The sequence below is a fragment of the Eucalyptus grandis genome, chromosome 11 (assembly GCF_016545825.1).
Source record: "Eucalyptus grandis isolate ANBG69807.140 chromosome 11, ASM1654582v1, whole genome shotgun sequence".
In the NCBI taxonomy this organism is placed as follows: domain Eukaryota; kingdom Viridiplantae; phylum Streptophyta; class Magnoliopsida; order Myrtales; family Myrtaceae; genus Eucalyptus; species Eucalyptus grandis.
Genome location: NC_052622.1, coordinates 6,759,614 through 6,831,702, shown reverse-complemented (window position 1 = coordinate 6,831,702; position 72,089 = coordinate 6,759,614). Strand labels below are relative to the sequence as shown.

The 72,089-nt window shown below is 37.0% G+C and overlaps 2 protein-coding genes across 3 annotated transcripts; both read right to left on the bottom strand.

The window, feature by feature from the left end:
- Window positions 1-42,566: 42,566 nt before the first annotated feature.
- Window positions 42,567-45,998, bottom strand: LOC104424650 (glucose-6-phosphate 1-dehydrogenase, chloroplastic). Its single transcript, XM_039305465.1, has 10 exons — window positions 45,651-45,998; window positions 45,371-45,555; window positions 45,173-45,265; window positions 44,966-45,082; window positions 44,519-44,724; window positions 44,283-44,432; window positions 44,067-44,187; window positions 43,624-43,853; window positions 43,332-43,532; window positions 42,567-42,952 (listed from the first exon to the last, which is right to left on the bottom strand). Exons 1-10 carry the CDS (start codon window positions 45,898-45,900, stop codon window positions 42,700-42,702), a joined length of 1,806 nt encoding a protein of 601 aa, XP_039161399.1. The 5' UTR covers window positions 45,901-45,998; the 3' UTR covers window positions 42,567-42,699.
- Window positions 45,999-62,269: 16,271 nt separating this feature from the next.
- Window positions 62,270-71,254, bottom strand: LOC104424649 (MATH domain and coiled-coil domain-containing protein At3g58200). Of its 2 annotated transcripts, none has more exons than XM_039304517.1 (3): window positions 70,877-71,254; window positions 70,611-70,774; window positions 62,270-62,516 (listed from the first exon to the last, which is right to left on the bottom strand). In XM_039304517.1, exons 1-3 carry the CDS (start codon window positions 71,092-71,094, stop codon window positions 62,368-62,370), a joined length of 531 nt encoding a protein of 176 aa, XP_039160451.1. In that variant the 5' UTR covers window positions 71,095-71,254; the 3' UTR covers window positions 62,270-62,367. The 2 variants fall into 2 exon arrangements, with proteins under 2 accessions (XP_039160451.1, XP_010035424.2); XM_010037122.3 differs by lacking the exon at window positions 62,270-62,516 and adding an exon at window positions 70,090-70,339.
- Between the last annotated feature and the right edge of the window lie 835 nt (window positions 71,255-72,089).

Sequence of the window (72,089 nt, the reverse complement as noted above, 5' to 3'; positions counted from 1 at the left end):
GGTGATGAATGTAATTTCCATGATGTAATGCTTGAGAGAGATTAAGACTATTCAACCAAAATTGACAAATAGATTTGTATTTGCATGGAAGAATTTGGGTCAATCAACAGTTAGTCTAAAATTTGCAAATCAGAAAGCGTCATAAAGTAATATGTGATAGTCCCCTTCACAAAAAATCTCATTGTGAGAACATAAGATAACCACTTTTGTGGTTAATAAGAATATTTGAGACTATTTCCTCCATTCTAAGCAAATGTATCACATTCATAAGTTGTGACAGCAGCAAACAAACCAATGAAATGGTATGAATTGGTGGTCGAAATTAAAGACTTTGAATACTCATTTGGCCTCTCTCGTATGTCCAATAACTGCTTTAACGGGTCGGACATACTTGTTTGTAATATTAGCGTTATTTTCACTTTGAATGCATGATCGAGAATATTTCCTTTTTGGTCATTGTTGATGAATGTAATTTCTATGACGTAATGCTTTAGAGAGATTAAGAATATTGAACAAAAACTAACAAATAAATTTGTATTTGCACTAAAGAATTTAGGTTAACCAAAGTTAGTCCAAAAATCTGCAAACCAGAATGTGTCATAAAGTAACATGTGATGATCATTTTCACAAAAAGTCTCTTCGTGAGAAGATAAAATGAAGGGCTTTTTGTGGTTAATAAGAAGGTTTGATACTACTCCCTCTATTTTAAGCAAATGTATCACATTCATAAGTTGTGACAGTAGCAAACAAGTTAATGAAACGGTATGAATTAGTGGTCGAAATTGAAAACTTTGAATGCTCATTTGGCCCTTTCGTATGCCCAATAACTGCTTTAGTGGGTTTGGACCTATTTGTTTGTGATATTAGCATTGTTTTCACTTTCAATGCATTATCTAATAACATTTCCCTTTGGTCATTGGTGAGGAATGTAATTTTCATGATGTAATGCTTCCGAGAGATTAAGACTATTCAACAAAAATTGACAAATAGATTTGTATTTGCATGGAAGAATTTGGGTCAATCAACAAGTTAGTCTAAAAATTTGCAAACCAGAAAGCGCCATAAAGTAACATGTGATAGTCCCCTTCACAAAAAGTCTCTCCGTGAGAACATAAAATAAATGACTTTTGTGATTAATAAGAATGTTTTAGATTACTTCCTTCATTCTAAGCAAATGTATCACATTCATAAGTTGTGACAGCAGCAAATAAGTCAATGAAACGGTATGAATTTGTGGTCGAAATTAAAGACTTTGAATGCTCATTTGACCCCTCTCGTATGCCCAATAACTGCTCTAGTGGGTTGGACCTATTTGTTTGTGATATGAACGTTATTTTCACTTTGAATGTATGATCTAATAACATTTCCCTTTGGTCGTTGGTGATGAATGTAATTTCCATGATGTAATGCTTCAGAGATTAAGACTATTCAGCAAAATTGACAAATAGATTTGTATTTGCATGGAAGAATTTGGGTCAATCAACAGTTAGTCTAAAATTTGCAAATCGAAAGCGTCATAAAGTAATATGTGATAGTCCCCTTCACAAAAAAATCTCATTGTGAGAACATAAGATAAACGACTTTTGTGGTTAATAAGAAGATTTGAGACTATTTCCTCCATTCTAAGCAAATGTATCACATTCATAAGTTGTGACAGCAGCAAACAAACCAATGAAATGGTATGAATTGGTGGTCGAAATTAAAGACTTTGAATACTCATTTGGCCTCTCTCGTATGTCCAATAACTGCTTTAACGGGTCGGACATATTTATTTGTAATATTAGCGTTATTTTCACTTTGAATGCATGATCTGAGAATATTTCCTTTTGGTCATTGTTGATGAATGTAATTTCCATGATGTAATGCTTCAGAAAGATTAAGACTATTCAACCAAAATTGACAAATAGATTTGTATTTGCATGGAAGAATTTGGGTCAATCAAAGTTAGTCTAAAATTTGCAAATCGAAAGCGTCATAAAGTAATATGTGATAGTCCCCTTCACAAAAATCTCATTGTGAGAACATAAGATAAACGACTTTTGTGGTTAATAAAAAAATTTGAGACTATTTCCTCCATTCTAAGCAAATGTATCACATTCATAAGTTGTGACAGCAGCAAACAAACCAATGAAATGGTATGAATTGGAGGTCGAAATTAAAAACTTTGAATGCTCATTTGGGCCTTCTCGTATGCCCAATAACTGCTCTAGTGGATTGGACCTATTTGTTTTTGATATTAGCGTTGTTTTCACTTTGAATGCATGATCTAAGAACATTTCCCTTTGGTCATTGGTGAGGAATGTAATTTTCATGATGTAATGCTTCCGAGAGATTAAGACTATTCAACAAAAATTGACAAATAGATTTGTATTTGCATGGAAGAATTTGGGTCAATCAATGTTAGTCTAAAAATTTGCAAACTATAAGGTATCTTAAAGTAACATGTCATGGTCCATTTCATAAAAAGTCTCTTCGTGAGAAGATAAGATAGATGGCTTTTGTGGTTAATGAGAAGGTTTAAGACTACTCCCTCTATTCTAAGTAAATGTATCACATTCATAAGTTGTGACAGCAGCAAATAAGTCAATGAAACGGTATGAATTTGTGGTTGAAATTAAAGACTTTGAATGCTCATTTGACCCCTCTCGTATGCCCAATAACTGCTCTAGTGGGTTGGACCTATTTGTTTGTGATACGAACGTTATTTTCACTTTGAATGTATGATCTAATAACATTTCCCTTTGGTCGTTGGTGATGAATGTAATTTCCATGATGTAATGCTTCAGAGATTAAGACTATTCAACCAAAATTGACAAATAGATTTGTATTTGCATGGAAGAATTTGGGTCAATCAACAGTTAGTCTAAAATTTGCAAATCGAAAGCGTCATAAAGTAATATGTGATAGTCCCCTTCACAAAAAATCTCATTGTGAGAACATAAGATAACCACTTTTGTGGTTAATAAGAATATTTGAGACTATTTCCTCCATTCTAAGCAAATGTATCACATTCATAAGTTGTGACAGCAGCAAACAAACCAATGAAATGGTATGAATTGGTGGTCGAAATTAAAGACTTTGAATACTCATTTGGCCTCTCTCGTATGTCCAATAACTGCTTTAACGGGTCGGACATACTTGTTTGTAATATTAGCGTTATTTTCACTTTGAATGCATGATCTCGAGAATATTTCCTTTTGGTCATTGTTGATGAATGTAATTTCTATGATGTAATGCTTTAGAGAGATTAAGAATATTGAACAAAAACTAACAAATAAATTTGTATTTGCACTAAAGAATTTAGGTTAACCAACAGTTAGTCCAAAAATCTGCAAACCAGAATGTGTCATAAAGTAACATGTGATGATCATTTTCACAAAAAGTCTCTTCGTGAGAAGATAAAATGAAGGGCTTTTGTGGTTAATAAGAAGGTTTGATACTACTCCCTCTATTTTAAGCAAATGTATCACATTCATAAGTTGTGAGTAGCAAACAAGTTAATGAAACGGTATGAATTAGTGGTCGAAATTGAAAACTTTGAATGCTCATTTGGCCCTTCTCGTATGCCCAATAACTGCTTTAGTGGGTTTGGACCTATTTGTTTGTGATATTAGCATTGTTTTCACTTTCAATGCATTATCTAATAACATTTCTCTTTGGTCATTGGTGAGGAATGTAATTTTCATGATGTAATGCTTCCGAGAGATTAAGACTATTCAACAAAAATTGACAAATAGATTTGTATTTGCATGGAAGAATTTGGGTCAATCAACAGTTAGTCTAAAAATTTGCAAACCAGAAAGCGCCATAAAGTAACATGTGATAGTCCCCTTCACAAAAAGTCTCTCCGTGAGAACATAAAATAAATAACTTTTGTGATTAATAAGAATGTTTTAGATTACTTCCTTCATTCTAAGCAAATGTATCACATTCATAAGTTGTGACAGCAGCAAATAAGTCAATGAAACGGTATGAATTTGTGGTGAAATTAAAGACTTTGAATGCTCATTTGACCCCTCTCGTATGCCCAATAACTGCTCTAGTGGGTTGGACCTATTTGTTTGTGATATGAACGTTATTTTCACTTTGAATGTATGATCTAATAACATTTCCCTTTGGTCGTTGGTGATGAATGTAATTTCCATGATGTAATGCTTCAGAGAGATTAAGACTATTCAACCAAAATTGATAAATAGATTTGTATTTGCATGGAAGAATTTGGGTCAATCAACAGTTAGTCTAAAATTTGCAAATCAGAAAGCGTCATAAAGTAATATGTGATAGTCCCCTTCACAAAAATCTCATTGTGAGAACATAAGATAAACGACTTTTGTGGTTAATAAGAAGATTTGAGACTATTTCCTCCATTCTAAGCAAATGTATCACATTCATAAGTTGTGACAGCAGCAAACAAACCAATGAAATGGTATGAATTGGTGGTCGAAATTAAAGACTTTGAATACTCATTTGGCCTCTCTCGTATGTCCAATAACTGCTTTAACGGGTCGGACATATTTATTTGTAATATTAGCGTTATTTTCACTTTGAATGCATGATCTGAGAATATTTCCTTTTGGTCATTGTTGATGAATGTAATTTCCATGATGTAATGCTTCAGAAAGATTAAGACTATTCAACCAAAATTGACAAATAGATTTGTATTTGCATGGAAGAATTTGGGTCAATCAACAGTTAGTCTAAAATTTGCAAATCGAAAGCGTCATAAAGTAATATGTGATAGTCCCTTCACAAAAAATCTCATTGTGAGAACATAAGATAAACGACTTTTGTGGTTAATAAAAAAATTTGAGACTATTTCCTCCATTCTAAGCAAATGTATCACATTCATAAGTTGTGACAGCAGCAAACAAACCAATGAAATGGTATGAATTGGAGGTCGAAATTAAAAACTTTGAATGCTCATTTGGGCCTTCTCGTATGCCCAATAACTGCTCTAGTGGATTGGACCTATTTGTTTTTGATATTAGCGTTGTTTTCACTTTGAATGCATGATCTAAGAACATTTCCCTTTGGTCATTGGTGAGGAATGTAATTTTCATGATGTAATGCTTCCGAGAGATTAAGACTATTCAACAAAAATTGACAAATAGATTTGTATTTGCATGGAAGAATTTGGGTCAATCAACAGTTAGTCTAAAAATTTGCAAACTATAAGGTATCTTAAAGTAACATGTCATGGTCCATTTCATAAAAAGTCTCTTCGTGAGAAGATAAGATAGATGGCTTTTGTGGTTAATGAGAAGGTTTAAGACTACTCCCTCTATTCTAAGTAAATGTATCACATTCATAAGTTGTGACAGCAGCAAATAAGTCAATGAAACGGTATGAATTTGTGGTTGAAATTAAAGACTTTGAATGCTCATTTGACCCCTCTCGTATGCCCAATAACTGCTCTAGTGGGTTGGACCTATTTGTTTGTGATACGAACGTTATTTTCACTTTGAATGTATGATCTAATAACATTTCCCTTTGGTCGTTGGTGATGAATGTAATTTCCATGATGTAATGCTTCAGAGAGATTAAGACTATTCAACCAAAATTGACAAATAGATTTGTATTTGCATGGAAGAATTTGGGTCAATCAACAGTTAGTCTAAAATTTGCAAATCAGAAAGCGTCATAAAGTAATATGTGATAGTCCCCTTCACAAAAATCTCATTGTGAGAACATAAGATAACCACTTTTGTGGTTAATAAGAATATTTGAGACTATTTCCTCCATTCTAAGCAAATGTATCACATTCATAAGTTGTGACAGCAGCAAACAAACCAATGAAATGGTATGAATTGGTGGTCGAAATTAAAGACTTTGAATACTCATTTGGCCTCTCTCGTATGTCCAATAACTGCTTTAACGGGTCGGACATACTTGTTTGTAATATTAGCGTTATTTTCACTTTGAATGCATGATCTGAGAATATTTCCTTTTGGTCATTGTTGATGAATGTAATTTCTATGATGTAATGCTTTAGAGAGATTAAGAATATTGAACAAAAACTAACAAATAAATTTGTATTTGCACTAAAGAATTTAGGTTAACCAACAGTTAGTCCAAAAATCTGCAAACCAGAATGTGTCATAAAGTAACATGTGATGATCATTTTCACAAAAAGTCTCTTCGTGAGAAGATAAAATGAAGGGCTTTTGTGGTTAATAAGAAGGTTTGATACTACTCCCTCTATTTTAAGCAAATGTATCACATTCATAAGTTGTGAGAGTAGCAAACAAGTTAATGAAACGGTATGAATTAGTGGTCGAAATTGAAAACTTTGAATGCTCATTTGGCCCTTCTCGTATGCCCAATAACTGCTTTAGTGGGTTTGGACCTATTTGTTTGTGATATTAGCATTGTTTTCACTTTCAATGCATTATCTAATAACATTTCCCTTTGGTCATTGGTGAGGAATGTAATTTTCATGATGTAATGCTTCCGAGAGATTAAGACTATTCAACAAAAATTGACAAATAGATTTGTATTTGCATGGAAGAATTTGGGTCAATCAACAGTTAGTCTAAAAATTTGCAAACCAGAAAGCGCCATAAAGTAACATGTGATAGTCCCCTTCACAAAAAGTCTCTCCGTGAGAACATAAAATAAATGACTTTTGTGATTAATAAGAATGTTTTAGATTACTTCCTTCATTCTAAGCAAATGTATCACATTCATAAGTTGTGACAGCAGCAAATAAGTCAATGAAACGGTATGAATTTGTGGTCGAAATTAAAGACTTTGAATGCTCATTTGACCCCTCTCGTATGCCCAATAACTGCTCTAGTGGGTTGGACCTATTTGTTTGTGATATGAGCGTTATTTTCACTTTGAATGTATGATCTAATAACATTTCCCTTTGGTCGTTGGTGATGAATGTAATTTCCATGATGTAATGCTTCAGAGAGATTAAGACTATTCAACCAAAATTGATAAATAGATTTGTATTTGCATGGAAGAATTTGGGTCAATCAACAGTTAGTCTAAAATTTGCAAATCGAAAGCGTCATAAAGTAATATGTGATAGTCCCCTTCACAAAAATCTCATTGTGAGAACATAAGATAAACGACTTTTGTGGTTAATAAGAAGATTTGAGACTATTTCCTCCATTCTAAGCAAATGTATCACATTCATAAGTTGTGACAGCAGCAAACAAACCAATGAAATGGTATGAATTGGTGGTCGAAATTAAAGACTTTGAATACTCATTTGGCCTCTCTCGTATGTCCAATAACTGCTTTAACGGGTCGGACATATTTATTTGTAATATTAGCGTTATTTTCACTTTGAATGCATGATCTCGAGAATATTTCCTTTTGGTCATTGTTGATGAATGTAATTTCCATGATGTAATGCTTCAGAAAGATTAAGACTATTCAACCAAAATTGACAAATAGATTTGTATTTGCATGGAAGAATTTGGGTCAATCAAAGTTAGTCTAAAATTTGCAAATCGAAAAGCGTCATAAAGTAATATGTGATAGTCCCCTTCACAAAAATCTCATTGTGAGAACATAAGATAAACGACTTTTGTGGTTAATAAAAAAATTTGAGACTATTTCCTCCATTCTAAGCAAATGTATCACATTCATATGTTGTGACAGCAGCAAACAAACCAATGAAATGGTATGAATTGGAGGTCGAAATTAAAAACTTTGAATGCTCATTTGGGCCTTCTCGTATGCCCAATAACTGCTCTAGTGGATTGGACCTATTTGTTTTTGATATTAGCGTTGTTTTCACTTTGAATGCATGATCTAAGAACATTTCCCTTTGGTCATTGGTGAGGAATGTAATTTTCATGATGTAATGCTTCCGAGAGATTAAGACTATTCAACAAAAATTGACAAATAGATTTGTATTTGCATGGAAGAATTTGGGTCAATCAACAGTTAGTCTAAAAATTTGCAAACTATAAGGTATCTTAAAGTAACATGTCATGGTCCATTTCATAAAAAGTCTCTTCGTGAGAAGATAAGATAGATGGCTTTTGTGGTTAATGAGAAGGTTTAAGACTACTCCCTCTATTCTAAGTAAATGTATCACATTCATAAGTTGTGACAGCAGCAAATAAGTCAATGAAACGGTATGAATTTGTGGTTGAAATTAAAGACTTTGAATGCTCATTTGACCCCTCGTATGCCCAATAACTGCTCTAGTGGGTTGGACCTATTTGTTTGTGATACGAACGTTATTTTCACTTTGAATGTATGATCTAATAACATTTCCCTTTGGTCGTTGGTGATGAATGTAATTTCCATGATGTAATGCTTCAGAGAGATTAAGACTATTCAACCAAAATTGACAAATAGATTTGTATTTGCATGGAAGAATTTGGGTCAATCAACAGTTAGTCTAAAATTTGCAAATCAGAAAGCGTCATAAAGTAATATGTGATAGTCCCTTCACAAAAAATCTCATTGTGAGAACATAAGATAACCACTTTTGTGGTTAATAAGAATATTTGAGACTATTTCCTCCATTCTAAGCAAATGTATCACATTCATAAGTTGTGACAGCAGCAAACAAACCAATGAAATGGTATGAATTGGTGGTCGAAATTAAAGACTTTGAATACTCATTTGGCCTCTCTCGTATGTCCAATAACTGCTTTAACGGGTCGGACATACTTGTTTGTAATATTAGCGTTATTTTCACTTTGAATGCATGATCTGAGAATATTTCCTTTTGGTCATTGTTGATGAATGTAATTTCTATGATGTAATGCTTTAGAGATTAAGAATATTGAACAAAAACTAACAAATAAATTTGTATTTGCACTAAAGAATTTAGGTTAACCAACAGTTAGTCCAAAAATCTGCAAACCAGAATGTGTCATAAAGTAACATGTGATGATCATTTTCACAAAAAGTCTCTTCGTGAGAAGATAAAATGAAGGGCTTTTGTGGTTAATAAGAAGGTTTGATACTACTCCCTCTATTTTAAGCAAATGTATCACATTCATAAGTTGTGACAGTAGCAAACAAGTTAATGAAACGGTATGAATTAGTGGTCGAAATTGAAAACTTTGAATGCTCATTTGGCCCTTCTCGTATGCCCAATAACTGCTTTAGTGGGTTTGGACCTATTTGTTTGTGATATTAGCATTGTTTTCACTTTCAATGCATTATCTAATAACATTTCCCTTTGGTCATTGGTGAGGAATGTAATTTTCATGATGTAATGCTTCCGAGAGATTAAGACTATTCAACAAAAATTGACAAATAGATTTGTATTTGCATGGAAGAATTTGGGTCAATCAACAGTTAGTCTAAAAATTTGCAAACCAGAAAGCGCCATAAAGTAACATGTGATAGTCCCCTTCACAAAAAGTCTCTCCGTGAGAACATAAAATAAATGACTTTTGTGATTAATAAGAATGTTTTAGATTACTTCCTTCATTCTAAGCAAATGTATCACATTCATAAGTTGTGACAGCAGCAAATAAGTCAATGAAACGGTATGAATTTGTGGTCGAAATTAAAGACTTTGAATGCTCATTTGACCCCTCTCGTATGCCCAATAACTGCTCTAAGTGGGTTGGACCTATTTGTTTGTGATATGAACGTTATTTTCACTTTGAATGTATGATCTAATAACATTTCCCTTTGGTCGTTGGTGATGAATGTAATTTCCATGATGTAATGCTTCAGAGAGATTAAGACTATTCAACCAAAATTGACAAATAGATTTGTATTTGCATGGAAGAATTTGGGTCAATCAACAGTTAGTCTAAAATTTGCAAATCGAAAGCGTCATAAAGTAATATGTGATAGTCCCTTCACAAAAATCTCATTGTGAGAACATAAGATAAACGACTTTTGTGGTTAATAAGAAGATTTGAGACTATTTCCTCCATTCTAAGCAAATGTATCACATTCATAAGTTGTGACAGCAGCAAACAAACCAATGAAATGGTATGAATTGGTGGTCGAAATTAAAGACTTTGAATACTCATTTGGCCTCTCTCGTATGTCCAATAACTGCTTAACGGGTCGGACATATTTATTTGTAATATTAGCGTTATTTTCACTTTGAATGCATGATCCGAGAATATTTCCTTTTGGTCATTGTTGATGAATGTAATTTCCATGATGTAATGCTTCAGAAAGATTAAGACTATTCAACCAAAATTGACAAATAGATTTGTATTTGCATGGAAGAATTTGGGTCAATCAACAGTTAGTCTAAAAATGTGCAAACTATAAGGTATCTTAAAGTAACATGTCATGGTCCATTTCATAAAAAGTCTCTTCGTGAGAAGATAAGATAGATGGCTTTTGTGGTTAATGAGAAGGTTTAAGACTACTCCCTCTATTCTAAGTAAATGTATCACATTCATAAGTTGTGACAGCAGCAAATAAGTCAATGAAACGGTATGAATTTGTGGTTGAAATTAAAGACTTTGAATGCTCATTTGACCCCTCTCGTATGCCCAATAACTGCTCTAGTGGGTTGGACCTATTTGTTTGTGATACGAACGTTATTTTCACTTTGAATGTATGATCTAATAACATTTCCCTTTGGTCGTTGGTGATGAATGTAATTTCCATGATGTAATGTTTGAGAGAGATTAAGACTATTCAACCAAAATTGACAAATAGATTTGTATTTGCATGGAAGAATTTGGGTCAATCAACAGTTAGTCTAAAATTTGCAAATCGAAAGCGTCATAAAGTAATATGTGATAGTCCCCTTCACAAAAATCTCATTGTGAGAACATAAGATAACCACTTTTGTGGTTAATAAGAATATTTGAGACTATTTCCTCCATTCTAAGCAAATGTATCACATTCATAAGTTGTGACAGCAGCAAACAAACCAATGAAATGGTATGAATTGGTGGTCGAAATTAAAGACTTTGAATACTCATTTGGCCTCTCTCGTATGTCCAATAACTGCTTTAACGGGTCGGACATACTTGTTTGTAATATTAGCGTTATTTTCACTTTGAATGCATGATCTGAGAATATTTCCTTTTGGTCATTGTTGATGAATGTAATTTCTATGATGTAATGCTTTAGAGATTAAGAATATTGAACAAAAACTAACAAATAAATTTGTATTTACACTAAAGAATTTAGGTTAACCAACAAGTTAGTCCAAAAATCTGCAAACCAGAATGTGTCATAAAATAACATGTGATGATCATTTTCACAAAAAGTCTCTTTATGAGAAGATAAAATGAAGGGCTTTTGTGGTTAATAAGAAGGTTTGATACTACTCCCTCTATTTTAAGCAAATGTATCACATTCATAAGTTGTGACAGCAGCAAACAAGTTAATGAAACGGTATGAATTGGTGGTCGAAATTAAAAACTTCGAATGCTCATTTGGCCCTTCTCGTATGCCCAATAACTGCTTTAGTGGGTTTGGACCTATTTGTTTGTGATATTAGCATTGTTTTCACTTTCAATGCATGATCTAATAACATTTCCCTTTGGTCATTGGTGAGGAATGTAATTTTCATGATGTAATGCTTCCGAGAGATTAAGACTATTCAACAAAAATTGACAAATAGATTTGTATTTGCATGGAAGAATTTGGGTCAATCAACAGTTAGTCTAAAAATTTGCAAACTATAAGGTATCTTAAAGTAACATGTCATGGTCCATTTCATAAAAAAGTCTCTTCGTGAGAAGATAAGATAGATGGCTTTTGTGGTTAATGAGAAGGTTTAAGACTACTCCTCTATTCTAAGTAAATGTATCACATTCATAAGTTGTGACAGCAGCAAATAAGTCAATGAAACGGTATGAATTTGTGGTCGAAATTAAAGACTTTGAATGCTCATTTGACCCCTCTCGTATGCCCAATAACTGCTCTAGTGGGTTGGACCTATTTGTTTGTGATAGGAACTTATTTTCACTTTGAATGTATGATCTAATAACATTTCCCTTTGGTCGTTGGTGATGAATGTAATTTCCATGATGTAATGCTTCAGAGAGATTAAGACTATTCAACCAAAATTGACAAATAGATTTGTATTTGCATGGAAGAATTTGGGTCAATCAACAGTTAGTCTAAAATTTGCAAATCAGAAAGCGTCATAAAGTAATATGTGATAGTCCCCTTCACAAAAATCTCATTGTGAGAACATAAGATAAACGACTTTTGTGGTTAATAAGAAGATTTGAGACTATTTCCTCCATTCTAAGCAAATGTATCACATTCATAAGTTGTGACAGCAGCAAACAAACCAATGAAATGGTATGAATTGGTGGTCGAAATTAAAGACTTTGAATACTCATTTGGCCTCTCTCGTATGTCCAATAACTGCTTTAACGGGTCGGACATATTTGTTTGTAATATTAGCGTTATTTTCACTTTGAATGCATGATCTGAGAATATTTCCTTTTGGTCATTGTTGATGAATGTAATTTCTATGATGTAATGCTTTAGAGAGATTAAGAATATTGAACAAAAACTAACAAATAAATTTGTATTTGCACTAAAGAATTTAGGTTAACCAACAGTTAGTCCAAAATCTGCAAACCAGAATGTGTCATAAAGTAACATGTGATGATCATTTTCAAAAAAAAGTCTCTTCGTGAGAAGATAAAATGAAGGGCTTTTGTGGTTAATAAGAAGGTTTGATACTACTCCCTCTATTTTAAGCAAATGTATCACATTCATAAGTTGTGACAGCAGCAAACAAGTTAATGAAACGGTATGAATTGGTGGTCGAAATTAAAAACTTGAATGCTCATTTGGCCCTTCTCGTATGCCCAATAACTGCTTTAGTGGGTTTGGACCTATTTGTTTGTGATATTAGCATTGTTTTCACTTTCAATGCATGATCTAATAACATTTCCCTTTGGTCATTGGTGAGGAATGTAATTTTCATGATGTAATGCTTCCGAGAGATTAAGACTATTCAACAAAAATTGACAAATAGATTTGTATTTGCATGGAAGAATTTGGGTCAATCAAGTTAGTCTAAAAATTTGCAAACTATAAGGTATCTTAAAGTAACATGTCATGGTCCATTTCATAAAAAGTCTCTTCGTGAGAAGATAAGATAGATGGCTTTTGTGGTTAATGAGAAGGTTTAAGACTACTCCCTCTATTCTAAGTAAATGTATCACATTCATAAGTTGTGACAGCAGCAAATAAGTCAATGAAACGGTATGAATTTGTGGTCGAAATTAAAGACTTTGAATGCTCATTTGACCCCTCTCGTATGCCCAATAACTGCTCTAGTGGGTTGGACCTATTTGTTTGTGATAGGAACTTATTTTCACTTTGAATGTATGATCTAATAACATTTCCCTTTGGTCGTTGGTGATGAATGTAATTTCCATGATGTAATGCTTCGAGAGATTAAGACTATTCAACCAAAATTGACAAATAGATTTGTATTTGCATGGAAGAATTTGGGTCAATCAACAGTTAGTCTAAAATTTGCAAATCAGAAAGCGTCATAAAGTAATATGTGATAGTCCCCTTCACAAAAAATCTCATTGTGAGAACATAAGATAAACGACTTTTGTGGTTAATAAGAAGATTTGAGACTATTTCCTCCATTCTAAGCAAATGTATCACATTCATAAGTTGTGACAGCAGCAAACAAACCAATGAAATGGTATGAATTGGTGGTCGAAATTAAAGACTTTGAATACTCATTTGGCCTCTCTCGTATGTCCAATAACTGCTTTAACGGGTCGGACATACTTGTTTGTAATATTAGCGTTATTTTCACTTTGAATGCATGATCTCGAGAATATTTCCTTTTGGTCATTGTTGATGAATGTAATTTCTATGATGTAATGCTTTAGAGAGATTAAGAATATTGAACAAAAACTAACAAATAAATTTGTATTTACACTAAAGAATTTAGGTTAACCAACAGTTAGTCCAAAAATCTGCAAACCAGAATGTGTCATAAAGTAACATGTGATGATCATTTTCACAAAAAATCTCTTCGTGAGAAGATAAAATGAAGGGCTTTTGTGGTTAATAAGAAGGTTTGATACTACTCCCTCTATTTTAAGCAAATGTATCACATTCATAAGTTGTGACAGCAGCAAACAAGTTAATGAAACGGTATGAATTTGTGGTCGAAATTAAAAACTTTGAATGCTCATTTGGCCCTTCTCGTATGCCCAATAACTGCTTTAGTGGGTTTGGACCTATTTGTTTGTGATATTAGCATTGTTTTCACTTTCAATGCATGATCTAATAACATTTCCTTTGGTCATTGGTGAGGAATGTAATTTTCATGATGTAATGCTTCCGAGAGATTAAGACTATTCAACAAAAATTGACAAATAGATTTGTATTTGCGTGGAAGAATTTGGGTCAATCAACAGGTTAGTCTAAAAATTTGCAAACAGAAAGCGCCATAAAGTAACATGTGATAGTCCCCTTCACAAAAAGTCTCTCCGTGAGAACATAAAATAAATGACTTTTGTGATTAATAAGAATGTTTTAGATTACTTCCTTCATTCTAAGCAAATGTATCACATTCATAAGTTGTGACAGCAGCAAATAAGTCAATGAAACGGTATGAATTTGTGGTCGAAACTAAAGACTTTGAATGCTCATTTGACCCCTCTCGTATGCCCAATAACTGCTCTAGTGGGTTGGACCTATTTGTTTGTGATATGAACTTATTTTCACTTTGAATGTATGATCTAATAACATTTCCCTTTGGTCGTTGGTGATGAATGTAATTTCCATGATGTAATGCTTCAGAAAGATTAAGACTATTCAACCAAAATTGACAAATAGATTTGTATTTGCATGGAAGAATTTGGGTCAATCAACAGTTAGTCTAAAATTTGCAAATCGAAAGCGTCATAAAGTAATATGTGATAGTCCCCTTCACAAAAAATCTCATTGTGAGAACATAAGATAAACGACTTTTGTGGTTAATAAGAAGATTTGAGACTATTTCCTCCATTCTAAGCAAATGTATCACATTCATAAGTTGTGACAGCAGCAAACAAACCAATGAAATGGTATGAATTGGTGGTCGAAATTAAAGACTTTGAATACTCATTTGGCCTCTCTCGTATGTCCAATAATTGCTTTAACGGGTCGGACATACTTGTGTGTAATATTAGCGTTATTTTCACTTTGAATGCATGATCTGAGAATATTTCCTTTTGGTCATTGTTGATGAATGTAATTTCTATGATGTAATGCTTTAGAGAGATTAAGAATATTGAACAAAAACTAACAAATAAATTTGTATTTGCACTAAAGAATTTAGGTTAACCAACATTTAGTCCAAAAATCTGCAAACCAGAATGTGTCATAAAGTAACATGTGATGATCATTTTCACAAAAAGTCTCTTCGTGAGAAGATAAAATGAAGGGCTTTTGTGGTTAATAAGAAGGTTTGATACTACTCCCTCTATTTTAAGCAAATGTATCACATTCATAAGTTGTGACAGCAGCAAACAAGTTAATGAAACGGTATGAATTTGTGGTCGAAATTAAAAACTTTGAATGCTCATTTGGCCCTTCTCGTATGCCCAATAACTGCTTTAGTGGTTTGGACCTATTTGTTTGTGATATTAGCATTGTTTTCACTTTCAATGCATGATCTAATAACATTTCCCTTTGGTCATTGGTGAGGAATGTAATTTTCATGATGTAATGCTTCCGAGAGATTAAGACTATTCAACAAAAATTGACAAATAGATTTGTATTTGCATGGAAGAATTTGGGTCAATCAACAGTTAGTCTAAAAATTTGCAAACTATAAGGTATCTTAAAGTAACATGTCATGGTCCATTTCATAAAAGTCTCTTCGTGAGAAGATAAGATAGATGGCTTTTGTGGTTAATGAGAAGGTTTAAGACTACTCCTCTATTCTAAGTAAATGTATCACATTCATAAGTTGTGACAGCAGCAAATAAGTCAATGAAACGGTATGAATTTGTGGTCGAAATTAAAGACTTTGAATGCTCATTTGACCCCTCTCGTATGCCCAATAACTGCTCTAGTGGGTTGAACCTATTTGTTTGTGATATGAACGTTATTTTCACTTTGAATGTATGATCTAATAACATTTCCCTTTGGTCGTTGGTGATGAATGTAATTTCCATGATGTAATGCTTCCGAGAGATTAAGACTATTCAACAAAAATTGACAAATAGATTTGTATTTGCATGGAAGAATTTGGGTCAATCAACAGTTAGTCTAAAAATTTGCAAACTATAAGGTATCTTAAAGTAACATGTCATGGTCCATTTCATAAAAAGTCTCTTCGTGAGAAGATAAGATAGATGGCTTTTGTGGTTAATGAGAAGGTTTAAGACTACTCCCTCTATTCTAAGTAAATGTATCACATTCATAAGTTGTGACAGCAGCAAATAAGTCAATGAAACGGTATGAATTTGTGGTCGAAATTAAAGACTTTGAATGCTCATTTGACCCCTCTCGTATGCCTAATAACTGCTCTAGTGGGTTGAACCTATTTGTTTGTGATATGAACGTTATTTTCACTTTGAATGTATGATCTAATAACATTTCCCTTTGGTCGTTGGTGATGAATGTAATTTCCATGATGTAATGCTTCAGAGAGATTAAGACTATTCAACCAAAATTGACAAATAGATTTGTATTTGCATGGAAGAATTTGGGTCAATCAACAGTTAGTCTAAAATTTGCAAATCAGAAAGCGTCATAAAGTAATATGTGATAGTCCCCTTCACAAAAATCTCATTGTGAGAACATAAGATAAACGACTTTTGTGGTTAATAAGAAGATTTGAGACTATTTCCTCCATTCTAAGCAAATGTATCACATTCATAAGTTGTGACAGCAGCAAACAAACCAATGAAATGGTATGAATTGGTGGTCGAAATTAAAGACTTTGAATACTCATTTGGCCTCTCTCGTATGTCCAATAACTGCTTTAACGGGTCGGACATATTTGTTTGTAATATTAGCGTTATTTTCACTTTGAATGCATGATCTGAGAATATTTCCTTTTGGTCATTGTTGATGAATGTAATTTCTATGATGTAATGCTTTAGAGAGATTAAGAATATTGAACAAAAACTAACAAATAAATTTGTATTTGCACTAAAGAATTTAGGTTAACCAACATTTAGTCCAAAAATCTGCAAACCAGAATGTGTCATAAAGTAACATGTGATGATCATTTTCACAAAAGTCTCTTCGTGAGAAGATAAAATGAAGGGCTTTTGTGGTTAATAAGAAGGTTTGATACTACTCCCTCTATTTTAAGCAAATGTATCACATTCATAAGTTGTGACAGCAGCAAACAAGTTAATGAAACGGTATGAATTTGTGGTCGAAATTAAAAACTTTGAATGCTCATTTGGCCCTTCTCGTATGCCCAATAACTGCTTTAGTGGGTTTGGACCTATTTGTTTGTGATATTAGCATTGTTTTCACTTTCAATGCATGATCTAATAACATTTCCCTTTGGTCATTGGTGAGGAATGTAATTTTCATGATGTAATGCTTCCGAGAGATTAAGACTATTCAACAAAAATTGACAAATAGATTTGTATTTGCATGGAAGAATTTGGGTCAATCAACAGTTAGTCTAAAAATTTGCAAACTATAAGGTATCTTAAAGTAACATGTCATGGTCCATTTCATAAAAAGTCTCTTCGTGAGAAGATAAGATAGATGGCTTTTGTGGTTAATGAGAAGGTTTAAGACTACTCCCTCTATTCTAAGTAAATGTATCACATTCATAAGTTGTGACAGCAGCAAATAAGTCAATGAAACGGTATGAATTTGTGGTCGAAATTAAAGACTTTGAATGCTCATTTGACCCCTCTCGTATGCCCAATAACTGCTCTAGTGGGTTGAACCTATTTGTTTGTGATATGAACGTTATTTTCACTTTGAATGTATGATCTAATAACATTTCCCTTTGGTCGTTGGTGATGAATGTAATTTCCATGATGTAATGCTTCCGAGAGATTAAGACTATTCAACAAAAATTGACAAATAGATTTGTATTTGCATGGAAGAATTTGGGTCAATCAACAGTTAGTCTAAAAATTTGCAAACTATAAGGTATCTTAAAGTAACATGTCATGGTCCATTTCATAAAAAGTCTCTTCGTGAGAAGATAAGATAGATGGCTTTTGTGGTTAATGAGAAGGTTTAAGACTACTCCTCTATTCTAAGTAAATGTATCACATTCATAAGTTGTGACAGCAGCAAATAAGTCAATGAAACGGTATGAATTTGTGGTCGAAATTAAAGACTTTGAATGCTCATTTGACCCCTCTCGTATGCCTAATAACTGCTCTAGTGGGTTGAACCTATTTGTTTGTGATATGAACGTTATTTTCACTTTGAATGTATGATCTAATAACATTTCCTTTGGTCGTTGGTGATGAATGTAATTTCCATGATGTAATGCTTCGAGAGAGATTAAGACTATTCAACCAAAATTGACAAATAGATTTGTATTTGCATGGAAGAATTTGGGTCAATCAACAGTTAGTCTAAAATTTGCAAATCAGAAAGCGTCATAAAGTAATATGTGATAGTCCCCTTCACAAAAAATCTCATTGTGAGAACATAAGATAAACGACTTTTGTGGTTAATAAGAAGATTTGAGACTATTTCCTCCATTCTAAGCAAATGTATCACATTCATAAGTTGTGACAGCAGCAAACAAACCAATGAAATGGTATGAATTGGTGGTCGAAATTAAAGACTTTGAATACTCATTTGGCCTCTCTCGTATGTCCAATAACTGCTTTAACGGGTCGGACATATTTGTTTGTAATATTAGCGTTATTTTCACTTTGAATGCATGATCCGAGAATATTTCCTTTTGGTCATTGTTGATGAATGTAATTTCTATGATGTAATGCTTTAGAGAGATTAAGAATATTGAACAAAAACTAACAAATAAATTTGTATTTGCACTAAAGAATTTAGGTTAACCAACAGTTAGTCCAAAAATCTGCAAACCAGAATGTGTCATAAAGTAACATGTGATGATCATTTTCACAAAAAGTCTCTTCGTGAGAAGATAAAATGAAGGGCTTTTGTGGTTAATAAGAAGGTTTGATACTACTCCCTCTATTTTAAGCAAATGTATCACATTCATAATTTGTGACAGCAGCAAACAAGTTAATGAAACGGTATGAATTGGTGGTCGAAATTAAAAACTTTGAATGCTCATTTGGCCCTTCTCGTATCCCCAATAACTGCTTTAGTGGGTTTGGACCTATTTGTTTGTGATATTAGCATTGTTTTCACTTTCAATGCATGATCTAATAACATTTCCCTTTGGTCATTGGTGAGGAATGTAATTTTCATGATGTAATGCTTCCGAGAGATTAAGACTATTCAACAAAAATTGACAAATAGATTTGTATTTGCATGGAAGAATTTGGGTCAATCAACAGTTAGTCTAAAAATTTGCAAACTATAAGGTATCTTAAAGTAACATGTCATGGTCCATTTCATAAAAAGTCTCTTCGTGAGAAGATAAGATAGATGGCTTTTGTGGTTAATGAGAAGGTTTAAGACTACTCCCTCTATTCTAAGTAAATGTATCACATTCATAAGTTGTGACAGCAGCAAATAAGTCAATGAAACGGTATGAATTTGTGGTCGAAATTAAAGACTTTGAATGCTCATTTGACCCCTTTCGTATGCCCAATAACTGCTCTAGTGGGTTGGACCTATTTGTTTGTGATATGAACGTTATTTTCACTTTGAATGTATGATCTAATAACATTTCCCTTTGGTCGTTGGTGATGAATGTAATTTCCATGATGTAATGCTTCAGAGAGATTAAGACTATTCAACCAAAATTGACAAATAGATTTGTATTTGCATGGAAGAATTTGGGTCAATCAACAGTTAGTCTAAAATTTGCAAATCAGAAAGCGTCATAAAGTAATATGTGATAGTCCCCTTCACATAAAATCTCATTGTGAGAACATAAGATAAACGACTTTTGTGGTTAATAAGAAGATTTGAGACTATTTCCTCCATTCTAAGCAAATGTATCACATTCATAAGTTGTGACAACAGCAAACAAACCAATGAAATGGTATGAATTGGTGGTCGAAATTAAAGACTTTGAATACTCATTTGGCCTCTCTCGTGTGTCCAATAACTGCTTTAACGGGTCGGACATATTTGTTTGTAATATTAGCGTTATTTTCACTTTGAATGCATGATCTGAGAATATTTCCTTTTGGTCATTGTTGATGAATGTAATTTCTATGATGTAATGCTTTAGAGAGATTAAGAATATTGAACAAAAACTAACAAATAAATTTGTATTTGCACTAAAGAATTTAGGTTAACCAACAGTTAGTCCAAAAATCTGCAAACCAGAATGTGTCATAAAGTAACATGTGATGATCATTTTCACAAAAAGTCTCTTCGTGAGAAGATAAAATGAAGGGCTTTTGTGGTTAATAAGAAGGTTTGATACTACTCCTCTATTTTAAGCAAATGTATCACATTCATAAGTTGTGACAGCAGCAAACAAGTTAATGAAACGGTATGAATTGGTGGTCGAAATTAAAAACTTCGAATGCTCATTTGGCCCTTCTCGTATGCCCAATAACTGCTTTAGTGGGTTTGGACCTATTTGTTTGTGATATTAGCATTGTTTTCACTTTCAATGCATGATCTAATAACATTTCCCTTTGGTCATTGGTGAGGAATGTAATTTTCATGATGTAATGCTTCCGAGAGATTAAGACTATTCAACAAAAATTGACAAATAGATTTGTATTTGCATGGAAGAATTTGGGTCAATCAACGGTTAGTCTAAAAATTTGCAAACTATAAGGTATCTTAAAGTAACATGTCATGGTCCATTTCATAAAAAGTCTCTTCGTGAGAAGATAAGATAGATGGCTTTTGTGGTTAATGAGAAGGTTTAAGACTACTCCCTCTATTCTAAGTAAATGTATCACATTCATAAGTTGTGACAGCAGCAAATAAGTCAATGAAACGGTATGAATTTGTGGTCGAAATTAAAGACTTTGAATGCTCATTTGACCCCTCTCGTATGCCCAATAACTGCTCTAGTGGGTTGGACCTATTTGTTTGTGATATGAACGTTATTTTCACTTTGAATGTATGATCTAATAACATTTCCCTTTGGTCGTTGGTGATGAATGTAATTTCCATGATGTAATGCTTCAGAGAGATTAAGACTATTCAACCAAAATTGACAAATAGATTTGTATTTGCATGGAAGAATTTGGGTCAATCAACAGTTAGTCTAAAATTTGCAAATCAGAAAGCGTCATAAAGTAATATGTGATAGTCCCCTTCACAAAAATCTCATTGTGAGAACATAAGATAAACGACTTTTGTGGTTAATAAGAAGATTTGAGACTATTTCCTCCATTCTAAGCAAATGTATCACATTCATAAGTTGTGACAGCAGCAAACAAACCCATGAAATGGTATGAATTGGTGGTCGAAATTAAAGACTTTGAATACTCATTTGGCCTCTCTCGTATGTCCAATAACTGCTTTAACGGGTCGGACATATTTGTTTGTAATATTAGCGTTATTTTCACTTTGAATGCATGATCGAGAATATTTCCTTTTGGTCATTGTTGATGAATGTAATTTCTATGATGTAATGCTTTAGAGAGATTAAGAATATTGAACAAAAACTAACAAATAAATTTGTATTTGCACTAAAGAATTTAGGTTAACCAACAGTTAGTCCAAAAATCTGCAAACCAGAATGTGTCATAAAGTAACATGTGATGATCATTTTCACAAAAAGTCTCTTCGTGAGAAGATAAAATGAAGGGCTTTTGTGGTTAATAAGAAGGTTTGATACTACTCCCTCTATTTTAAGCAAATGTATCACATTCATAAGTTGTGACAGCAGCAAACAAGTTAATGAAACGGTATGAATTGGTGGTCGAAATTAAAAACTTCGAATGCTCATTTGGCCCTTCTCGTATGCCCAATAACTGCTTTAGTGGGTTTGGACCTATTTGTTTGTGATATTAGCATTGTTTTCACTTTCAATGCATGATCTAATAACATTTCCCTTTGGTCATTGGTGAGGAATGTAATTTTCATGATGTAATGCTTCCGAGAGATTAAGACTATTCAACAAAAATTGACAAATAGATTTGTATTTGCATGGAAGAATTTGGGTCAATCAACAGTTAGTCTAAAAATTTGCAAACTATAAGGTATCTTAAAGTAACATGTCATGGTCCATTTCATAAAAAGTCTCTTCGTGAGAAGATAAGATAGATGGCTTGTGTGGTTAATGAGAAGGTTTAAGACTACTCCCTCTATTCTAAGTAAATGTATCACATTCATAAGTTGTGACAGCAGCAAATAAGTCAATGAAACGGTATGAATTTGTGGTCGAAATTAAAGACTTTGAATGCTCATTTGACCCCTCTCGTATGCCCAATAACTGCTCTAGTGGGTTGAACCTATTTGTTTGTGATATGAACGTTATTTTCACTTTGAATGTATGATCTAATAACATTTCCCTTTGGTCGTTGGTGATGAATGTAATTTCCATGATGTAATGCTTCAGAGAGATTAAGACTATTCAACCAAAATTGACAAATAGATTTGTATTTGCATGGAAGAATTTGGGTCAATCAACAGTTAGTCTAAAATTTGCAAATCAGAAAGCGTCATAAAGTAATATGTGATAGTCCCCTTCACAAAAATCTCATTGTGAGAACATAAGATAAACGACTTTTGTGGTTAATAAGAAGATTTGAGACTATTTCCTCCATTCTAAGCAAATGTATCACATTCATAAGTTGTGACAGCAGCAAACAAACCGATGAAATGGTATGAATTGGTGGTCGAAATTAAAGACTTTGAATACTCATTTGGCCCTCTCGTATGTCCAATAACTGCTTTAACGGGTCGGACATATTTGTTTGTAATATTAGCGTTATTTTCACTTTGAATGCATGATCGAGAATATTTCCTTTTGGTCATTGTTGATGAATGTAATTTCTATGATGTAATGCTTTAGAGAGATTAAGAATATTGAACAAAAACTAACAAATAAATTTGTATTTACACTAAAGAATTTAGGTTAACCAACAGTTAGTCCAAAAATCTGCAAACCAGAATGTGTCATAAAGTAACATGTGATGATCATTTTCACAAAAAGTCTCTTCGTGAGAAGATAAAATGAAGGGCTTTTGTGGTTAATAAGAAGGTTTGATACTACTCCCTCTATTTTAAGCAAATGTATCACATTCATAAGTTGTGACAGCAGCAAACAAGTTAATGAAACGGTATGAATTGGTGGTCGAAATTAAAAACTTTGAATGCTCATTTGGCCCTTCTCGTATGCCCAATAACTGCTTTAGTGGGTTTGGACCTATTTGTTTGTGATATTAGCATTGTTTTCACTTTCAATGCATGATCTAATAACATTTCCTTTGGTCATTGGTGAGGAATGTAATTTTCATGATGTAATGCTTCCGAGAGATTAAGACTATTCAACAAAAATTGACAAATAGATTTGTATTTGCATGGAAGAATTTGGGTCAATCAACAGTTAGTCTAAAAATTTGCAAACCAGAAAGCGCCATAAAGTAACATGTGATAGTCCCCTTCACAAAAAGTCTCTCCGTGAGAACATAAAATAAATGACTTTTGTGATTAATAAGAATGTTTTAGATTACTTCCTTCATTCTAAGCAAATGTATCACATTCATAAGTTGTGACAGCAGCAAATAAGTCAATGAAACGGTATGAATTTGTGGTCGAAATTAAAGACTTTGAATGCTCATTTGACCCCTCTCGTATGCCCAATAACTGCTCTAGTGAGTTGGACCTATTTGTTTGTGATATGAACGTTATTTTCACTTTGAATGTATGATCTAATAACATTTCCCTTTGGTCGTTGGTGATGAATGTAATTTCCATGATGTAATGCTTCAGTAGAGATTAAGACTATTCAACCAAAATTGACAAATAGATTTGTATTTGCATGGAAGAATTTGGGTCAATCAACAGTTAGTCTAAAATTTGCAAATCAGAAAGCGTCATAAAGTAATATGTGATAGTCCCTTCACAAAAAATCTCATTGTGAGAACATAAGATAAACGACTTTTGTGGTTAATAAGAAGATTTGAGACTATTTCCTCCATTCTAAGCAAATGTATCACATTCATAAGTTGTGACAGCAGCAAACAAACCAATGAAATGGTATGAATTGGTGGTCGAAATTAAAGACTTTGAATGCTCATTTGGCCCCTCTCGTATGCCCAATAACTGCTCTAATAGGTTGGACATATTTATTTGTAATACTAGCGTTATTTTCACTTTGAATGCATGATCTGAGAATATTTCCATGTGGTCATTGTTGATGAATGTAATTTCCATGATGTAATGCTTTAGAGAGATTAAGACTATTGAACAAAAATTAACAAATAAATTTGTATTTGCACGGAAAAATTTAGGTCAACCAACAGTTAGTCCAAAAATTTACAAACCAGAATGTGTTATAAAGTAAGATGTGATGGTCCCTTTCACAAAAACTCTCTCCGTTAGAAGATAAGATGAAGGGCTTTTGTAGTTAATAAGAAGGTTTGAGACTACTCATTCTATTTTAAGCAAATGTATCACATTCATAAGTTGTGACAGTAGCAAACAAGTCAATGAAACGGTATGAATTGGTGGTCGAAATTAAAGACTTTGAATGCTCATTTGGGCCATCTCGTATGCCCAATAACTGCTCTAGTGGGTTGGACCTATTTGTTTGTGATATTAGCGTTGTTTTTACTTTGAATGCATGATCTAAGAACATTTCCCTTTGGTCATTGGTCAAGAATGTAATTTCCATGATGTAATGCTTCGGAGAGATTAAGACTATTCAACAAAAATTGACAAATAGATTTGTATTTGCATGGAAGAATTTGGGTCAATCAACAGTTAGTCTAAAAATTTGCAAACCAGAAGGTGTTATAAAGTAATATGTGACAGTCCCCTTCACAAAAAGTCTCTCTGTGAGAACATAAGATAAATGACTTTTGTGGTTAATAAGAAGGTTTGAGACTACTTATTCCATTCTAAGCAAATGTATCACATTCATAAGTTGTGACAGCAGCAAACAAGTCAATGAAATTGTATGAATTGGTGGTCGAAATTAAAGACTTTGAATGTTCATTTGCCCCTCTCGTATGCCCAATAACTGCTCTAATGGGTTAGATCTATTTGTTTGTGATATTAGCGTTATTTTCACTTTGAATGTATGATCTGAGAACATTTCCCTTTGGTCATTAGTGATGAATATAATTTACATGATGTAATGCTTTTAAAAGATTAAGAGGGTGTATGACAACCACCTGTTTTTCTTCCATAAATAATTTTTCTATTCCAGACTTGTTTCTGGAATAGAAATCCATTTGATAAACTTATTCCATTTTTTTATTTTTAAAGTAGATTTTTGTTCCAAAAATAGGTTTAGAATAGAAATCAGAAGTAAAAATTTTCTACTTTTTAGTTTTGGAACAGAAATGAAAAATAAAAATTCTTTTCATCGTTCATCAACCGGTCCTCCATCCGTCGCCGCCGACCACCGTCCGTCGGTTGTCGGCCGCCGGCCTGCCCCGCCACCGGTCGTCTTCCGTCGCCACCGATCGTCGGTCCACCGCCCTTCGAAAAGAAAAAAATTTGTGTCGTTATCAAATGAATATCTTTTTTTAGAGTAGAAATTTTATATTGTTATCAAACGGTTATTTTTATGTAGAAACTCATCTAGAAATAGAAATAGAAAAATTTATTTCTCTTCCATAAATCAATTTCTGGCAAGAATGGTTATCATTCACGCCCTAATACTATTCGACCAAAATTGACAAATAGATTTGTATTTACACGGAAGAATTTGGGTCAACCAATAGTTAGTTAAAAAATTTGCAAACCAAAGGATGTCATCCAGCAACATGTGATGGTCCCCTTCACAAAAGTCTCTCCATGGGAGGATAAGATGAAGGGCTTGTGTGGTCGATAAGAATGTTTAATGTTATTTCCTCCATTCTAAGCAATTATATCCATTCATAAGTTATGATAACAAACAAACAAGTCAATGAAATGGTATGAATTTGGGGTCGAAATTGAAGACTTTGAATGCTCATTTGGCCCCTCTTGTTCGCCCAATAATTGCTTTGGGTTGGACCTATTTGTTTGTGATATTAGCATTGTTTTCCCTTTGAATGCATGATCTAACAACATTTCCCTTTGGTTATTGATGAGGAATGTAATTTCCATTATGGAGGTAGGGACACCTGGAGTGCCATAACTTGGCACGGAGGGACACTTAAGTGCCAATATCGGAGTAAAATGGGACAATTAAGTGTCACTCCGCCGAAAATTCGGCCAAATGGTTGACGTGGCAATTTTCCGACGAGTTTGGTCCAAAACGGCGTCGTTTTGCACGCTGACGTGGCGAAGAAAACGCAAAAACGACGCCGTTTCATGTCTACGTGTAAATAATAATATATAAATTAATTAAATTAGATTTTAAATATTCAAAAATTTTAAAAAAAAATTAAGAAAAATTTTAAAAATTTTAAAAATTAAGAAAATTTTAAAAAATTAAGAAATTTTTTAAAATTAAAAAATTAAAAAAATTATTAAAAGGGGGGGGAAGTCGAACGGGCGGCTCCCTCGCCACCGCTGCCTCCCCGCCGTCGCCGGGAAGGGCCCGACGGAGGGGGAGGGTCGGCCGCGGTCGCCAACCCCGACCGACCGACGGCGAGGGCTGCGAGCCCTCGCGGATCGCGGCGAGGGCCGCGACCCTGCCCCAGCATCGGGCGAGGGCTCGTGGGCCCTCGCCGCCGTTCGGCCGGCCTTGCCGCCCCGGCCGTGGCCCGGCGACCCGGCCGACCCTCCCCACTCCGTCGCCAGCCCTTGCCGGCAACGATGGGGAGGCAGCGAGGCCCGCGAGCCCTCGCGGATCCGGGCGAGGGTCGCAACCCTTGCCCTAGATCTATGCACGGCCACAACCTCGCCCATTCGGCGACGGAGTGGGGAGGGTCGGCCGGGTCGCCGGCCTGGCTGAGGGCCGGCAAGGCCCGCCGACCAGCGGCGAGGGCCCGCGAGCCCTCGCCCGGATCTGGGCGAGGGTCACGGCCTCGCCGCAATCCGACGAGGGCTCGCAGCCCTCGCCGCCGGGCCGGCCGGGGGGCCGACCCCGGCCGACCCTCCCCCTCCATCGCCGGCCCTTCGGCGACGGTGGGGAGGTGGCGGTGGTGAGCCGTTCGACCTCCCCCCCTTTTTTAAATTTTATAAATTTTAAATTTTTCTTAATTTTTAAATTTTTTTATTTTTCTTAATTTTTTAAATTTTTCTTAATTTTTTTAAATTTTTTAAATTTTCTTTTTAAAATTTTTTTTGAATATTTTAAATCTAATTTAATTAATTTATATATTATTATTTACACGTAGACACGAAACGGCGTCATTTTTGCGTTTTCTCTGCCACGTCAGCGTGCAAAACGACGCCGTTTTGGACCAAGCTCGCTAGAAAATCGCCACGTAAGCCATTTGGCCGGATCTTCGCCGGAGTGGCACTTAAGTGTCCCATTTAACTTCAAAACTGGCACTCAAGTGTACCATTTTAAAGTTATGACACTTAAGTGTCCCTCCGTGCCAAGTTATGGCACTTGTGCTGTACTTCTGCCTTCCATTATGTAATGCTTTGAAGAGATTAAGACTGTTTGAACAATCTTCACTTATTGTGAGGGACAATAGAGGTGGAATTGGCCCATGTCTTGTGGAAATTGTTGGTACCGGACAATCACTGGCATTTGGATGGTGCAATAGCCTAACATGGTCGCCTAATATTTTCTTAGTGCTCGTTTTGTTTATGCCAAAATGACTAAAAACCAAAGACAAAAAATATATTGTCATTGGCACCATCCAGATCTAGAAAATAAATAAAGAAAAGCAAAAGATACCTTGCTAAATGAGTTTCATTATTGAGACGTGAGAATGACGAGACGTTGTCTGAGCAAGCTAAGATCTAGATGTGAGAGTACGGTAGATACGTATTAATCTTGCAATCTAAAAGTAGAATTAGGCTCACTTTGCCTTCAACCCAAATGGATTTTTGAGATGTAAGTTATAAAAAATGGCTCTAAGTTTTCCCCTCCATTTTGGACAGAGTATGCATTTTATAAGTTGTGACAACGGCATAGAAGTCTATGCAGTGGGACGAATTGAGGGAAGAAATGAAGACTTCGATTGCTCATATAGCCCCTCTAGATTGCCGGGGTGACGGATCAGTTTCGGAATTCTGTGTGCAGCATTAGCACTTTCTCTCAGTATACTCAATCAATCGTAGAAAAATGCACCCACTTTCAATCGCATGTTTGTTTTGTTTCTGTCTTTGAAATATATAGAAAACAAAGAAAACTAAACTGTTTCGTTCGCAACATCGAGATCCTTCTTCATTGTGCAAATAATGCTCATTAGTTCACAAGGAACAACAAATTTATTAGATTCAGTCCATCATTCAATCAAGGCAATTTGTTCAAAACTCAATCTTCGTTTATTTCTGGAAAAAATTAACTTCGCCAAAAAAAATTTCGAAAGGAACTTATTTTCGAGGCATGTTGGTCTGTATTTGCCAAACAATAGGAAAGTCGTTTACTGATATTTGTTATAAGAAAATTATGAAATAGACATTTGAGAATAAGCCTTGAGTTCAACCAAAGTCCCAAGTTTGAATGCCGAGGAGCCATGCTCGAGCCCCAGTCCCGGGCCCGGCCATGGGGATCAAACCTAGGAAACCTAGGAACATGGACCCACACACGCTCAACCATTTTGAGATCCTTCATTTTAACCTTCTTGACATCTCCATGCATTACAATGCAGCAACTCAGTTGCTGAAGTTAGAAAACATGAAATCTATAGGTGGAAATTTGTTAAAAGAAAATCATAAATTTATTATACTTTTGCTAATTCAATCATAAACTTTTTAATTTTGCCTATTGAGTTCTAAACATTTTTCATATTTTGCTAATTAAGTTAATCTAACCAATTTTGGCTGCAAATTGCTAAAGTGGGTTTCGGCGCACGGGTCATTTCTATGTGGTATGACCGGCACTAACATTGACAATTTTAAATAATATTTTTATATTTCACTTTTCATTATTTTCTTCTTTCTTTTTTTATTTTTATTTTTTCTCTTCACCAAGCCTTGTTGATGGCTGGCGGAGGTTGCTGGCCTTCGGTGTGCCCTAAGCCCTCGCCAAGGGTCAATGAGAGCGGCCTCGCTTGAGATTGGCGATGTCCATTGGCCATCGATGAGGCCTAGTAGTGGCCAGTGAAGGGAAAAAGGGAAAAAGAAAGAAGAAAAAGAAAATAACAAAAGAAGAGAAGAGAAAAAAAAAAAGACAAAAAAAGACAAAAAGACAAAAAATATTTAAATATTATTTTAAAATGTTTATGTTAATATTGACCATATCACGTAGGATAGTCGGTGTTTATGTTAGCAATATTCATTCAAAATTGGCTGAATGCATTTCAATTGATGAAACGTGAAAATGTTTAAAATTCAATTAATAAAATTGAAAGATTTGCTAATGAATTGATAAAAGTACAAAATGTTTATGACTTTTTGGACAATTTTCCTAATCTTTGGTAGCCCATCAATCATCCATAGGCAAGTCAACGATGGATCTACTGCTTCGGCTCAATCTTTATATCCATATTACCTATTTGAGTAGAAACAAAGCATAATGTTTGTGATTCTCTTTGGTACGGCATTTTGTCATGTAGTTACACAACGCTTTTTTTTTTTGGTAAGATTTAGTTACACAATGTTTCATCTTAACTAAGCACAAAAACGTGGTGTAATGTGATTTCTTTCTTGGCCATATGATGTTTCATTATGTCTGAGTGAAAAAGTACCTTTAACAAAATAAATAAATAAATAAATAAATTTGCGCGGCAACCTTACCACAAACAAGGTACTCTCGAAAACCTTTTCAGCACATGCAACTCTCCCATTGTGAACTATAGTATTTCTTCCTTCCATGAGAAATAAATGACACCATTCCTTGCTACCTTTTAGAGATCTCCCCTTTGATGTCTACAACACCCACATAAACTCAGGATCCGAATCCCCAACAAAACCTCTTATAGCAAAAGCCTACTTCATTTTTCAGGAGAAAGAGCAATCAAAGAACAAATGTCTCCTTGATTCGGGCTTCAATCCACAGAGGACACAAATACCATTCACATTCTGCCATTTGCACAATCTATCACGAGTCAGCTGCAACTTGGTAAGGATAGCAAGCCAAGATACAAAGCAAAATGTCGGCACATTTGGATTAAGCCAAATTAGCCTATGCCGATTTACCGTGGCCTTTTTCTCCCTAGTTAAGCTTCAAGCATTAGCATGAGTGAAATCACCAGGTTTACAGCCTAAGAACCACTTTATCTACTTGAGACTTGAGAGAGGCATTAAAGCTCCACACAGCTCAACCTGAATTTCAACCAGATCATCTGATCTATCAGTGGTTTTGCCAAACTACTCATTTCCTCTTGTTCACGCTCATTTCCTCTTTCAAAGCATAGAAGTAATGACATTTAAAGATTTCGACGAGAAATTCAAAATCGACCTAGTTAGGCCATGCCCAAGCAGTTTGCCGGCATCTATGGTTTAATTTTTGTTTTGGAATCATGGTTATGTGAAAAAGTTGCTCCTTATATTGAAACCAAAACATATGGCCGAGATTGTAATCACTACTATTCAGTAATGAAGTATACTGATATCTAAGGGCACATCGCCAAGAAAGCAAAAAATCATGTCACGACCAACGCGGAAGTGCGAACAAACGAAAAGATCTGAGTAAGAATAAATTACAGCCTACCCTTCCATTTGATTCGCCATCCTCGCAATCTTCTCCGCTCCTTCATTTGCCTTCTTCAGCAACTTCTACTTCTCTTTAGCGGAGACAGCCCCCAAATCCGGCAGTACCTTGGCCTCCTTCACGAATCAGAACAATCCATCAGCGAAGAGTCCGGATCGTACTTCGTGGTGGACTTCCAACCGATTTCTCGTCCGGATTTCACTTTGGCAGCGGGAAAGTTGCGTCCTCCAAGGAGCAGTTGATGGCGGCGATTTGGCTTGAGGATGAAGAGGTCCTTGGTCTGGGAAATGAGGTCTTCCACGCGGAGTCACCTCACCGCGGAGTCGTCGGTGTCGGAAAGGTAGGAGAACTCAGCCATGGCTGCTCTTGTGATTGCGGTTGCGAGGGTTTTGTTGGGTTCTTGCAGACTCTGCTTCTGCTCTGTTAACGCGAGCGGTGGGGAGGGAATTGTGCTCAACCGGGAGCTTCTCGTTGACTTCCTCGATCGACTCTCGACCCAAGTGATCATGGCGACGCAGGCTTGGAGCTCAAAGCTATGCGGGGAGGCAGATGACGATAGAGATGGGAAATCACGCCTGTAAACAAGGAGGAGGAGAGAGGCGGAGATTATACCGGCAGAATGTTTTTTCATGGGAATCGTTTAGTACAGTTCCGGTATGCGAATTCTGTCTTAAATGTCACTTCAAAGGTCGGACTAGAGCCTACTAAATTGCACCAAGTTATGAGAGCACCGTAATCTCGTTATTGATCGTTTTACTGGAATTTGTAATTACGTTTCGGCTCGTGATGTGAACCCTGGATGAAGATTGAATCCCTGTGGCAATTTAGATTCAAGTGTTCGATAGAGTACCTTTGCTTGAACATTGATATAAAGAGAAAAGGTGCAAATGAGCTTCTTTTACAAATTAACAATGGCTTTATTAAAAAAAAAAATAGAGAACTTCAATTTTAGTTAGAGAGGTGGTAAGCAGATGTGATTGATCTGGAGAAAGTGAAGGTTTGACAGATGTGTTTAACTTAAAAGATATTATGAAGGAACAAGAAAGAAGGAAATACCTAACTCATCTTCTATAAAGGAAAAAATTGCCTGACCAGGAATTCCTAAGCCTCTTAGGTTGCATCCGACTAGGCCGTTGTCTCCTTTTCTAGGCATTTTTTTCAAACCAAACATGTTTTCAGGGGAAGATTGCATTTCCAATGACCACTCCAATCACTAAGCCGCTCCCACACCCCATCGGCGACCCCAAGTCTTCTTGTTGGTGGGTTGAAGGGTGTCTTGATGCATCCCTTGAATCTCAGCATTTCCTGAATATGCATTCTCCACACAGTCCCGAGTTCCCTTCAAAAGAATTATATGAAAAAAGTATCGAGCTGTTTTCCTCTTGGCACAAGCCTGGTCAAGTTGTGGAAAGACACGTTCAAGAAAGAAAGGAACCCAAGTTTAGTTAGCTCTTGGGAAATATGTCTAAAGAGTTTATTTAGAGAAAGGTCTAATGACTCAAGTGCTGTGAGATTCCCTAATGATGATGGGATGTGACTTTCGAGGACATTGTTGGAAAGATTCAATCCCTCCAGTCCCTTGAGTTCGCCTATGACGCCTGGTATCTCTGCTTCAAAAAAATTGCTGGAGAGGTCGACGTACGTGAAGACACATGAGATCTTCTGGTAATACCTTTCCAGTCTTTTGTAGGTCAATGTCATCGTCATAGGGTAATCATAACCACCGACGAAAGAGGAAAGGTACCCTTTTGGCTGTACATTCCTACCCATGTAGGAAAGGGAAAAATAATTGTAGTCATCTATGGTTCTTTGATAATAATTATCGTCATGAATGGTTCTTTGAGTGTACGTAAAGCTTCCTGTTGCAGATTTCATGGCATTCCAAGACTGAAAGAATTCCCTTGTCTACTTACCAAAGAGTGCATTATTAGAGAGGCCTCTTTATGACACCGTGGAATTTATTGAATCGCAAAGTAAGGACATGGAGCTCTTATAAAGATCCCAACCATGACGGGAAGGTGTCTATGACAAGATTGCTCCCAAAGTTGATGAACTCAAGCATTTTGCAATTGGCTAAGGACCTCGGTAACTTGCATTGCAACTGATTGTCACTCAAATCACGCATCGTTAGTTGCATCGCCTTTACCAATAGCTCAGGAATGCTGCCTTGAAAATTGTTGCCCTTGAGGTTCAAATTCAGGAGAGATTTGCTGATATTGCCCAAACAATTTGGAAGCACACCAGTCAAATTGTTAGAAGACAAGTCTAGTGTGATTGCTGAACTCAAATTGCAGATCCATGGTGGCAATGCTTCCGTCAGTCTGTTGTTGGATATTATATAAGACATTATGGACGGTGGTGCTTTAGGGGGTGGTCCTTTCAACATGTTATGAGATAGGTCTATCATGTACATGTATAAAGGATTGATCGGGTAATATAGATCAAGACCAATTAAGAAGTTAAGAGAGAGATTTAAGTACTGCATGCCATTTCCGTCCCACACCCAAAAGGGCACTTCTCCCTAATGTTGTTATCCGACATGTCCAATCAATTCATACTCTCTTGGTTTCATAAGAATGCCGGAAACTCACTCAAATTGCATGATGCCAGTCCTAGGGCCTGAAGCTAAGGAAGAGTAATATTCATGCTACTCGTGGGGCATGATAGCCTATTAGACGATAGTTGTAGCACTATCATTTGTTTGAGCTTGAGAAAGTTATCTAGTTCAACAGTATCGCTGAAGTTGTTTTTAGCAAGGATGAGGACTTGGAGATTTTGGAGTTGAGAGATTGATGAAGGTATCTCGCCATGGAAGTTATTGACTGCGAGGTCAAGCACAACCAGTTGAGTCATGCTTGTTAGCCAAGGTGATATAGAACCCGATAGTTGATTTGACTGGATGGACAATTTAGTCAGTCGAATGAGGTTTGTGAGCTGGGATGGGATAGTACCATTTAATTGGTTGCCAAGAAAATCTAATTGCACAAGCTGAGACAAGTTTCCCATTGAAGGTGGGACTTCGCCACATAAATGTGTCATCCGGAGGCTCAAAATGGCGAGCTTTTTATTCTTTCAAACTCACGACAAATAGGAAATAGGCTGCACGGTAAATGGGTTCATACTGACATCTAGGTGTTCGAGGTTGCTAATATTAGCAAATAAAGCCGGGATAGATCCTGAGAATTTGCAACCATGTATGTCGAGATAACTCAAGGAAGGAAGGTTTCCGATTGATGCGGGTAGCGACCCTATCAAATTACACGTGTAGGACATTAGATTCAATATTTGCAAGGAACGAAGATTACCAATTGAAGCGGGTATCTCCCCGGAAAAGTTTGTGGCCGGCAGTCGCAGCTCTTCAAGAGGACTACTCGAGTTAAAGTCAGGCAATTGACCTGTGAGAGCTTCATTGTAACCCACCCCAAGGAGTTGTAGCTTTGGTAAATGAAAAATGGCAGATGGAAATAAGCCATGCAGGTCGCACACATCCATGTTCAGCCATCAGAGGGAAGACAGATTCGCCAAAGTGTTGGGCACTTCGGACGACATTTTGACGGCACCTAGCAGAAGTACTTCCAAGTTGGTCAGATTTTGAGCTAGGCTTCTCAGGCCCGGCGTTTTCATTTCCAGCAAACTTGTAGAATTATATGGATCCAGATTGCAACATAGGTTAAGGTACACCAACCTCTTCAGCTTGAAAATTTCTGACGGGACCCAACCAGAAAAAAAAGGGAAAAAGAGACATCAAGATGAGTCAATCTCGATAGATCTCCAATTCGGGATGATATTTGAGAGTGCTTGAAGTGATTGTTACTGAGATTGAGCTTTTCAAGACGGGCAAGTTGGAAGAGGGTACTGTTATTGTTGATAGAGCCATAGAGAAAACTGCTTCCCAGGTTGAGAACAATTACATGGCCCGTGTTCTCGTCGCACTTGATCCCATTCCAAGAGCAGCAATTGTGATTGTTTCTCCAGGATAGAATCTTGGGATGAGCAAGGGGATCAGCCGAAACATTGGCGATTTTATATCTCGCTTTAAACTGCAGCAATGCAGACATTTTATCCTTGAGGCACGGAAGTTTTCCTTTGGTCATTGACGAGGATTGTGCTTTCTGTTGTGTAATGCATTCAGAAAAATTAAGATTGTTTAGAATTTTGAATGGTCTCCCTTATTGAGAGGGAGAGAGAGGTGTCTTGTGCAGATTGTTGCTCCCAGACAATCACAATCACAGGCGCTTGGATTGTGCCCTAACATCGTTGCCTAATATTTTCCCACTGCTTGGTTTATTTATGCCGAAACGAACAGAGACCAGGGACAAAAATATACTGTTGTTGGCACCACCGATGCCTAGAAAAATAACTTAATTTCAAAGTATGTTTGGTTGTATTTTGCGAATAATATGGAAATCCGTTAGTTGCAGGAAAATAATGAATCCACATTTGAGAGTAAGTCTTGAGTGCAACCCGGGTCCCAAGTTCGGGCGCCGGAAACCCAGGTCCGGGCGCCAATCCCGAGCCTGGCCTTCGGGGGACAATCCTGAGAACATGGACGCCCGCACGCCTCAACCTTCTTGAGATCCTCTTTCAACCTTCTTGGCATCCACACGCATTACAATACCGCAAACCAGGTCCCCATTTGCCTAAGGATAAAACACGAATTTTTCCGGTTATAATATTCATGATACGTGGAGTTAAACCTCTTATAGCACTGACGTCCTCATCAGTGGCGATCCAGTCATAGAGCTCGTAACCACACTGACTTAACCGGACGAATGTGAATTAAGCCTCTAAAACTTGTACTTAAGGTAGTGATAATTTGGGATTTCGTACGTCATCTCAGTACAAATAGAACCAAAAACCAGACAAGTACCTGAACGCAAATCCCGGCATGTCGACAAAGGGGCAACCAAGCTTGCCTTGCCGGGATCAAAGGAAACAAAACTTAGAGATGCTTTTTTTATATCTTTTGAACGCAATTCAAGGAACAAAATAGCCAGTCATGCATTTCTTCTTGCGCAATCAGTCTAAGCTTCGTGTCGGGATAAATTATGCTCAAATGGAGCTGTGGAAGATATATCATCCGTAACCGACAAAAAAAAAGAAGATAAATCATCCATAGGCAATTCAACGACGCATCTACTTTCCCTTGGGCTTAGCCGTTCTGTTCATATTGCCTAGTTGAGTAAACCAGAGCAAACCGTTTGCGATTGTGTATGCGATACCACATTTTATCGTGCAATACACGGGGCTCCGTCTTAACTAAGCATAGAAGGCGTTTGTCTATGAGCAATTAGACATTTGTATTATTGATTAATATTTTCTTACTGCTTCTTCTATGTATATTCCGAAACAAATGGAAAATGGAGACAAAATAACATTGTTGTTGGCACCATCCAGATCTAATGCAAATTAAGTGAATAAAAGAGAATCATTTATCTATAAAAAAAAAAAAATACCTTTCTAAGCAAGTTTCATGAACGAAAATTGGAAATTAGAAGTTGCTATTTTCATTTTCCTAGCTAAGCAACTATTAAGATTTAAAAGAAGAAGATAAATACACAAAAGCCATATACCACATGGCACTCTTAGTAGTGAGTTTTGCGTAGCAATTTTACTTTTATGGCCGCTTTATAAAATCTATTATCCTAGCAAATCTATAAATGTTTGTGCTTATTTCGTTAACAAATCTCAAATCGCCATGCAAGAAATAATAGATTTACGTATATTTTGGTAACCCAATCCAAGCAAATCTATTATTCTTATGCATATTTCTATTGTAAATCTCTAATCGATGCATGAGAAATAAAAGAGATGCATTTTTGGTGATAAACATTTAGTAAAAATTTGTTTTCTTGTTTTGTGTAGAGATTGTAATTAGATGATCCAGCAAAGTTTATGGCTGGTTTCTATTTTATTCTCATATGTTTTTCTGACTTTGTGCAGTGCAATGCTACCGGGGAAGCAGATTTTATAGGCGGTGCTTGGTCCGTAGGGAGTCAAAGCATTCCGCATTGCACGCTACGATGCATCAAAATCAATGACTTCGCGAGTGATAAAACGCATAGAATATGGGCAATGCATATGAATATTTAGGTGCATGACAGCATGACTTTGTGCAGTGCCATAATGTGTAGCTACCGGGGAACATAAGGGAAAACTTGGGGCTGAATTGACAAATGGTTGATAGACTAAAAATTCAGCTAATAGTTCTGTATTTGCATGGAAGATTTGGGCTAGCAGTTAGTCCAAAAATCGCAAACCAAGGGGTCATATAGCAACAGCATGATGCCCCCCTTCACAAAAAGTCTTTCTGAGAAGACATGATGAGAAGAGTTTGTATGGTTAATGGAGTGTTTGAGGTCATTCCCTCCGTTATAGGCAAATGTATCCACTCATAAGTTGTGACAGCGGCAAAAAACTCTATGAGATGATACAATTTGAGGATCGAAATTGAAGACTTTGATTGCTCATCTGGCCACTTTCGTTCCCAACGGTTGCGTTGTGTGGAACCTTTTTGTTTATAATGTTAGTGATGATTTCACTTTGAATTCACGATCGGTGAACATTTCCTTTGGTTTCTAATAAGGGATGTACTTTCTATTGTGTAATGCATTTAGAGAAATTAAATTGTTCAGAATTTTGAACAGTCTCCCTTATTGAGAGGGAGAGAGGTGGAATTGGCCGGTCTTGTACATATTGTTGCTCTTAGACCATCACAGGCTTTTGGATTGTGCATTAGCCTAACATTATTGCCTAATATTTTCTTGCTGCATGGTTTGTTTATGCCGAAATGAATAGAAACTAGAGATAAAAAATATATTGTTGGTGGCACCATCGAAATCTAGAAAAAGAACTTAATGTCAAAGTGTGATTGATTGTATTTTACGAATATTATGGAAGTCCGTTTGCTACAAGAAACTAATGAAATCCCAGCATGTTGACAAAGGTGCAACAAGCTTGCATTGCCGTGATCGAAGGGAACAAAACTTGAGATGTTTTGAATTTTTTTAATGCAATTGAAGGAACAAAATAGCCTGTCATGCATTTCTTCTTGCTCAATCAATCTTCACCTTATCTTAAGATCCTTCCAATTTATAGACATCTTCAATACCCAATATCTTGTTCAACTTAGATATGGTAGAGAAATCTTGATAGTTGTAGAGCACTCCTCGTATCAGAATCGCTAGTGCAGTTTATAACATTATCTGCATATTGACTTGTGCATATATCACCTAGTACTGCTCAACAAATACATGTTAGTAGCCTTTGATTGCCTTTATCATCGTTAAAACAACATTGAGATTTTCCCAACACCCTCGTTCTCTTCTCATCATGCTATCACTGATGTACTTAAAGGCTTTAGCTAGGCAACCGTATCAGAGACTACAAGGTCATCATTGACGAGTAGGTATAAGCGGCTGCCCTGACAGTGCTTGAGCAACGTAAGCTTGGTTATCATTGTTGAGTGTTTTGATTGCCATTTAGGTATTGTAGGGGCTAACAATATAACCTAGAAAGGGGTGAATAAATTATTTGAGAACTATGAAAAATATTTGCGTAACATCATTAGTTCAACTTCAACATCGTTAGAAACAGATTGTAGAAATCAATTATGGGTGTTGCTGTTTAAAAAATGGTGATGATATTGAACAAGTAATGCAGTAGTGAAGAGATAGAAGATTCACAATCAAATATATAGTAATTTGGCTTTATCCCTAAGCCTACATCCACTCTCAACACTAACATCTACAACAAAGCTGGAATCAACTAGTAATCTTCAAGAAAAGTCACAATAAGCAAGTATCGCCTTTTCAATAGATCACACCATCGGGACTTATGTACTGCTAACACTTTTATATACTTGCTCTTATCACTAATTACAAATATCAGCACCACACAGACATTGACATCAGAAATACACTATAGCTAACAACAAAAGCAGAGCAAAGAATAAGACTCAAAGCACGTCTAGTTTTGTTTGTTTCCACCCAACCCAACTACTTGTTCTGGACTCAATATATAGCCATCCATCCTTGGATGACTGTTACCCATCAAAATCCTCAAGCAATCATTGGTTCTAGACCATTGATCATTAGAATGACTCTCTAACATTGGCCACCCATCGAAATCCTCAAGCAATCATTGGTTCTAGACCATTGATCATTAGAATGACTCTCTAACATTGGCCACCCATCGAAATCCTCAAGCAATCATTGGTTCTAGACCATTGATCATTAGAATGACTCTCTAACATTGGCTACCCATCGAAATCCTCAAGCAATCATTGGTTCTAGACCATTGATCATTAGAATGACTCTCTAATATTGGCAGCGTCTCCTTGACAGTGGCTGTTTACCAAACAATGTCGATGTACTTCTATTAGACTTGCTCATTAATGCTATTGTTGCTCCTTATCAACTCTGGTGACCTTATTTCGAATTCTAAGCCATTGTAACGGCTATAATGACTTTTTCATTTGCTCGGAAAATTTTCTTTCTACATTTTCTTCATCTTTTTGAGCTTTGAATGCATGATATTATTCCCTTTGGATTTCTTCATTCTCTTCAAGAATCTTGGGAGCTCTTGAATCAACGAAGCCATTTCCTCATCGTCACTATCATCATCATGCTTGCCATTGGAGGACGATCCTTCAAAATCTAAATGAAGAGTGCTAGCTTTATACGCAACAGACTTTTTACCTTTGGACTTGCTCAGCTCAACGTTGGATTCGATTTTGTAAGCCATGAGAGTTCTAATAAACTCATCCAATGTCAAATGTCAAGATCTTGGATCCCCAAGCCTACGTCCACTATTCACACTAACAGCCATAAGTCGGGCTAGATTGCATTAGTAATATGCTAAAAAAGTAACAACCAGCAAAAACCAATCTTATCTAGTGATATATAGCACTATCAGGATTTAGGTGTTGCTATTACTCATGTACACTTGATCTTTTGCATAATTACAAGCCAACAAAAACTCTACTGTAAAGATTGTAAGAGAATGAAACACTCTTTGCTAAGAACACGGCTTTCAGTCTATTTCTAGATTTTTGTTTTTTCACATCTAACATATGGCCTTCAAGATCATCTCTTTATGGAACCATTTCAATCTTCCAATTGGAGATGTCTTAGAGAAGGTAAGAGCCGTTAGAGATATGTTGGTGTTGCTGCCTAGAAATAGAACTGCCCATCATATCCTTCATCCTAAACATTTACCGACTATCCCGAATTGTTGTCTCATTGCCGATGGCTTTGAAAAATTTGTCAGAAAGCCCATTTTTGTTACTCTATGTCTTTTGATTCTTCTAGTGCACATCTCCAGGTGATAACGACTACATGGGACTTTCACAATAATCATCTAAATGGTCGTTGCTCCAACATCACCAATGACATGATATTTCCAGATTGACACAAATATTATTTTTAGCTGATCTTTGAGTCCGTTGGTGTCGTTTACGATAAAACAGATTTGAAATCATAGTAATGCGCAAAAATCATGAACATCTACAAAAATCATAGTAATCATTATACTAAGAATAGTTTTGAAATCATAAAAATTGTTTGAGATATTTATCCGACACAAATAACCAGGGTTATAATAATCATCATCTAGGATTAAAAAAGCCAAGTATAAGGAAAAGGATAGGTATTCAACCCTTATGTTACAAGTGGTCCTAATAAGAGGATCTAAGATACAATGGGCCAAATAAAAGTAGCTAAAAAGGAGATATTTTGACGAAATGAGAGAGTGAACTTCTTTGGTGAGTAAAATGAATGGATGAGAGTTAAGCTTGTCAAGAGCATTAATTGGGTAAAGTTGAAAGAGGTAATGCAATGCATAAAATCATTATTAGACTAAGTTCAATTTACAAACTAAAGACTCGTGGCTTAACATACGCGGTGAAAAAATGAATAGAGGTCTGTGCAAATTAAAAAATAGCTAACAGCTCAACTAGAGTTTTTAAAGTAGTTATTTTGTTAAATTCCCAAAATATCTAGTAAATCAATATTTAAATAAGAAAACCAATGTCCATTCTAAATATTGATAGTCTGAAAAATATTTTGAACCCACTTAAATTATTAGTGAACAATATCAAAGACAATAAATATCTCAATTCAGTAATTTAAAACTTGAAAATCATTAAAGAAGTAATATGGAGTATCTCATCCCTTGCCTATAACTAAAATGGTGATAAATTAATTACTGTCATTTTATACCACTAATGTACACGTCAACATATATCAGATTAAGTCTAACACATCGGACTCTAGGCAATTATGGTCGCGAAAAATCATCCCTCACACTATCTGCACCTCACAAATTTAACGACTCATATGCCATCTAAAATTCCAATCTAAGTAATACCTAACCTTATATTCTAAATATTATTATGAAAATTCCAGGCGCTACACACAAACTTTGTGGACCTAGGCCTTGGTGTTGGGGATTTGAACTTGAGTACCGGGTGTCGAGCTTGACCTTTGTAGATCCAGGTTCAAATGTTGAGGCATTAGAAAGGGGCACTCGGGCTTTGGGCCCAGCCTCGATAGACCCGGGCATAGGTGCTAGGGGCTCGAGCTTTGCCTCAATGGACCTAGACAAAAGTGTTGGGGATCCAAACTAGGGGTGATCGGCTCCTAATTCCCAATTTTTGGGATTGGGGATCGGACAAAATGGTCCTAAGACTAGGAATCCGATCAAATCGACCGGTCGAGTCTGGTCCAATATGATCCCATGGAACCAATAACTTAGCAAAAAAAAAATTAAGAAAATACTAGAGTTGTTAGGTTAATTGCTATTTTTAAGAAATTAATAAACATTTTAAAAAACAAAGAGTCGGTCCACCCAGTTTAATCTCCCCCGCCCCAAGAATTAAGAACCAAACCAACAATCACCGGTTCCATTTTTATGGAATCAAGAACTAGATCGACCCTTTAGGAACCGGACCCCATCGACCGATGCAGTCCGATCCGGATGATTCTTGATTTGGGCAGTCCAGTATACTTACCCTTAATTCGGACATGAGCACGAGGGCCATGGGCTTGACCTCAATGGACCCAGGTACAAACACCGAAGACTTGATCCTAGATACCTAGAACCAGCGTCCAGGTTTCAAGCACAACCGTAAAATTTTGAGCCCAAGCATTAATACCCAATCACATTGTGGAAAATGATTTTAAATTTTAAAATATTTATTTTAAATATAGAATATATATTTTCTATTTATTAGGAAAATATTTTTTATTGGCTCATGTTCTTAAGCGAACCAAATATTAAAAAATATATTCCACAAAACAGACGGTCCCTTTCATTTACATCTCTCCCTCATTCAAGTTTGTATACCGGAGTACAGTGACTTCATCGCCTAAGTCAAAGAAAAAACATCCTCGAATGGTCAATGATTTCCGATGGGCATTTCACGTCATCTTTTTGGTTAAGTTCAAGCACCAAAAACAAGACCTACCTCATTTTGACGGACCTTATGACATGTTTATCAGACGATATATGGGGACCTTTTTTGTCGTCTATTCTGACTAATAACTTGGTAGCCATCGCTAGTTTGCAATCTAGTTGTGAAGTATGATATGATTAGCATGTAAAATTAATTATTTACGAACTATTTAGGTGTACATTGTTACAGCAATATATAAATACAACCAGCATGCAGGGGAAGCAATGCGAGCCTTAGGCCATCAGGAATGACAAAAAGCACCCCTTCACCACGTGAACGTCGCAGAAAAATGGCTTCTTTCCGTGCGTGTTTCGGAGTAGGACATGCAGAAGACACTGCGTAATTGAGCATAAAGAGGGAAAAAGAACCAGAAGTTCCACCTTTAAATTTTTGACGACTGCTTCTCATCATCTCATGAGTCCTCACTGCCGACATCCCCCCACCGAACATTATGCTTTGCAGCAAGATAATGCGCACCGACTGGTCCTCTGCTACCGTAAGGGTAGAGCTCGGGGACTATCTTCTTTTCCTCAAGCTCCTTAAGTAATGGAGTGAATAATGCCCAAGCAGCATCGAGCTCATCGCTTCTTATGAATAACCTACGCTCTCCTTCTATTGCATCCAAAAGTAACCTCTCATATGCGTCGGGTATTTCCCTAGGATACCTACACATCACAGAAGCATCTCGGTCAATTAAAACAGTAAATCTCAGGCATGATGTAGAGGAATAAATTTTCCCGCTTTATACTCAATTAAAAGCATGGTTGAACTCATCATTTTGACTATCCTTTGTCATCAATCACTCATTTGCCTCTTTAGTAGCAAAATCACATTCAGCTAATGTTGCTAGAGCATGCAAACACTGAAAAAAGAAAACACAATGATATAGTTGCTTCCTACTAAGTTTTCTATATGAATTCTGGTATTTGATCCACACCGATGGGATCAAATGGATCAAACAGCAGTTCGGTAAATTGGGCCATACACATAGCATCCACACGTTTGTAAAGGAAATGCTGTCTAGCAGATTCATGGGCTCAGTACCTTGCTTTAAAAAGCAGATTGAGGTCGCTGCGATCCAATCTCATTCCAAGACCAGGAACTTTATTGTTGATCTTCAGATATATAGCTTCATCAGGTTGTACACGAAGCACCAGCTCATTTGTTGCCTTATCTAAATCAGTTCCAAAGTTTCTTTTGTACAGGTTCCCCGGGACATGTCTGAATTGAACTCTAATCTCTGCCCTGGAATTTCACAAGCAGCAATTCAAGGTTGTTCAGATTGTAAAGTACTAATGAGTGAGTGTGCGGGGCAGTGAGAAGAGAGCTTGTGAACCTCTTGGTGTGGAGAGCCTTGCCCGCTTTCATAAGGAAAGGAACTCCATCCCATCTGGCATTGTTTATGAAAAGAGCTGCAGCGGCAAATGTCGGTGTGAGACTATCCTTCGACACAGTTGGATCATCTGTATACCCAGGAAGAGATTTCGCACCCTTACTGTGGCCCTTGTATTGGCCCACAATTACATCTTCCAGTTGTAGTGGTCTCATTGACCTTAACACTTTCACCTATTCAATGACCAGAACCACTCTGTTAAAATATGCTGTTTACAATCATAGTCTTGCAATGGAAGCCCAAAAATCCCCAAATGAGAGAGGGCACACCCTTTTTGCTCATGACTCATGTGATAAAGGAATGTATCTTCTGGAAAGGCAATGTGAAATACAAGCAACATCAAAAAACAAGTAAAACAGGTTATAACGTAGTAGCTCTCTCAGCACCTTCTCATTCCTAATGTCTTCAGCATCTAAGCTGACAGGTGTCTCCATTGCAAAGAGGGCCAATATTTGCAGCAGATGATTTTGCATTATATCTCGTATTATACCATAATGGTCGAAATAACTGATGACAAGAAGAGAGTTATAGAATCAGTAACTTCTTATTTTGACAGAACATCCCAGAAAAAAAAGCATCGGCAGTGGATCTATGGAACTCACCCTCCACGTCCTTCTGTACCAAAATCTTCGGAAAATATCAGCTGCACATTGCGAATGTAGTTCCGACACCATAATGGCTCAAAAACCAGATTGGAAAATCGGAGAACTGACAGGTTCTCGACAAGTTCCTTCCCCAGGTAATGATCAATCCTATATAATCACAAGCTCAAACTTCTGGTTACAATCAAGTTCTCCCTCGAAAATAGACAAAAAGCGACCACATTGATAGAAGGTACCTAAATATTTGATCTTCGTTCAGGTATTGCTTCAAACATCTAGTCAGCTCACCAGACGATTCTGAGTCACGGCCAAATGGCTTTTCAACAATGACCCTGGTCCATCCACTTGTCGAAGAAGCCCTAATGCTAGCACATCTCACCACATCCACGAATATATTTGGAGGTATTGATAGGTAGAATAACCTATTGGCCAATTTTCCAGCCTGAAGGAGCAATTTGAGACATTATAATGATAAGGAAAAAAGGACTGTTAAATTCACTTGCCAGCTACAAAGCATGTCTCCCAAAATTAATATGTTGTATATGCATTTGTTTTTCATAATATGCAAAATTGCAAACCCGATTTAAGATAATTAGCAACCCTACAAATCGGCTAATCAGAACAGGAAAAGAAGTACCACAACTAGAATACACAACATTTAGACTGGAACAGGGAACCATCACCTCCTTCTCTTTTAGCTTAATGTCCAATTCTCTGAAGTTCTCCTCCGAATTATACTGACCGGAATGGTAAAAGCATCTCTTCAGGAACTGATTCATTTTATCTTCACAATTTTCCCTGCAAAAATCCACATTTAAATAGATAAAGAAAAACAAAGTAAAAAGCAAATAAATTCCGCATCCCATCATAAAAACAACACAAAAAGTACTCTTATCGATTCTACAAGTCAGTGTTTTGCTAATCATCGTCCTCAACTCCTCGTCAGTCATTTTAGTCCGGGCGTAACCAAACACCGTGAAATTCTGCAGCAACCCAATACCATATTTACATCAGACATTGCTGCATACCTGACAAAACTACATGGATCTACCTTGTACTAGAACTATTCAAGAATGTAAGATCAAGACCTTCGGTAGACAATCCTCATAGAAGAGCGCGAAGATGGCCGGAAAAATCTTCTTTTTCGCAAGGTCCCCAGAAGCTCCAACGACGGTAATGCTATAAGTTAAATCAAACTTCGCTGATTCTGAATTAACAGGAGACAAACTATCCTGCGCATTAGGTTTGAAGTGTTCTTTCGCAAGAGAGCTTCCTGCAAAACCATACTCCAAAAACGACCAAAAACATCGCAACTTCACTCGACGAATCGCTGAAAATGCTCAGCCTCCAGAGGGTTCAAGCACTCACCGTCGTGCAAAGAAACAGAGCTCAGCGAATGCCCATTGGAGGATTTGAGCTGGAAACTCTTCCTCGAGCTATTTCTTGACCGAATCCGCGGAACCCATGAAGGCCCCTGCGTTTTCCTCGGCAAGACAAGAAGCTTATCCAGACTTCTGTGGAGCTCGAATGAAGAAGGGTGTGAGAAGGACATTGAGGAAGAAGAAGAACAAGAAGAAGAAGAAGATGATGAAGAACAGGGACTCAAGTGTCCGGCCATGGAACTGGGTAAGCGAGAATGCAGATGGATGCAGAAGAACACGGCGAGTGTGCACTGAGCTGGTGTCAGATCAAGTGGATATACTTCGCAGATAAGGGAGATATTTTCTTGCGGACAAGTCCTCTTGTTGTCTGTCATCTGAAAAGTCATGTTACCCTTGGACATCTCGAAGGGGCCAATTAGATGGAAGTCAAATGGTAATCTAATCGTTTGTCCAGCTATAGATTTTTCTTTTGGATAAATTATGAGATTGTTGGATCTGGGCAGGTCTTTAAAGGCTCAAGGGTAAAAAGAAAAATAGATAGGAGAATGAGGGTCGGATCTTTATCGAAGAAAACAATAAATTTTGAGAGATTTTTCAATAAATTCTTGGTATCATTGATATACAGGTCAAGTATTCATTTTGAGATAAAAGATAGAAACATTTTTTTAGCCTTTTTCTGTTAACCCTTTTTCGTAATATATATCCATTAATTTTATTTTTATCGCTGTCAATGAGATATCTAATTGATCATAATTTTATCGTGATTTTCCTTTGCACTTCGTGCAACCTATCCGTAATTTTCATTTAATGTCCATAAGTTAGGGTAAAAAACCGATTTTGCAAAGCAATTATGATGGACCACGTTTTTTTCCCAACAATTCACGTTGAATGCGGGACCAATCCGTATAAAACACTTGCCGGCCCACAGAATTTCCCAATTTCCCAGCTTCTAATTAGTGAAGCAACTTTCAGTGTCAACAAAGAATAAAAATGATAAAAATATTGTTTTTTTTTTTTTGGTAAAGGTAAGTTATTTGATAAAAATATTGTTTTTGTAAGAGAAACTCTACATTACTCTTTATAAGCTCTCAGGCCTGAGTAACATATGAAGAACTCCTGAAGATGTGTGACCCCAGCGGAGCCAGTGTTCATTTTGAAAAAAACTAGTCTTGATGCCGCTCGAGATAATTGTTCGTAATCAGATGCAAAGCGTGTGACGGCAAAATGACGCCGCGAAAGGGAGCTGCAACTGGGAGTTGCTTCACAGAAAATCTTCCTGAAGTCGGATACGGCTATCGGTTTTGTTGGACATAAGCAAGTAGGTAGAGTATAGGATCGACAATTCATATATATGTTAAGAGGAACCCAAGATTAACAGAGAGGAAAACACCGATCAGCTAGTGGCGAAGGAGCAGTTCGACAAGTTTTGCTGGCTTAAAACTATGAGAAGTACGCGGAGGAAACAATAGTAGGGATCGCCTTATCATGAGCTCGAACCCAATAACCGGGGCAGTTGTCTAGCTGTGCCAAGGATGGTGACTTCAGCCTCAACGACACACATTCATTGTCCACAAGGTAATCTTGAACCCTTTCCAGCGACGCATAGCGAGGCCAACCCCACGGAGGGCTCAACGGACTGAACCAAAGCGAATCTGCAAAGCAGAACATTGATAGCACCTTAAGACAAATGAATGGAAGTACCGAGCGAAGAATTTGAGGAATCAGGACCTTGAAAGATCGCCCTGATTTCGGATAATAATGCCAACCCCCGAAGGAATCGGATTTAGTATCTCCAACCCAAACATCTTTTCTAGAGATTGTATTGAGTTAGTACACCTATATTAGTTGAGAGGATTACTTTTAGTCGTCTGCTCCGCATAAACAGTGCCATCTTTGAGTCTCAACCGAATGGTGAAGCTTGCGTTGACTTTCTGCCGAAGATCGAGTATCCCTGAGTTGGCCAGAGCAAGATGTATCGAGAGGCTTTTGTTCCTCTCTGCCGATTCACCCCTGGGAAGGAGGCGCACCTCCTGAACAGATGAAGAAACTTAACCAACGAGAACGCTTGGAAACGCGGAGAGAAAGATATGAGCAGATACGAAGTTGACATTCGTATGGAATTTTAACGCTCAAGAATCAAGTCAAACATTTATGATCTCCAGCGAAAATTGATTCAGAACGGCAGCACTCGTACGCCAAGTAGTAGAGAATTTTGATATCTTCAATTCCTGTGTATATGATGTACCCTCTATTGGTGTCAAACATTCGCCCAAGCCCGAATTCTTGATGACGAGAATCTCCGCTCCAAAAACACAGGTGTCGTCGACGAGGTATCCATTGGACGGGTCAGTGAAAGTCGCTAACGTCATAAATCTCGGGATGCCCCCATTGAGACTGCATCGCATGAAACCTTGTAGCTCTCCCTTCTTTTGTCTGTGCCATGGATTGGTTAGCTTTATCATAGAAGCTAGGAAAGTATTCTAGAATAATTATCCCTCCTTGGGAAGTTTAAAAAATTTCCTTAAGAAGTTAGTTTTTAACTTCACCATGAAATTGTCCTATAGTATTCGAGAAATTAATAATAACGCTTTTCATACTATTCTAGTAACTAGAGGATTATAATTTTAACACGGTCGCTTATCATTTCAAATTAAAATTTTAATAAGGCTTAACTAGTGCCATAAGGTACTTTTTCAATATTTTACATTTAAAAATCGAACACCATTTCAAATATTTTGTGATTGCGACATTGCCCAACTCCTTAGTCAGCCTATCGAAAAAATACAAAGAGATGCATAGGTCACGCCATAAGGCCCCATTTGGTTAATCAAAATGGGATGATTGGGGCTGATCAAAATGGTGAATAAAGTTATGTATGCACGCCTTAATTGAATGAACAGAACTCTTCCAATCTGTCCCACAAAATGTAAGACATCAAATAGAGCACTTGAATATCCACAAAAAAAAAAACATCGCCAGCATCACCATAGAGCTTAAAACATCTCACTGAACTCTTCTCGTTGAGCAGTTGAACTTGCTCAAACTATTCAGATTCCCTTTTTTGGTTTTGGTCAAGATCTAGACTCTCGTTTACAAACTTTAGTATCTAATGATTTTTCCTTGGCGACCGTATAAGCTCTAACTTCTTGAATTCCAGATACGCAAATGCAGTAATGAAGACTCAGTCAGTCATTTTGATTCTATAAGTGACACCCACTTTCGGGCTTTGCATCCGAATAGGAAAGCAAAAAAAGAAACATACAGGCAAAACGGTTAAGTAACTTAAGTTTTGACAACTGCAACACAACGCAAGAAGCATAGACATATAATCATGGCAGTCGCAATCTTCATCTTTGAGAGTTGAGGCAGACAAAAGAGTTTGCAGATGTATTGCCCACCTTGCCTTTCTAGTCAAAAGAGGATCCCGAACATCTGGTGAACAAACTATCAAAATAAACTAATAACCCAAAAGTTATCCAACAAGGGAGGTCCTAACCCAAGATAATTAAAAAAAAAAATGTTCCAGCTACGGAAGAAACATTAGTCAGTGATTGATCATGAACTCGGCAGTTAATCATGGCAGTTTACTCACTATGCCAAGAACATCCACTTCAGCCTCCACGACACACGCATCACCAACTAAGTATTCTTGAACAGTTTTCAGCGGCAAGAAGGAGCCGAAACCCCAATCTCTACATGAACCACCGAACCAACAAAAACCTGCAAAAGAAGAATTAGCTGTCTTAATCTTAAACTCGAGAACAATGGTGGAAAACCAAATAAATCAGATTAAATACTTGGTATATAGTGTGATTATGTCTCAGCGAGAAAGTGGGATAAGAACAATGGCATGTTTCATAATAATGATATTCCAGTTATCTTTCCGTTCATTTTGATATAATTACTTAGCTAAAGATTTTGTGATCGCCATTCAGTTTAGATCAGCGGTTACCTACTGTCTTCTGGTGCGTCTTGCCAGCTTTCCCTTTTAACCGAATGGTATAAGTGACTTTGACTTTCCGACAACTTGAATCTACCAAACAAAGATATATCGAAAGGTCTTTGTGCCTGTTGTGCGTGTCACCCCTTGGATACAGAAGTAACCTCCTGAACAAACAAAACGCAACCAAGCGATGATAACAAATCAGAAAAAAAGGAATATGCAAAAGCAAAAAAAAAAAAAAAAAAAGGCTAGGGGTAATATAAGAGCTACCACTTGAATATCCCCGCAGTGAATATTTCAGAGAGGAAATCATCCACCAAAGTAGAGAAATTTGATATCCGCCATTCGTGACTAACAGAATTCGGACTCGCCTTTAGCGTCAAGCATTCGCCCTGACCTAAATTTTTTACAACAAAAACCTCCACTCCGAAAAAACAAGTGTCATCAACAAGGTAGCCGTTTGACGGATTGATGAAAGTTTTTAGCGGCATAAATCGTGGAATTCCCCATTTGGACTTCATTGCATGGAACCTCCTATTTTTCCCTGTAACATATAAAGCGAGAGTTCTCCAAACTACCAAAGGTGTAAATCGCTTTTTCTTTAAGAAATTTAGGGAAAAAAACGTACCTTCTTTTGCTAAGTATTCATCACGAATTTGATCGAACACGAAGAACCTAACAGTTGCATTTATCTCCCAGCCAAATTTAGGAGGATTGGCCCCAGAAACAGCCAGATATAGGGACACGTGATCTTCTCCCTCCATGCTCTTGTCTCCATTGGGATAGAGAATCAATCTCCTACACAATCACAGAAAATCAGATTAAAGAAACATATACCCATGAAGAGTTTCCGTCGTTAGCTGAATATCGACAGATTTTCCCATTATATGATCTTCAATTTTGAGACCATTGAGCGAAGTTTCCATCCTCACTCAACAGGATTGGAGCCTTCAATGAAGGACCGCATCGCTATGCATGATTAGCAATCGTGTAGTCACCAAAAAGCGCATGAAACAACACATCTTAACCACATCTTTACTTGGTAACCCACGTACACGAGATCATTCAATCAGAAAGAAATAAAACCTAAAAGACATCCTCAAGCCTTTTTTTTTATGAAATATATAAACCATAATCTTCACCGTCGATGTTAAGAAACAATAAAACCAAGAAGACAGCGAGCGTGGAGTAACACAGAAACTTGTGCTTGCAAAGGGAGATTGTAGATATACCACTTCTGGTCACCAACTTGGAATTCGTTTGTCTCATACATGGTGATGTCGTTCTTCGATAATACAGAGAAAGACTCGATCTTTAACACATAATGCGCCGGCGGGATCTTTCTAGTCCCCGTAGTTATCTCTGCTCAGTTAAAAGTTTAGAACCCCCCCAAAATCACAAACAGTGAGAGAAGAATAACCCCAGAAAGGGAAAAAAAAAGAGATCAATTAAAGAAGATCAATAGACACATCGTCACGACAAAAAAATCCACTTGTTCATTATCATTTATTGTTTCTGGGAGAAACTCGAAGGAGGAAACTGTACCATCATGTTCGTCGCCAACTTCAGCAGCATTTGAATCTGTTGCTTCTCTGTTTCTCTTTGGCATTGTATGATTCTTCATCTACAGCAGAGATGATGCTTGATGGCTCTGAAGGTCTTCGGTGGTGTGAGAGATATGGAAGAAAAAAGACTGCCTTTTATTCTTTTGGGTTTCTCAAGATTCAGTCGAATATGCATCATCTCTCCATCCCCGCCAGAGAGGGGAAAAAAGGAAAGTTGATCGCTCAAAATCTCCTAACTTTGCCATTATTGGATCGTAATCGCGACTTTTTGAAAGGTTGCGGATTACTTCATCGATTTTAGGATCATTGCACGATCTTTCTAAAATTTTGAAATCGCCTCGTGAACTTTGATTTTAATTGCATTCGCTGATTTCTTTCCATAATTATCGAGGGCGCGCATAATAATTATTTTATTTATATTTTGGAACTATTTTCTTGATCCAAATTTGTTTGAATAAAAATTCGTTTGGTAAAATAATTTCATTCTTCTATTTCTTAAACACATTTTTACTCTAAAGATAAGTTTAGAACAAAAATGAAATGTGAAATATTCAATTTCTCCATTTCTAGAACAAAAATGAGAAATAAAAAATTCTTTTCATTGCTTATTCTTGTAGCTAGCCGATTGTCGCCGCCATAGTCCGCCACCACCACCCGACAAGAAGAAACGTTTTTGTTGTTATTAAACGAATTTCTTTTTGGGAACAAAAATTTATGTCGTTATCAAACGCATATTTTTTGCGTAAAAAACGCATTCAATAATATAAATAGAAATTATAATATATTTATATTCTGAAATTAATTTTTGTTTAAAATGGTTATCAAAATAATTTTGTTGAATTTTTTTAGCTCCATTGACAATGCATCCTCTCTATTTTTCTTTTTAATTTTATTAATCATGTCATAGAGTTTCCTCATCATTAATTACTATGCAAATAAAAAAAATCAGCGACTACAATAAAAATTAAAGTTCAGGAGCCCTAATCCATAAGTGTAGAAGTTAAGAGAGATAATCTTTACTTTTTAATGGTCTATCATGAAAAATTACTGAAGTTCAAACTTTACAAGGAATTTTAAGCGATTATCCCCAAAAAAAAATTTAAATTGATACTTATAGTGAAAGACATGACGTTTTTCTAAGGGAGCCTTTTCAAGTTTTGCAACTTTACCGAGTCAAAATTGGGGATCGGACGTATTCATAATTTTCTCTTAGGAGGGCACATATAATGAACAATTACAAATAAATCAAGTATATATATTTTTAGAAATAAAAACCTCAAAAGTCCGATAAAAAGCAATGTGTCGCTTATCTTCGGCAAGTATAATTTAGAATTTTTTATTTCTTTTTTTGAGAGGACAAATTGCTCATAATATGACTTATTTACAGTTCATAAAATATTTAATGGGGCAATTTTAAGGTCAAATAGTACAGCATTTTTTTAGGACTTCAAGGGTGTGATTTTTTAAATTTGTGGTAATGTGAACCTTCGAAAAAAATGTGACACCATGGCATTTGTTTTTTAATGACATGGACTGCAACTTTTTTAGGAATATTGGTCTCGTATGAGTACGATTAATTTTCTGTCAACCAATACGACGTATGTGGCAACAAAAGGATGCCGCAATAGCAACATGCATTAGGACATTCCATTGCTGGAATTTAGTTCTTACTGTGGTCGGGTAATAGTAGCAAACATGAACAGACAGGAGTAGGGGTGAGCAACGGTCTAGGGTCGATCCCTGGGATCGACCCTCGGGACAGCCCAACCCCGCCGGTCCTAATCCGGTTCCCAAGGGGATTGGATCGGTCCTTGGTCTGAAATTCCAAGACCAACATTGTGCAAAAGTTGATTCTCGGCCCCAGAGTTTTGGGTTGGTCCAATCCGGACCAACCCCGTATATTATATTATATTATATTATATTATATTATATTATTTATAATTCTTTTATATATATATTTTGGTAATAAATAATTCTTTTATATATTCAAACCTAAGTAAATTGATGTTAAAGTTGTTGACTCATCAAGCTCACAATCACAGACGGCATCCAAAAGGCGTGAAGTTTATGCCATAAAGGACTTCACGGCGTCCTCCTCCACATTCTAGAGTATGTTCTTCACTGTGAGGACCAAGGAGTCCTCACAATCACGGACTTGTGATGTCCAAAATGGTGCGAAGTTTACGCTGTAAATCTCTTCACGGCTTCCTTCCCCAAAGTACGTTCTCTTCCATTCTATCCTAGTGGCTTACCTACTATTGGAGAAGAACCTGGGAAGCTTTGTGTTTGATCTAGTTACGTATATGCATGATTTCATACAAGACGAAAAAAATTATTGAGATAATTTTTTTTATCTTATATGCTGCATTGTCAATTTCATACATTGATCGAGATACTTTTGTTGGTTTGCTTTTTTAGGGAGTATAAAAAAAAAAGACGAAAAAAATTATCGATCGGTCCTGGGTTGACCCTAGAACCGGACCAAACCCATTGGGTCAGTTTGTTCCTTGGTCCTAGGCTCAATAGAGTCGGTCCTTGGTCCTAAAAATTGAAGACCGACACTGTATGGGTTGGTCCTAGGGTTAGAAGGTAGCCCAAACCAACCCGGACCATGCTCACTCCTAGACAGGAGAATAAAATCAAAAACTTACTGTGCTGCAAACAACTATAGATCAAAAGAGAGAAACATCAACTAGTTGCAAAAGAACAATTCCACAAGTTTACTGTCTTAAAACTATTAGCATAGGACGCGGAGGAAATCACGGTAAAAATTCTCTGATCATGAATTCGCATCGCATTTGTCATGCTTACCAGCACCACCTAGGACAGTGACTTCGGCCTCAACAGTCTATTTATCATTGACTAGGAAGTCTCAGAATGCTTTCCAACAGAATAAAATGAGACCTCCTCCATGAAGAGCTTGAACTACTGAACCATTGTGAACCTGCAAAGTAAACATTTGGCCACATTAATCGATACAAACTACACGAGGAACGACTGACCGAAGACTTTTGTAGAACTGGGACTTAATTCCAAATTTGTCATGATAATACTTTTTGGGCCCTCATTTCCTTTCTCTCAAATCACCCCTTGGATAGAGCTGCACCTTCCTGAACAGATGAATAGTCGCATATTGAAGATCCTACAAAGCAGAAAAATCAAGCAGACACCATTTCTGAAATCTAACAGATTTAAGAAATTTACGTTACCATTCCTGATCTCCAGCAAAAAAATATTTCCGAATGGCAGGACACCAAACTTGTGAAATTTGGAATGTTCCATTCATGTGTCCGTGAGGATGTACCCTTTTTGAGTCGTAGACATTCACCTATGCCCGAGTCCCTGATGACAATAACCTCCACTCCAAAAATGCAGAGATCGTCAATAAGGTACCCACTCGACTGATTCTCAAAAATTTCTAGAGGCACAAATCTTGGAATACCCTCACTTGGACCACGTCGCACCTGACCTCCTGGTGATCCCGTAATATCATAACTTTTCTAAAAGCCAAAGTTGCGTTTAACTTTTTCCTCGAAATCAATATGAGGATCGTTAGCTAGTTTAAAATATATTGCGAATTTGATCAAACACAGAGAACCTAACAAGTGCGTTCAAGTCCGAGCTGACCTGCAAAGGATTGGTCTCGAAAATTGCCGGACATATAGACACATGACCTTCTCCATTTCTACTTTTGTATCTATTGGGATAGTGAATCAGGGCAAAAGAACAGCAGAAGTATCGTAACTTTAGGATGATATTCACTTGATTGAGAACTCTATTTAATTTTTACCTAAGTATGCCAATTTCTCGGTTTTAGGGCTTGTTGTGCGCTTATTTCTAGAAAAGGAAAAATAAAATCAGATGATGAAAAATCAGTTTCGGGAAAATCACAATCTAATTTGGTCAGATGACGAAAACCAGTTTCGGGAAAATGTTGAGGAATCAAAATATATCATCGCCTTGGACATTGACGGATCATTCGAAAATGTTTATGGACGTATCCGAATGAAAGGAAGCTTCTTCTTTTTTTTTCTTTTTTTTTCTTTTTTTATTGTTATCAAGGGTCGTCAAATCATGTGTTTGTGGTCCGAGGATGAAAATCGAGGGGAACGGCCGAAGAAGGTAGGCGTGGGGAGAGAATTGGGCTGGGGGCCTTTAAGCCGACAGGAGGAGCAGGGAGGAGGAGGCCCAGTGGATGGGGATCGAGTGCTGGCGTGCCACGTGAGAGGTGGAGTGGTGGGGAGGGAAAGGTAAGGTGTGAGTGGTCACACGGTAGGCCCTGCTCCCGCTCGGACCGGACTCTGAGCGTAGAAAGAGTAAACGAAGGCTGTGTTTTTTTGGTCTTCCGGATTTCTAAGGGCCGCAAAGGCCCTCGCTAGCCTTGCCCTCGACCGCGAAGGCCCTAGGCGAGGGTTTCACCGTTTTACTTCTTTTTTTTCACTCTATTTAGGGCCAGCAAGGTCATCAGCGACCCTTGCCAACCCCAAAACCCTCACCCAATCTAAGTGGGGCAGCATCGCCCACGATTGAGGGCGAGGTTGGCAAGGGCCTTCGTGGCATTGTTCGCAGCCAGCAAGGTCGCAATGCTCTCGCTTAGGGCCTTCACAGCCAAATCTGGGCTGAGTGTTTCTCGAGAAGTGTGCAACATAAGCTAACAAATCGAAAGAGAAAAATGCCGATCAAGTAGTCCATGTCGAAGTTCTTTAACACGTCATGCAAATGCATGTGTCTTTCGTTTTTGCGTGATGGTAAGATAAGAAAGTTACATGTAGCCTGATAATGTGCTGAAAGGTGAACTCTCGTGTCAAGTTTTTGCTTAGAAGCTTAATCAACTAAATAAAGAAATATCAACAATGCTTTTGTTGCGATGCGTGGATGATTTGCTGCTCTCTTTCAATGCCAACCATTCGCCGATGCCTCGACACCTAATGACAAAAACCTCCACCCTGAATGCGCAGGTATCGTCGACAAGATACCGTTTGACATGTCGATTAGAGTCGCTAACGGCATGAATAACAGGTCAAGACTTCAACAATCTAGCTCAAGATTGGAAGCTTGTGGTAAAAAAAAAAAAAAAAAAAAAACAGGGCAAAGAACCCATCTAAGCCATGAATGATGGAGGACCCTTTCCGGCGTTGCTGGTGGCCGGCCCGAGCAACCTCTGGCTCCATTTTTTTCTGCTTCTCCAATCACCTCCAGATCTGGAATCGTGTTAGGGTATAGTGTCGCTCGCCCATGGCCATCATCACTTTGTTGACGTCACTCTCCAGATCTGAAGATCTGATCTTCCATGGCAGAAGGCATTCCAGCGTTGAGTCGCCCGCCCATGGCCTTCATCGGTGCCAGAAGGGACAGCACGGCCTAGACGCGCAGGAGCGGTGCCCGCGACTCCCCTGGTGGCCACAAGGAGGGGGAAGTGCTGCAACTCGAACGAAGTTCTCCTATGGCTGAGGCTGAATAGATATTTGACCCCTTTTTTTTTTCTTATTTAATTACAAGTTTGTGGCCATGAGTCAAATTTGAGTGGCTACAACTAAAACATCTATGTCTGCAGCTGATGGGGAGCTAACGTGACAGTCTCCAGCCACTTAATATTTTCTCCTCGTGCAAATGCTTTGTCTGTTAACCGGCCAAAAAAAGAAAAGAAAAGATTAAGTCTTGTTTTCTAAGAGAAACTCAACATTATTCTTTGTCAGCAAGGGCAACAGGCAAGGAAACACCGACTAGGAAGTATTGACGAGAATCTTCATGTGTTGGACACTCCGACACATATCCAACACTCTTCATCACTCACCAACACATGTTAGAAAATTCGACATCTAGCCAACTCTCCTTATACTTTCTAACACACAAGTTAGGTATTTCAATATGCAAGTTTGGAATTCCAACGTGTGATTCCGATATGTATGGAGTCAATTTTAAATATTTTTAATAAACGAGGGGTTAAAATATAAATATGTAAGAAAGTAAAAAATAATAAAGAGGAAAGAAGCATTTTATTCTTCTCTTCTCTTCTCTTCCGACTCTTACTTTCTATGACACACAAATCACACCCCAAGTTGATTTTTTCTTTTCTGTTTTGACATGCTTTAATAAGTTTAATGGATTGTTGGAATGTAGTTGAATTTGTCAAATTGAAACAATAAATTATATTAACATACGAGTGGATTAATATTTTTTTTATGAAAATTCATTCTAAAGGATAATTTATCATGTATATATAAAATCAACCAAACATGTTAGAATTTTTTATTTTTTCTATTTTTTATAAATGACGTATCAACATGTTATGTCGTGTCGCATATCGGTATGGGTGTTACTTAGACAATAGGTCACAAACTCACAGACTTTAAAAGATGTGTGACCCACAGTGCAGCCAGCCACCATTTCAAAATGGTTAAGTCTTGATGCGGCCCCAGATGGTTGTTTGTAATCAGATGCGAAGCATGCGGCAATTGGGAGTCGCTTTACAGGAAATTTTTTCTAAAGTCGGAATTGGCTGTTGATTTGTGAACGCGAGCAAGTAGGAGAGTATAGTATTGACAATTCGTCTATGCTAGAGGAACTCATGCATTGAGAAAGAGGAAAACATGGATCAACTAGTAGCGAAAGAGCAGTACGACAAGTTTGACTTGCTTAAAACTATTAGCACTACGCGGATGAAACAACGGTAGGAACCGCCTTATCATGAGCTCAAACCCAATTACCGGGCAGTTGAGTAGCTGTGCCGAGGACACTGACTTTGGCCTCAATGATACAGTGATCATCCACAAGGAAATCATGAACCCTATCCAGGAACGCAAAACAAGACCAAAACCAATGCGAATCTGCGAAGCGAACATTGATAGCCACGTTAAGACAAATGTATGGAAGTACCTGGCGAAGAATTTGTGGAATCACTGCGTCTTTGGAACATGAAAGATTGCAAAACAAGACCAAAACCTGATTTTGATAGACGTTAACAAATGTATGGAAGTACCTGGCCAACCCTGATTTCAAAGGAATCGGATTTAGTATCTCCAACCCAAACAGCAGCTTTTCTAGGTACTGTATTGAGTTAGTCCACCAATTTTAGTTGAGAGAATTACTTGTAGTCGTCAGCTCTGTATAGACTGTGCCATCTTTGCCTCTCAACCGTATGGTGAAGCTTGCGTCAACCTTCTGCCCAAGATCAAGTTTCCCTGAATCGGCCAAAGAAAGATATATTAAAAGGCTTTCGTTCCTCTCTCTTGAATCACCCCTCAGATATAGCTACACCTTCCTGAACAGATGAAGAAACTCAAGTGAATGAAAATGCTTGGAAACGCAGAGAGAAAGGTACGAGCAGACGAAGTTATCATTCATAATATAAGAGCTACCAGTTGTGATTCCCTGCAGTGAATACTTCAGAGTAGTAATCATTCACCAAACTACAGAAGTTTGATATCTTCCATTCATGATTACCAGACTTCGGACTCGCTTTTAGCGTCAAGCATTCCATCAGAGCTCAACTTTTGACGACAAAAACCTCCACTCCGAAAACACAGACTGTCATCAACAAGTTAGCCATTTGACGGATTGATGAAAGCTTTTAGCGGCGTAAATCTTGGAATACCCCCATTTGGACTTCATTGCATGAAACCTCCTGTTTTTCCCCCGAAAGGTATAAAGGGAGAGTTCTCCAAGCAACCACAGGTGTATATCACTTTTTCTTTAAAAAATTTAGGGAACAAACGTACCTTCTTTTGCCAGGTATTCATCACGAATTTGATCGAACACAAAGAACCTGACAGTTACATTTATCTCCCAGCCAACTTTCGGAGGATTGGCCTCAGAAACAGCCTGATTTAAGGACACGGGATCTTCCCCCTTCTTGCTCGTCTCCACTAGGATAGAAAATCAATCTCCTACACAACGACAAAACATCAGATTTAGATAACATATATCCATGAAGCATTTCCGTTGCCAGCTGAATAGAGATTGATTTGCCCATTAAAAGATCCTCACTTTTGAGACCTTTGAGCAAACTTTCTATCCTCACCTTGGAGCATTTGTTTCTTTCAATGAAGGACCATATCGCTATGCATAATTGGCATTCGTGTAGTTACCAAAAAGCACATGAAACAACTCACCTTAACCACATCTTTACTTGGATACCCACATACATGAGATTCATCTGAGCCTCCTAAAATGTCGATTCAATTAAAAAGAACCATACAACCTAAAAGACACCCTCAAGCCTTTTTTATGACGATATATACATCATAATCTTCCCTGTCGACGTAGAAAAACAATAAAACCTAGAAGACAGCGAGCAGGGAGTAACCCGAAAATTTGTGCATGCACAGATAGGTTGTAGATATAACACTACTGGTCACCAACTTCGAAATCGTTTGTCTCATACATGGTGATGTCGTTCTTGGATAATAGAGAGAAAGACTCGATCTTTAATACATAATGCGCCGGCCGGATCTTTCTAGTCTCCGTACTTATCTCTGCTCAGTTAAAACTCCCACAAAATCACCAACAGGAAAACAACAATAACCCCAGAAAGGGAAGAAAGAGATCAATAAACACATCGTCACGCCATAAAATTCCACGAGTTCATTTTCATTTCTTGTTTTTGGGAGGAACTCAAAGAGAGAAATGGTATCTTCATGTTCGTTGCCCACTTCAGCAGCGTTTGAATCCTTCGTTTTTCTCTTTCTCTTTAGCATCGTATGATTCTTCAAGTAGCTACAGCACCGATGATGCTTGATGGCTCTGAAGGTCATTTTGTGGAGTGAGAGATGTGGAAGAAAACAGACTGCTTTTTCTTTTTTTCTCCTTTTTCGTTTCCGAAGATTCGGTCGCTCCGTTCCGAGGAAACATCATTGAGGAAGCAGACAGGTAGAGAATCGAGACTGTGGTTCGAATCGATTCATAATGAAAGTTCCCTTCTTTTCTCTGTGCTGATTCTTGATTTATATAACATGCATTATATATTTATAAAAACTAAATGCGAAACCACGTGCCATCATCAGCGTTGTCCATTTCACTGTTTTCCAAAAAATAATGGGCGATTGCCATCAAAAACCCCAACTTAATACATTAGTAATGTAGTCCAAACTTGGCCATCAATAATCCTATACATGTGACAAATTTACCATTCCGTTAATTTTCATTAAATTTCACTTTTAAATTACTGAGTTGGATGATACATAATAATTTGCCAATACACCAATTTAAAGATATATTGTAGTTTTTCATTATATTAATCCAATTTAAAAAAATTAAGAAAATAATAAATTTGATACAAATGTATCAATTTGAGATTTTCTATAATAAAAAAAATTAATTTATGATTCGTTAAAGATGTACCAGTTTGGGATTTTTTTGTGGTCATAAAATTAATTTGTAGTAAATTTATTATAAATTTGAGATTTTTAGTAATATTAATTCAATAAAGAAATTTACATTATTGTTTTAATAATTCTCTTTTCTTCTGCTTCTGGGACTTCAAATTATGATGATTCTTGATGGTTTCTGCTCACGGGTGTTTCGTATTAAATGGAAGAAGAAATATCTGAAGAGGCTTCTTCTTCTTCTTCTGTTTCCAAGATTCAGTCGCTTCGTTTTTTGGGAAAGAAATGTAGTGATGAAATTAAGACGATCCTAATTCCTTTTCTTTCCCTGTGCTTAGAAGAAAATGCTGTAACCCCCACTAGCCCACCAATTTCAATCTTGACCGGATAAATAAAATGAAAATTACAGTACAAATGTAAACTTTATGTGTTTCTTTTTTGGCTTATATATATATATTGCATCATGACCTTAAGAAGTCACAATATTTTATATTTGCTATTCTTAATGAGATATCATTGCCCTATGGACTTTTATTAAACATCCAAATATAGAAAATTTTAATTACCAAAGCACAGTCTTTCCTACTTTAAGCACGGTCACTGCATTAAAAGTGAAAATATTTCATTACTAGTTATGGTTAATCAATGTCCAAAAGGCACTTGTTACCAAGACCATTTTTATAATTTGTCATATACAATCTAATTAATCGTACTTTTTATTTAACATCAAGAGAAATTCGAAAATGCACTTTCGTCTCTGCCATATGGAGACTCAGGCCGAAAATGCTAATTATTGCAACTTGTTCAATAAGGAGTATGGACAAGATTTATGATAATGTCTTCAAGAAGCTAGATAGAGGCAGAGTTGATTGCTAAATACTTATTGCATGACTACTATCGCGACCCTGCCGAAGTTAGATTCGGTGGAGCGACTTTAGAGAATTATTGAGCATGAACTAGCATCGCCTCCACTCAAGGTTTGCTCGATCTCGTTCCCTGTGGGTTTCTCCAAACCCTTACCGCACGCTATGTTAAGAAATTCATATTCGATTGATCTAAAGACAGGATTCTATTCTATAAGGGAGCCACCACTACATATTGGGTTGGTTAGGAGCCAAGCATAACGTGAAAATATGCTCCACTTCTTACGAACCAGAGCTGCTAAATTCAGATACTTGATTATATAAATCAATTAATTAGTGCCCTTTTGATACATATTGTTTATCTATAAAGTGGTTCCTTCAATTCTATCAAATTGTGAAATCCTAAGTTTTTTTTTTTTTTTTTTTTTTACTAAGTGTTTGTGCACAGATATTCAATTTAAGTCACTCCTAAAGTGCATCTTAATTGTTGAACAAAACTAAAAATTCAAAACATTCAATCCATATAAGGAATTCAAAACAACACATTAGAGAAATAATGAAAGACAAGGTAAAGTTTAAAAAGTAAACCCTATACAAGTCGGGTAATATATATTACATGACTTGTTATAAGCGTGGGACATGATCCCATAAGCTAAAATGAAAACTACATGTCGCTCTAATGTGATAATAGAAAAGTATGGTAAAATAATATGATATGAGTTGGGTTAAAGGTAGCAATGTGGGCTGCCCAAATCGGACTAAGACCGAATTGAGCCTTTTTCTTTTTATTCTTTATTCATTTATTTATCTCTACATAAATGTACAACCTAGTTTTGTCAACTAAAATTTAGCATCAATAACAAGCACATCCAATCCATATACGAACTAGTTTTGTCAACTAAAATTTAGCATCAATAACAAGCACATCCAATCCATATATTATATGTCACGAAAAAAGAACTAACGATGATTGTTTGATTGTGAACACATCCAGTATATGGCATTTCTGTCATGGCAATTTGCTAACTGTTCCGAGCACCGTGACTTCGGCTTCAATGACACATGAATCATCCATCAAGCATTTCCCAACCGTTTTCAGCGGCATGAAAGTAGGCCAACCCCACCCCATGGCGGAGCTACTCAACCATACAGTACCAGCTGCAATATGGCAAGGACAAGGGCAAGAGTGCAGAAGATTACAGTCTGGAAACGTTAAGAGATTTCAGCGGTTTCTAATTATACGGACTACATGAATAAACTGAATTCACTACTCATTAATGAGTGCGATATATCTAGCGGTGTACTGTGGCGAGAGTAAAGCTCATCGTGCAGTTGAAATTGTGAATCGCTCTGGACTTTCTGTTGTGGCTACTAATTACAATGGCCTTGAAGTGGAGCGCTCGTCCCACTCCTGAGAAACGCTTACCCTCCTGATGGCGTACAACGTTGTTTCGGTCTTTTAATCGAAAGGTGAATCTGGTGTTCACTTTCTGCCCAGAAGCCAATTTGTCCACATCAGCTGGAACGAGAAACATCGAAAGGCTTTGGCCTCTGTTAGCCAAATTACCCCTCGGGAACAGACACACCTTCTGGGGAAGAAAATGAAAAAGTAGCAGCAATAGAAAGGAAAAAAGTAAATCTGCGCAAGAGCAAGAGTTGTCATTGAAAGGAAGTTTGTAATTTAAAGTTACCATTTGTGGCCTCCAACAGAGAACACATCAGAGAAAGATCCATCCCCCAAGCTCGACAACCTCGATATCTTCCACTCGTGAGTGTAAGATGCGCTCTCTTTCAGGGTCAAACATTCGCCAACTCCGGCGCTCTTGATGACGAAAACCTCCACTCCGAAAACACAGGTATCGTCCACAAGGTACCCGTTCAACGGGTTGGTGAAAGTTTTCAAAAGCATGTATCTCGGAACTCCCCATTCGGTTTTCAAAGCGTGAAACCTTGCAACTTTCCCTTCATTTCACAAGCCAAGTTCCGTCAATTCCTTATTAGTGTTCAAAAGGTGACAATATCTTTGCTTTTTGGCTGCTGTTGCAGAGCTTTTACCTTGTACAGTGAAGTATCTATCGCAGGTTTGATCATACACAGAGAGCCTGACAACCGCATGGATCTCCCAACCAAGTTGAAAAGGACTCGTCCCGGACGCCGCCAAATATACCGAGACGTGATCTTCTCCGTTTCGGTTCTTGTCTCCATTGGGATAGAGGATCAGTTTCCTGCAGAGTCAAGATGCTCCCCGATCACAGACTGTGCACCAAAAGTCTCCCGTTGTCAATTGGCCACAATTATTCTTAAAATCTTTGAAGTGCTTCAACTTCTGTTACTGAAGTGACATATAATCTCACGACGATGTCTTTATCTTAGACCAAAGTTACCTTATTTTGGATGAATATACAAAACTACAAAAGGTCCAAATACCAGACTCTGAGCAGTAACAGAAATTAATGCCTGTAAAGTATATAAACCATCCTCTGACAGAAAGGCCCAAATTTGGGGCATAGCCGTAGGATTCTATATTATGGACATTCTCTTCAAGAGTTAGTTGACCTGTTTTTCGGCCAGCTTACGTTAAACCAGCGTAAATAGTTCTTTTATGCCTTCGAACGTGATCGTGTGAGGTGGAGACTGGAGAGTACAGAAACGAACCATTTATATCCTCCTGCTTCGAACTCGCCAGATTCATACTTCTCAATGCTTTTCTTTGCGAACAAAGAGAAGGACTTAATCTTGAGCACAAAATGCGCCGGCACAACATCTCTAAACTCTGTCGACAATACTGCATAAAAAATAAAAATAAAAATAAAAGCCAGAAGAAACCGCTCAACCGACTAGTTCTTACTTCAATCCCGAGTGCAAATTATATCCGAGACTCCCAAGTTATTCATGTAACAATTGGAAAATCCTTGTATATCGACAATCTTTTCACCACCAGCAAGAGAGAGACTCATGCAGCACATGAACAATGTTGTTATACTTGGGGGAAAATTCCACTTGTTTATTATCATCTGTTGTTTCTGGGAGAAACTCAAGGAGGGAAACGGTACCATCATGTTGGTCGCCCACTTTAGCAGCATTTGAATCCGTTGCTTCTTTCTTTCTCTTTGACATTGTGTGATTCTTCTTGTTGCTACAGCACAGATGATGCTTGATGGCTCCGAAGGTCTTTGGTGGAGTGAGAGATATGGAAGAAAAAAGACGGCTTTTTTAGGGTTTCCCAAGATTCGGTCGCTTCGTTCCGAGGGGATCATCAAGAAAGTGGATCGCTCAAAATCTCCCAAATTTGCTTCCATTGGATCGTAATCCTGACTTTTTGAAAAGTTACGGATTATTTCCTCGATTTTAGGCATAATTGCACAATCTTTCTTAAATTTTGAAATGTGAACTTCGATTTTAATAGCATTCGCTGTTTTATTTATTTATTTTCATAGCTATTTGATAAGGTTAAAAATATGTGTGTGTATATATATATATATGTGTATATATGTATATATACACACATATATATATGTATATATGTATATATGTGTGTGTGTGTGTATATATATAGGGATGAATGAATGTGCGGTTGATCAAAATTCCACAGATTATTTAAATTATCCTAAAGCTGAAAGAGCACGTTAGGACTCGAGGGAATAAGAAGCCTTGTTATTTATTCAAGTCGAAGCAAGAGATGCGACGGGGGGAGAAACATTGGTAGAATTAACTATTTAGGAAACATCAAACCTAAGTTAATCTGAGGAGTTTACCTGCACACAATGTTCTTGCGACCTCCACTGCACTCCACGTAAATGTGGCATTGAGGACACCGCTTCCACCGCTGCCTCTCCGCAAGACGTTCCAGAAGATGTTGTGGGAGGTGGTGCTTCCAAAGTGAAACTCGACCCTAAATCACTCATGGTGGTGATTCTTAATTGTCCCAGGTTTCCCTTCGATTTTCTCGCGTGTCGTGCTTCTACCTATGAGTAAGGAGATAACACATCAAATACAGCATCCACAAGTCGATTATTTAGATTGTTTTTTTTCTGATTTGTTTCTATTCAATTTCCTTATAGATAAGGTTGGGGATAATGAAACAAACAGTCCTTGAACTTTGGCCCAATTTGCAATTTGGTTCCAGAACTTTTAATTTGTTCAATGTAGTTCCTGAACGTTAATCTAATGTACAATGTGGTTCTTAGAGACTCACAAAAAACTCTAAACGGGTATATATGTTATAAAGTTATCCCAAATTATTATTTTTTTTATCGAGTAGACCCTATTGTTGTGAGAATTCTTAATTTATGAATTGTCAGGTGGGATTTACGTCACCACAAACATAAACCTTAAACTAGTACACTTGCGACAAATTTACATTTTTGTTAGTTTTCATTAAACTGTACCTTTAAGTTGCTAAGTTGGATATACATAATAGTTAATGGGTTTATTGATTTAAGGTTTTACCATCCGTTTGTCATTAGTGTGTTGCGACCTCTTTTTTCTCAGAGCCCGATTAGGGATGCCTACGAAGGCTAATGGTTTGATTAGGTCTATTGGGCTCAGTCCAAGCTCTCCCAAGCCCACCAATTCACGACTTAATGGTTTGATTTTTTTTAACTGTAAGTTAATTTTAAAAATGATTTGCCACTAATTAAATTTTGGTGGGTTGATTAAAAAAACCTAAGCAAAGTATTGGGAGGAATATTCGCTTCTACACAATCAGAGAAATTAGGATCGGGGACTTGATTACACTAGTTAATCACTAATACCCTTACGGTACCTAATCTTATTTAAGCCCTGAAGCTTTTTGGATTTTCAAGGAATTTTCCATGCATTTGTGGAGGAAAAACATTTTTTGGTCTTTTTCTATTTTTTGGAACATGAAATGCATTTTTTGGATTTTTTTATCTTCTTTGAAAATATAAATCATTTTTTGGCTTATCCTGATTTTTTTTTTTTTTTGGCTTTTTGAGAAAACATGGGATATTCTGATTTTCTTTTATTTTCTGAAAATAAATTATTTTTTATTTTTCTATTATTACTTATTAATTATTATAATGTTATAATATTATTAGAAACGACCCGGTCGGATTCCCGAGTTGGGAGCTTGGGGCCGACCCGGGTCGCCAGCGGCTGGCCCGGATGGGCCTAGAACACGGGCCCAGACTGCGCCTCATTCCCCTTTTTTATAAAACGCCTAGCCCACAAGACAAACCCATACATTTTGCAAAACCCACACTTTTTGGCCCAAATTAGCAGGAGCCCTACCCGGTTTGCGACCCACAACAGCCCTGGTTCGTGACCCACGAGTGAAACCCCTAGCCCGAGGCGACTCGCGCAACCCGACTTCAAACCTGCCCTCGCGCGGCCGCAGCCGTGGATGGGAGGATGTCCCGGGCTGAGGGGGGGGTAGCAGCGGCGAGCAACGGCTTGGCCCGGACGGGGGAGCGGCGGCGAGCAGCAACCGGCGTCGGGCCGCTCGGGTCGAGATGCAAGGCGGAACGGCGGCGGACAGGTACGACCGAGCTCGTACTACCTATTCGCGGCGAGCCGCACCAGTCTCCGTAGTTATCTCTGCTCAGTTAAAACCCCTCAAAAATCACCAACGGGGAAACAACAACAACAACAACAACCCCGAAAGGGAAAAAGAGATCAACTGAAGAAGATCAATAGACGCATCGTCACGCCATAAAATTCCACGAGTTCATTTTCATTTCTTGCTTTTGGGAGGAACTAAAAAAGGGAAATGCTGCCTCCATGTTCGTTGCCCACTTCAGCAACATTTGAATCCTTTGCTTCTTTCTTTCTCTTTAGCATCGTATGGTTCTTCCAGTAGCTACAGTACCGATGATGCTTGGTCTTTTGTGGAGTGAGAGACATGGAAGAAAAAAGACTTTTTTTTTTTTTTTTTGGTTTTCCAAGATTCAGTCGCTCCGTTCCGAGGAACTCCTCATTGAGGAAGCAGAGAGGTAGAGAATCGAGACTGTAGTTCGAATCGATTCATATTCAAAGTTCCCTTCTTTTCTCTGTGCTGATTCTCGATTTATAAAGCATGTATTATATATATTTATAAAAACTAAATGCGAACCCACGTGCCATCATCGGCTTGGTTCCATTTCACTATTTTCGAAAAAATAATGGGTGATTACCATTAAAAAAACCCGAATTAGTACACTAATGACTTAGTCCAAACTTGGCCACCACATGTGACAAATTTATCATTCCATCAATTTCCATTAAATTTCATCGACAAACTACTGAATTAAATGACACGTAACAATTGAGCGGTGTACTAATTTAAAGTCATTTTGTGATTTTTTTTTGTTATATTAATACAATTTAAAGAAAATTAAGGAAATAATAAAATTGTTACAAATGTATCAATTTTTAGTTTTCTATGACCAAAAAAATTAATTTATAATAAATTCTCGAAGATGTACTTGTTTGGAATTTTTTTATAGTCATAAATTAATTTGAAATAAAGTTATTATAAATTTGAGATTTTTCATAATTTTAACTCAATAAAAAAATCTATTTTATTTTTTTAATATTTCTCGTTTCTTCAGCTTCTAGGAATTCAAATTATGGTGATTCTTGATGGTTTTTGGTCAGGGGTGTTTCGTATTAAATGGAAGAAGGATGTCATGTCGGATGACCGACATGTGTTCAACACTCACAAACACTCTTCGACAATCAGTCAACACATATCCAAAAATCTAACAACTGATCAACTTTCTTGACACTCGAGTGTCAAAATTACGATATATAAGTTTCTAACACGTGATTCCGATATCGATGTCAATTTTAAAAATTCAATAAATGAGAGGTCAATATATATATGTGTGTGTGTGTGTGTGGGGAAAAAATAAAACACAATAATAAGAATAATAAATAAATAAATAATAAAAGTATAGTATTCTTTTCTCTTCTGACTCCCACTTTCACCCTTTAAGGTTTTTTTCTCCACTTTCAACATATTTAACATGTGAGTCCAAAATATGGATTTTTTTCTTCAAGTTTTATGAATTATTGAAATAAAGTTGAATTTATCAAATTGAAACAATGAATGATGTTAATAAATGATGGATTAATTGTTTTAGTGTATATTTATTCTAGGTTTTTTCAATTATTTATTTATTGATGAATTTGATTCAAATTAATTATAATGTAATATATATAAATATATATTTAATATACAACTCGTTTCAACGTGTCGGAATTCTCTATATTTTTAAAAACGACATATCGGCATGTTGTATCGTGTCGTGTCATGTGTCAATATCAGTGCTACTTAATCTAAATAGGCTTCTTCTTCTTCTTTTTCCAAGATTCGGTCGCTTCGTTTTTTGGGAAAGAAATGTAGTGATCAAATTAAGATGATCAAAATTCCTTTTCTTTTCCTGTGCTTAGGCGAAAATGCAGTAACCCCCATTAGCCCTCCAATTTCAATCTTGACCGGATAAAAAAAATAAAAATTATAGTACATATGTAAACTATATGTGTTTCTTTTTTGGTTTATATTTTTTTTGCACCATGACCTTAAGAAGTCACAATATTTTATATATTTGCTATTCTTAATGAGATAACATTGCCCTATGGACTTTTATCAAACATTCAAATATATAAAAATTTTAATTACCAAAGCACAATCTTTCCTGCTTTAAGCACGGTCACTGCATTAAAAGTGAAAACATTTCATTACTAATTATGGTTAATCAATGTCCAAGAGGCACTCGTTACCAAGACCATTTTTATAATTTGTCATATGCAATCTAACTAATTCTACTTTTTATGTAACATCAAGAGAAGTTTGAAAATGCACTTTCGTCTCTGCCATATGGAGACTCACGCCGAAAATGCTAATTATTGCAACTTATTTAATAAGGAGTATCGACAATACTTATGACAATGTCTGCGAGAACCTAGCTAGATGTAGCGTTGGGTGCAAAAGAATTACTATAAGAACACTGTCGCGACCCTCCCAAAGTGGGACTTGGAGAAGCGACTTTAGCAAATTATTGAGCATAAACTAGCATCGCCTCCATTCAAGATTTGCGATCTCATTCAGCATGAGTTTCTCCAGACCCTTACCGTGCGCGATGTTAAAAAATTCAAATTTGATTGATCTAAAGATAGGATTCTATTCTATAAGGGACCCATGAAAATATGCTCAACTTCTTATGAACTACAGCTCCTAAATTTAGAAACTTGATTACACAAATTAATTAATTAGTGCTCTTCAATACCTAAACTAAATTTTTTTATCTAAAAAGTGGTTCATGTGATTCCGTCGAAATGTAAAATCATAAGGTTCTTTTTACCAAGTGTTCATGCATGGATATTCAATTTAAGTCACTCCTAAAGTGTATCCTAATTGTTGAACAAAACTGAAAATTCAAAACATGAATGCCATATGAGGAATTCAAAACAACACATCAGAGAGATAATGAAAGATAAGAGTGGATTTTAAAAAGTAAACTCTATACAAGTCAGGTAAAATATATTACATGACTTGTTATAAGCCCGGGACATGATCCCATGAGCTACAATGAAAACCACACGTCAATCTAATGTGATAATAGAACAGTGTGGTAAAATAATATGATGTGAGTTGGGTTAAAGGGTGTTCTCGCGGGCTGCACAAATTGGACCAAGACCGAATTGAGCCTTTGTTCTTTTTACTCTTTATTCATTTATTTATCTCTACATAAATGTACGCCCTAGTTTTGTCAACTAAAATTTAGCATCAGCAACGAGCACATCCAATCCATATATTATATGTCACGGGAAAAGAACTAACGATGATTGTTTGATTGTGAACACATCCAGTACATGACATTTCTGTCATGGCAATTTGCTAACTGTTCCGAGCACCATGACTTCGGCTTCAATGACACATGAATCATCCATCAAGCATTTCCCAACCGTTGTCAGCGGCATGAAAGTAGGCCAACCCCAGCTCGTGGCGGAGCTACTCAACCATACAGTAGTACAAACTGCAAAATGGCAAGGACAAGAGCAAGAGGGCAGAAAATTAAAGTCTGGAAACATTAAGAGATTTCAGCGGTTTCTAACTATACGGACTACATGAACAAACCAAATTCTCTACTCATTAACGGGTGCAATTTATTTAGCGGTGTGCTGTGGCGAGAGCAAAGCTCATCGTGCAGTTGACATTGTGAATCACTCTGGACTTTCTGTTTTCGCTACTAATGACAATGGCCTTGAAGTGGACCTCTCATCCCACTCCTGAGAACAAGCACTTACCTTGCTGACCGCGTAAAATGTTGTTTTGGTCTTTTAATCGAAGGATGAATTTGACGTTCATTTTCTGCCCAGAAGCCAGATTGTTCGCATCAACTAGAACGAGATACATCGAAAGGCATTGGCCTCTGTTAGCCAAATCACCCCTCGGGAACAGCGTCACCTTCCTGGGGAAGAAAATGAAAAAGTAGTAGCAATAGAAAGGTAAAAAGTAAATATGCGCAAGAGCAAGAGTTGTCATTGAAAAAAAGTTTGTAATTTGAAGTTACCATTTGTGGTCTCCAGCAGCGAACACATCAGAGAAAGATTCATCCCCCAGGCTCGACAGCCTCGATATCCTCCATTCGTGAGTGTATGATGCGCTCTCTTTCAGCATCAAACATTCGCCAACTCCTGAGCTCTTGATGACGAAAACCTCCACTCCGAAGACACAGGTGTCATCCACGAGGTACCCATTCGATGGGTTGGTGAAAGTTTTCAGAGACATGTATCTCGGAACCCCCCATTCGGTTTTCAACGCGTGAAACCTCGCGACTCTCCCTTCATTTCACAAGCAAAGTTCCGTCAATTCCTTATTAGTGTTCAGAAGGTGACAATATCTTTGCTTTTCGGGCTGCTGTTACAGATCTTTTACCTTGTACAGTGAAGTATCTATCGCAGGTTTGATCATGCACGGAGAGCCTGACGACCGCGTGGATCTCCGAACCAAGTTGAAAAGGACTCATCCCAGATGCCGCCAGATATACCGAGACGTGATCTTCTCCGTTTCGGCTCTTGTCTCCATTGGGATAGAGGATCAGTTTCCTGCAGAATCAAGATGCTCCCCGATCATGGAATGTACACGAAAAGTCTCCCGTCGTCAGTTGACCATAATTATTCTTAGAATCTTTGAAGTATTTCAACTTCTGATTACTGAAGCGACATATAATCTCACAACGATCTCTTTATCTTAGAAAAAAATGTTACCTTACTTTGGATAAATATACGAAACTACAAAGGGTCCAAACACCAGGCTCTTAGCAGTAACAGAAATTAATGCCTGTAAAGTATATAAACCATCCTCTGAAAGAAAGGCCCAAACTTGGGGCATAGCCATAGGATTCTATATTATGTTCATTCTCTTCAAAAGTTAGTTGACCGATGTTTTTCGGCCACCTGACGTTAAACCAGCGTATATAGTTCTTTTATGCCTTCGAATGTTAGAGTGAGGTAGAGACTGGAGAGAACAGAAACGAACCATTTATATCCTCCTGCTTCGAACTCGCCAGATTCATACTTCTCCATGTTTTTCTTCGCGAACAAAGAGAAAGACTTAATCTTGAGCACAAAATGTGCTGGCACAACATATCTAAGCTCTGTCGACAGTACTGGATTGAAAAAAAAAAAAAAAACAGAAGAAACCGATCAACCGACAAGTTCTTACTTTAATCCCTAGTGCAAATTATACCCGAGACTCCAAGTTATTCATGTAACAATTGGAAA

Coding starts and splice junctions, on each gene's coding strand:
- LOC104424649 (XM_010037122.3), bottom strand. CDS start 71,094: ATGTCTCTGAAAACTTTCACCAACCCATCGAATGGGTACCTCGTGGAT. Junction 70,775..70,876: donor GCTGCTGGAGACCACAAATG/GTAACTTCAAAT, acceptor TTTCTTCCCCAG/GAAGGTGACGCTGTTCCCGA. Junction 70,340..70,610: donor CATTTTACGCGGTCAGCAAG/GTAAGTGCTTGT, acceptor GCCATTTTGCAG/TTTGTACTACTGTATGGTTG.
- LOC104424650 (XM_039305465.1), bottom strand. CDS start 45,900: ATGGCCGGACACTTGAGTCCCTGTTCTTCATCATCTTCTTCTTCTTCT. Junction 43,533..43,623: donor AAGGCTCTCCACACCAAGAG/GTTCACAAGCTC, acceptor GTGAAATTCCAG/GGCAGAGATTAGAGTTCAAT. Junction 42,953..43,331: donor AATCTGCTTTTTAAAGCAAG/GTACTGAGCCCA, acceptor TGTGATGTGTAG/GTATCCTAGGGAAATACCCG.